Source organism: Phyllostomus hastatus, unplaced genomic scaffold (assembly GCF_019186645.2).
Source record: "Phyllostomus hastatus isolate PE091 unplaced genomic scaffold, TTU_PhHast_1.1 phas_contig_348, whole genome shotgun sequence".
Classification (NCBI taxonomy): domain Eukaryota; kingdom Metazoa; phylum Chordata; class Mammalia; order Chiroptera; family Phyllostomidae; genus Phyllostomus; species Phyllostomus hastatus.
The window spans coordinates 10,597,519-10,669,607 of record NW_025333860.1 but is presented as its reverse complement, the minus strand read 5'-3'; the positions used below and the strand labels follow the sequence as shown (position 1 = coordinate 10,669,607).

The 72,089-nt window shown below is 41.6% G+C and overlaps 1 pseudogene; it reads right to left on the bottom strand.

Moving 5' to 3' along the window:
• Nucleotides 1-43,498: 43,498 nt before the first annotated feature.
• Nucleotides 43,499-69,354, bottom strand: LOC123820430 (annotated as a pseudogene).
• Nucleotides 69,355-72,089: the final 2,735 nt, after the last annotated feature.

Below are 72,089 nucleotides of genomic sequence, written 5' to 3'. Positions count from 1 at the left end.
ATTGATGGTTTCAGGCAAATGAATTGGGGGAGCTATGCTTGATAGATTTTTTATATCATTAAGGATTTTAACTGGTGGAAAATATATATTGCTGGTGCTTAAAGATAGTTAAAGAGGATCTTCCTGTTTATATGGCCTCGTTTTAATTTTACAGTAATAATAAGGGGGAAATCTGAATTATTCACAGATGGTTGGTCAAGAGAGGTCACTTAATTAAAAAAGTGTTATTTTAATTATACCTGTTTCACATTCCTGGAATAGGAAATTAAATATTTTGAAGCATTTGATTATTTCTGTTTCACGGAGTACCTGAACTTTTGCTGACTCTTGTGAAGGCTTGTGAGTGTTGTATGTGAGTCTTTTACTTCCTGTTAGTAGAGATTTTTGCTTTAAGAATCATGATTTAAAAATTAATTTTGTCATTGATCATTTGACATAAAACAGGAAGAGGACATATGTATTTATGTATATAGTAATTATATTATAATATAATACAATACAATACTATACTATAATATACTATAATATAATAATAAAAGACATAAAATTATATATATCATATTCTTATATATGCAGGACAATTTCTAGAAGCATATTTAACAAAACATGAGGCATAGTTACGCCTGGTAGTTGAGCTGGGGAGTCAAAAGAGAGGGAGGTTTTATTTTTTTATTCTTTTTGGGAAATAGAGCATGTTTTGCAATGAGATTGCCTTAGTTTTTAAAAAAATTTCCCTTTGAAGCCCAGATTCATATTTTAACAACTCAGCTGCTCCTTTTCATACTTGTCCCCCAAAGCAGAATTTTCTTGATTCTATCAGAAGATGTGGTTAATTTTAAGGAACTTTTTAAAACTTAAGTAAATTCCTTTCCTTCCATTCTGTCCCTCCATTCATTCTTCCTCAGATATTTATTTAGTGGTTAGTGTGTCTTCCTGCTTTTTGTATCCTACATAATAGTAACTCTTTGAAAGGGACCAGAGAAGCATTCTCAAGGTAGCTGTATTTCTGACGGGATTTTAGCTGTGCGAAGACTGAGAAAAGGTGAAACTGAGCGATAGAGTAGTTTTGCAGAGGATGTTAAGACAATAATTTAGGGTGGACTTAGGCTGCCTAGATAGTTCCCCCCACAGAAGGAAAACACCAATGTCTTCTCAGTTAATGAGAGACTTGCAGAGCCCTGGAGGGACACCTGGAGAAGTGTTGGAAAGGCCTCTGCCTAAAGGAGGGGCCGACTCTTGCCCGGTATTTGACCTTTGGGAGCTCTAGGAGTGTGGGCTGCTTGAGGTTGCCCAGAGAGGTTCTTGGACAGTATTTCTCTCTCTCACACACACACACACACACACACACACATACTTACACACTTCTGTCTTACTGCTTGCTCCTCAAATGATTGAACCTCAAGGGATTGAAGGATATAAAATTAATTCATGCTTTGCCACTTATTGTTTTGTTCTGGGTATCTAGTTTCTATACCGTCCTAGGCCTCTTAACTATGAAATGAAGATACTGATTTTGTGTCAGAGTTGTTCAGACTAAGAAACTAAACTTCAACTACTATATAATAATAATATAATAATAATACTACATAATATAATATAATATAATAATTAAAAACAACTAATTCTAGAGAATGATAGTTGTTTGGATTTATTTTTGAGATAGCTAATTCTTATATTGATAAATAGTAGTAGTAACAGTAATAACAGCTATAATTTATCAAGTACTCACTGTGCTAAGTAGGTTTACACACATTACCTCAATCAATTTTTTTCTGCAACCCTGTGGAGTAGGCTCAGTTTTACAGATGAAGGAATGGAGACTCAGAGAAGTGAAACAAGTTGTTAGCAACAAATGATAGAGACAGAGATTAGAATTCAACATCTTAGTATATAATTTGGCTGCTCCAACAGGTACTCAAATAAAATAGCTTAAACAAAATACATTTATTCCTCTGTCAAGCAGTCTGGGTGTACACATCTGTTTACACAATTATTAGGGTCCCAGGTTCCTTGTATTTTGTTACTTTGCTGTCCTCATGATGCAGCTTCATTTCACTCAGGATGGCTGTTCCAGCTGCCAGAATCCCACCAACATCCTAGTTAGCAAGAAGAAGGGACAAAGAAAGCCAGTGCAAGGCAAGCTCCTTCCCTGTAGGGGCATGTACCCTGCAATTCCCCACATCACTTCTGCTCGCATCTTATTGGCTAGAACTAGGTCACATGGCCATCCAGCTAGAAGGAAATCTGGGAAACATAGTCTTTATTCTGAGTAGTTATGTGTCACTGAAGTATTTTTTTTTTTTCCTAAGGAAAAGGGGAAGAATGGATTTTGGAAGAGTAGCAATCTCTTCCTTACCTATTTTGTGAGATTGTCAAAGTTATGCTTTTAGTGAGCTGCATTTTGCCAAAATATACCAATATTAGGAAAAACTTTTAAAAAAATATATTTTGGTTATACTATTACAGTTGTTCCAATTTTTCCCTCCTTTCTCTGCTCCACCTGGTAATCCTCATTTCTTCTGGCAATCACCCACTTAGTTCATGTCCATGGGTCATGTGTATAAGTTCTTTGTCTACTCCATTTCTTTCTTTTTTTTATTTAAAGATTTATTTATTTATTTTCAGAGAGGGAGGGGAGGGAGAAAGAGAGAGAGAAACATGAATGTACAGTTGCTGGGGGCCATGGCCTGCAACCCAGGCATGTGCCCTGGCTGGGAATCAAACCAGCGATACTTTGGTTCATAGTCCGCACTCAATCCACTGAGCTACGCCAGCCAGGGCTTGTCTACTCCATTTCCTATACTATTTTTAACATCCCTCTGTCTGTTCTGTACCTACCAATTTGTACTTCTTAATTTACGCACCTTTTCTTCCATCTTCCCTTTCCCCCTCCCAACTGATAACTCTCCAAATGATCTCCATATCTATGATTCTGTTTCTCTTCTGCTTGTTTGCTTAGTTTTTTTTAGATTCAATTGTTAATAGTTGTGAACTTATTGCCATTTTAATGTTAATAGTTTTAATCTTCTTTTTCTTATCTAAGTCCCTTTAACATTTCATATAATAATGGCTTGGTGATGATGAACTCCTTTAGCTTTACCTTATCAGGGAAACACTTTATCTGCCCTTCCATTCTAAATGATAGCTTTGCTGGATAGAGTAATCTAGGTTGTAGGTCCTTGCTTTTTATCACTTTGAATACTTCTTGCCAGTCTCTTCTTGGCTGCAAAGTTTCTTTTGAGAAATTAGCTGACAGTCTTACGGGAACTCTTTTGTAGGTAATTCTCTGTTTTTTTTCTTGACGCTTTTAAGATTCTCTTTTTATCTTTAACCTTTGGCATTTTCATTATGCTGTGTTTTGGTGTGTTCTTCTTTGCATCCATCTTGTTTGGGACTCTCTGTACTTCCTGAATTTTCATGTCTATTTCCTTCACCAAATTAGGGAAATTTTCTTCCATTATTTTTTTCAAATAACTTTTCAATTTCTTTCTCTTTCTCTTCTCCTTCTGGCATCCCTATGATTTGAATGTTTGTAAGTTTGAAGTTGTTTCAGAGGCTCCTTAGCCTATCCTTGTTTTTTTTTTTGGATTGTTTTTTTCTTCTTGCTGAACTGATTAAATTTTTTTCCTTATGTTCCAAATCATTGATTTGATTCTTGGCTTCATTCACTCCACTGCTGGTTTTCTGTAAAATTTTCTTTATTTCACTTAGTATAAACTTCATTTCTACCTGGGTCTTTTTTATGCTGTTGAAATACCCAGTGAGTTCCTTGAGCATCCTTATAATCAGTGTTTTGAACTCTACATCTGATAGATTGCTTATCTCCCTTTTGTTTGGTTCTTTTTCTGGTATTTTGTTCTGTTCTTTCATTTGGGCCATATTTCTTTGTCTCCTCATTTTGGCAGCCTCCCTGTGCTTGTTTCTATGTATTAGGTAGAGCTGCTTTGACTCCCTTGTCTTAGTAGCGTGGCCTATTGTAGAAAAGCACACAGGTAAGTTGGTTGGGGTAGAGCCTTAGGTCTGAACCAGGTTAATAGAATCTTCGACATAGTGTCACTGCTCTGTGGCTCTGTGAGGGAGAGAGCTCAGAAAGGGGACAATGCCACTGTTTGGCCTTTAAAATTTTTTCCAGGAGGAAGCTGTCACCTAGCACGTGCCCTGATGCCAGACACTTAGTTTCTCCATGTATGCCACTTGTGCCCTTCCAGCTGTTACCCAAGTGCTGGAGCCCAGAGGAGTGAGTCTGCACAAGTCCTAAGTCTGTTGCAGGCCCTTTAAGAGGAGACAGTTGAGAATCCTGCAGTTTCTTCTGCTGCCCCAACCCCCACTGGTTTTTTACAGACAGAAGTTATGGGGACTTATCTTCCTGGCACTGGAACCCTGGGCTGTAGGGCTGGGATCCCTTGCTCCCAAGGTATCCCTTGCTCCCAAGGTATCCCTTGCTCCCAAGGTATCCCTCCTGATTTTTATCTACCACATGTAGGTGTGGGACTGCCTGTTCAGTATCTCCATATATCTCTGTGCATATCTGCATATCCACCCCTCCTGCCCGTCTGATGAATGTGACTTTAACCCCTTGGTTGTTGAACTTCCAACAGTTCAATTTTCTGATGATTCTGAGTGGTAGTTGTTTTGTAGTTTAGTTGTAATTTTTGCTGTGGTTGTGTGAAGGGGCGAGCTATGTATACTCATGCCTCCATCTTGACTGAAAGTATAGGAAAAACTTTTTAATAAGTGGAACCACCCAATCATAGAAAGAGTTAGCTTTCCAGTGAGGTTATTCAGGTAGAAGACACTAGTGGACAGACACTACTATGTACTGTATTATATTCTAAAAATGTATATTACTATGCTCATAGATTGGAAGGATAGATATTATTAATTGTTAAAATGACTGTATTACCCAAAGCAATCTACAGATTCAATGATATTCCTATCAAAATACCAGTGCCATTCTTTTCAGAACTAGAACAAATAACCCTAAAATTTACATGGGACCACAAAAGACCCCAAATAGCCAAAGCAAACTTGAGAAAAAAGAAAAAAGTTGGATGTATTATGCTCTCTGATCTCAAATTATACTGCAAAGTTGTCATAATCAAAACATTGTGGTACTGGCACAAAAAGAGATACATAAACCAACGGAACAGAACAGAGTCCAGAATTAAACTCTTGTTTAAATGGTCAACTAATCTATGACAGAGGAAGTAAAAATATACAATAGAGTAACCAGTCTATTAGGTACATGCAAAAAATTGACACTGAACCACTTTCTTATGCCATATACAAAAATAAACTCAGAATGGGTTAAAGACTTAAATGTAAGGCCTGAAACTATAGAATTCCTAGAAGAAAATGTAGGGAGTAAATATTTGACTTAAGTTTGAGTAATATCTTTTTATTTTTTTATTGTTTTTTAGAATTTTTATTGCACTTGTTGGGGTAACAATGGTTAATAAAATTACATAGGTTTCAGGTGTACAGTTCTATAATACGTCATTTGTATATTGCATTGTGTGTTCACCACCCAAAGTCAAGTCTCCTTTTGTCACCATTTATCTCCCCTTTACCCTGTTCTACCTGCCCCTACCCCCTTTAATTCTGGTAATCACCATACTACTGTCTGTATCTGTGAGATTTTTTTTTTTTGCTTAATCCCTTGACCTTTTTCATCCAGCCCCCAAACTCCCTCCCCTATGACAGTTGTCAGTCTGTTCTCTGTAACTATGAGTCTATTTCCATTGTTCATTTATTTTGTTCATTAGATTTCCTATATAACTGAAATCATATTTTTTAGATACAACCCCTCAAGCAAAGGAAACAAAAACAAAAATAAACTAATAGGACCTCATCAAACTAAAAAGCTTCTGCACAATGAAGGAAACCTTTAACAAAACAAAAAGAAAACCTACCATAATGGGAAAATGTATTCACAAATGATACATCCAATAAGGGCTTGATATCCCAAATAGATAAGAAACTCATATAACTCAATAACAACAACAACAACAAAATAAATAAAACAATCCAATTAAAAAATTGGCCAAAGACATGAAAAGACATTTCTTCAAAGAAGACATAAAGATGGCTAACAGACATATGAAAAGATGCTCAATATTACTAATCATCAGGGAAATGCAAATCAAAACTCCAATGAGATCCCACCTCACACCTGTCAGAAGGGCTTTTATCACAAAGTCAACAAATAACGAGTGTTGGTGAGGATGTAGAAAACAGGAAATGCTTGTGTGCTGTTGGTGGGACTGCAAACTAGTGGAGCCCCTAGGGAAAACAGTATGAAAATTCCTCAAAAAACTAAATTAGATATAGTATAAGACCCAGAAAATCAATTTTTGGGTAGTTGCCAAAAACAACAACACAAAAACAACCCAAGAACACTAATTCTAAAAGATAAATATACTCCTATGTTCATTGCAGTATTATTTGCAATAACAAAGATATGGAAGCAACCTAGATGTCCATCAATAGATGAAAGGGTAAAAAAGATGTGATATATATGTATATGTATATACACACACACAATAAAGATTTCACATCTTATTTATCTATTGTATATATTTACATATATACACACACACATATGCAATATAGCAATAAGGCAAAATCTTGCCATTTGTGACAACATGGATGGTTTCGAGGGTATTATGTTGAGTGAAATAAGTCAGACGGAGAAAGACAAATACTGCATGGTTTCACTTACACGTGGAATCTAAAAAAACAAAACAAATGAAAAAACAAAGCAAACAAAAAAAAAGACATAGAAACAGAGACCAAAGTTATGGTTACCAGAAGGGAAGGGGTGGGGAGTGGATGGAAAGAGGCAAGGGGATGTGGTCAATAAGATGATAAGTTTGCACGATGACAGATGGTATTGTGCACCTGAAACTCATGTAACCAATATAATATTGTATGCCAACTACACTTAAAAATTTTAAAAACTGCATACAAATAAACTTGTATGTTATATAAATGTTGGTTATGTTTCTTTTAACTCAGAAATTCTGTAGTTCAATAAAATTGCTTAATGACTATACCATATATGTTGACCCACAAACATACCCATGTATGAATCCATGAACAAATTCTTGGATTCCCTCCACCATGTAGAATATTGTTTATAGATTTAGATGTATATTTGAGCTATCTAAAGTTATGTATTATGAGCTGAACTTAGTATCTCCCTTTCTTCATCTTAAACCACATTAACTTCCCTTTTACTAAGTATGCTACTACTTCTCTTACAGGCTTCTCACTTGAAATTTTGACCTATTTCTCCCTTTTTATCGCCATTATCTCAACTGTTACCAACATTGTTTAGATTTTCCCCTTTCGACAGGTTCTTTGATTTTTCATTCTTCCACCCATTCCTTCTGTCATCCCTAGAGGTCAGACTCTTCATCTTGGGTCTAGACTGCCTCACTGCTTCCCAAGGACTCTGCCAGTCTCTAGCCTGTGTCCTTTCCAGTCTAACCTCAGATGACTGACACACTGACTCATATTCCACAGCTTTTAACAGCTTCTCCTATTGCTCAAAAACCCATGGGTGCTCCACCTAGTGCCATCTGGCCTACCAGTTTAAATCAGCCTCTTTGCCCTCACTTTGGTCAAGGCCCTTCCTACCTTTGCCCAGCCAGTCTTACCAAGCTTACTTCCCTTCACTGTCAACACACACCTTCTTGTGTGGTCAGATATTGGTACTCTCTGTTCAGCCTTGATTCATTTGAGTTCTCTCTCGGTCTCCTCTCCAACTCCTTTTCCTTCCCCCTTTCTTTCATCACTAAATAACTTCTGAGTTCCTACCTTGTCTTTGGAGATATAACTACAACAAACTAAGACATGGTTTCTGCCCCCTGGTGCTTAAAATCTAGGTTAAAATTCCGTGCCTGTTATGCTTATTTATGCCTCTGAGTTTTAGTTTCTTTCATCTGCCTGAAAGTTCTCCTTTTTCCTTCTACCCATCTAAATTGTGTTTGTGTCTGAGGCCTAACTCAAGTTTTACTTTTCCTTCAGGCACATTCGCAGAATGCTTCAATGCACTTCTATTCCTAAACACCTTTAGTACATAGTCACTGCTGCATACTTTAGTTTCTAATTGCTTTTCTCATGGTACACTAATGGTGTTACACCCTCGAGAGCAGGAAACATGTCTGACTTAAATCCGTATCTATAGCCGTGTATAGCTGTATGTAGACCTCTGTTTCTCTCTCTTTTGTGTAAAACACTTGGCAGCCCAGATCTTTCAAAATTCTCTGATTCATAAGAATAGAGTTGTTTTAATTTAGGTTCCTGGCCTTTTCCAGATTTGTGTCTATCCAGGACCAAGTGTAGTCTTTCTGTATTCTCACATCCCAGACAATCTTTTTAATGTCCACTAAGGTATCTCTAGCACCCAGGGCCATTTTTCAAATGGTAACAAAATTCCGATGGGCTTATGGCTAAGTGCTTGAGATTTAGAGTAAGACAGACCTTGGGTCAAATCCTTGATCAGCTGGCTCTGTGATCTACCCAATCACACTAATTTGGTGATTTCTCTTCTCTTTTCAAAAATCCTCAGTGAGAGAGAGAGAGAGAGACATCGATTGGTCAACTCCCACGTAAGCCCCAACTGGGGATCAAACCTGCAACCTTTTTGGTATATGGGGTGACATTCCAAGCAATGGAGCCACTCGGCCAGGGCTCCACAATTTCTCTTAATCACACCAGCTAGCTCTGTGGTCTGGCTCAGTCACGCTAAATGATTATATGGTCTTGAGAACTTTCTTAAGCTTTTTGAATCTCATTTTTCTCTTCTGTAAATTGGGGATAAAGTAGTTAATTATTGTGAAATGAGCTAACATATATGAAGAAATTCATACAATACCTGGCATGTGGTAAATTAAGAAAATAATAATAATATTGTGTTCTTAGGATTGCTAAGTAGGCTAACTAGGCTCACTTACTAAGTGACTGTCTCCCAAACACTGGTGTCATGGTGTTTAACATTCAAATTTGGGCCTCAGCCAAAGAAAATTACTACAGGTCATGAGTCTCTTGGGATGCTGTGAATGCTAAATCGACAAGTGCCAGAAGTTTAGTAAGCTTTTGTGATCCCTCGGCTTCTGGTGCAGCGCTGGAGCTTTAGAGAGGCTCAGCCTATGATTACTGATTCACGGTGGCGATGGTTAGGTAGTTAGAGTTAGAGTAGGCAGGACAGAGGGACTGCTCAGGGCTTCTTAAGCCACCTGCCACTAAGTCCACGTTCATTCTGGCCTGGGGCACAACTCCAGCCGCTCTGTGAGGAAGCAGCACATGTCCTCCTCTAAAGATTTTATGAATGGGAGTGAGACATGGAGGAGATCCAGAGATAGCAGCTGGGCTATTTCCTCAGACCATGCAAGATAAAAAACAAATCTTTTATGGAGTAGGTTTTGGGTCTGTCTGGCACACTGCAATAACAATAGATGTTCTTCAGTGATATCCCCCATCCCCACCTCGACCCCGCAGTCCTTTGAACGCCCTGGGAGAGAGCACCGCAGCTAGCACAGTCCAGGGAGCCTCACACGCTGGCAGAGAAACGGAAGGCCGCCTCATGGGCTGTGTACGGCTGAAATAAAGCAGCTAGGGGAAGAGAAAGGAAAGATCGTGAATTAGGGAAGCTGCCCTGAAGTGAGACCAGTTTCTTTTAAAACCACCAGCACAGAGTTAGGGAAGTTTGTTCTGCGTGATTAACTCATATCTTTGGATAATTTTGGGTCCCCTGAATGCTTTGAGAATAGATTTGTAGTATAAAGCCCAAACACTCATTTCCAGGGTCCCTACTCTTTCTGTACTAATATACTCCCACACCCTTCCCTGACCCTCTGTCACTGTCTTTCCGGCTGATGGCCGTCGCCATCCATGTGCAAAGTGGTAGATAAGCAAAGGGGAGACAACAGGGAGGAGGCTGGGCTTGGTGTGCGCAAACAACGCGGGGGCGGTGTGGGCATTGCAGTGCTGGCCGGCACCCTGTGGCATTGCACACCGACACCTTTGAAGAGGAAAAGAAATCCCACCCTTTCTTTGAACTTTCTTTTGTAATACTGTTTTCCTCTGGCTGGTTGGATTAGTTAAAATTTCATCAGCTTCGCTTAAAAAAATTTCCCTATTGTCATATCATAGAAAGAGAGGATATCTCTTGACTATGTTCCCTGCCCTCAAGAAATAAAAAAGAAAACAATCTGATCACTCTTATTCTGAAAGCTTTTCTCTTGCAAGTTTAAGCCAGTCTAATGATGTGTTTTGAAACACATGAACGTGTGTGCACACACATGTATATATGTATATGTACATATATATTTGTAGTTGTTCAGTAGCTTTATTAAAATAAAAAAAAATCCTTCCCCTCTCCACTGCTCCAATGTTCTCAGTTTCTTCAGGGCATGAGTGGGCAGGTTTACAGACCTTAGCAAAAAACATTCTGAAAACGAATTCAAAACTGTAGCAACCAAGATGAGATGTCAAAACTAGAACACTAGGGGGCAATGTGACACAATTTAACAGAGGTTGATAGTCTAATAAAACATCAGAAACAAGGGTCTTTGAGACAACAAAGGCAAAAATTGTGCTAAGAGCTGTAAATCTTGTATGCTAAATTCCTCTGCAAGAGACAGTCATGGTTGTATCATAATTAAACATGCTACTAAACATAAATCCCTTGCTGATAACTTCCTCTTAGTGGCCTCATTTCCCATGGAGTCAACTAGAGGCTGGTTGCCCATTAGCATTAATTGGAAAGATTTCTGGTGTATTCAGCACAGACTCATCTTTTGTGTATTGGAAACAACAAAACAGAAGTAATTCACCATCGTCATTGCCACGAAGTGTCCCCTAACCATCTTAACGAGTATGAGGCTGTGTTGGTACTACAGGCGGAGAGTTGATGATTGACTTCAGTATCTTCCAACCATGCTGGGTACTGGGGAGAGAAAGAAGACCATTTATAGGTATTGCATTAGTTTCTTGGGGCTACCAAAATGAAGTTTCCCAAATGGAGTGGCATTACACAACAGAAATTGACTCTCAGCTCAGGAGGCTTGAAGTACGCAGTTAATGGGTTAGCAGGCTCATGTTCCCTGGAAAGCCCATGGGGAGGAACACTTCCTTGCCTCCTCTGGCTTGTAATAGTGGCCATCGATGCTTAGTGTTCTTTAGGTTGTGGCTTCCTGACTCCAATCTCGCCTTCATCTTCACATGTCATTCTTGCTGTATCTCTGTCTACACATGGCTGTCTTCTCGTAAGGGCACCAGCTATATTCGATTAGCAGCCCACCCCACGCCAATACATCTGCCAGAACCCTACTTCCAAATAAGGTCACCTGGGGAGGTACTGCAGATCAGAGTGAAGGACTCAGGAAAACATTTATTTACTGAATTATTGGTTTACTATAAAAGGATATAAGTCAGAAACAGGCAGACAGAAGGCAAGCATAGGGCAAGGTATATGGAAAGGGGCACAGAGCTTCCATGCTGTCCCTCAGTTGTCATTCTCCCAGCAAGTCCACGTGTTCACACAGACTCAGGTGTGTTAGCAAGGGGCTCGGATCGTCCCGCCTTCAGTGAGGTTGTGCTCTCATCCACCCTTTGGTCAGAGGGTGAGCTCTGGGGCTGTGGAACGACCTGCAGTTTTGGGTTTAAGTTAAATTTTGGTGGTGGGGGGCGGATCCTAGTAGTAGTAACTACTACTCTCACAGCCAAGCCCTGTTCTCCAAAATCGGCTTAATCAGTAAGAAAGTGATATTTGATTTTTATGCCTGAATCTTGTGTCTTTATCTTTAAGTAATTCTGAAATCCAACAGGAAAGCAGACAGTACCATTGACAATCCCGTCAAACCTCAGTAATAGAGAAAAATTCTAAACAACCACAGTGTCCATTAAATAAATTATGATACTTTCATTCAGTAGAACATTTTACTGCCATTATAAAGAATGAGAAATCTGCACTGACTGGTGTGGCTCAGTTGGTTGGGAGTCGTCTTGCAAAGCAAAAGGTTGTGGGTTTGATTGCCAGTTAGGGCCTGTGTCTGGGTTGTGGGTTTGGCCCCTGGTCAGGGAGTGTGCAAGAGGCAACTCATTGATTTTCTTCTCTCTCATGGCAATATTTCTCTCCCTCTCTTTCTCCCTCCCTTCCACTCTCTCAAAAGAAAGAAAGAAAATCTTTTTAAAAAGTTTATATAATCCCTAGCAAAATGTTTGGGAAATGTATACTGATCTGTTAACAGTGGTTACTTCCAGGGACTGCTGTGGTGGGGAGCCTTTAGTTCTAAAACATACTTTGTTTTTGCTAGAAGATTTTTTTAACAATGAGGAAGAGTTAGTTTTGTAAAAATAATAAAGTCAGTTTTATGCTTTTTAAAGTGAATGCTGTGATTGTTCTGTTACTGGTGACATTTGATAATGTAATTATCAAAGATTCAACATTTTTCTCTGGCTACAAAGATAAGTGAGAACCTAGGAGGTGATAAAAAATCATGGCCCTTAAACTAGAAAATTATGCTAGGCCATACTTACCTTGGGTATTATTTTTGAGTTGGTATATAATTTCTTAGTTTAATTCTCTGAACTCACTGGAGTCTTTTCTGTTTGTCTTTTTGTCTTCTGATAATAAAAACAATGTATGCTGATTGTGTAAAATTTAGAGAACATAGAAAAAACACAAAGAAGCGAAGCGAAGAGATAAATGGCTTTCATCCCATCGTCTAGAGGCAAATATTCCAAACATTTTGATTTTTCATTTCCAGTTTTTTCTATGCATGTTTGTACATGGCTGAATCTGTATTCAAAATTCAGATTAGAATACAGGTATTCTAATAACCTGCTATTGTAACCTGCTATTCTTTTATTTAATGTCATATCATAAGCTCTCCCTCATTGTGGAGGAGGAAAAACAATTTTCCTTCTACTTTTCTAAGTTCTTCTGGATGGTCTAATAATCAAATTGACATGAGACAGATTAGCAGGAGAAAATAAACACATTTATTACATATGTACCTGTGGCAATTCCATAAGGAAATGGGGCCTGAGGACAAATTGAGAAGTTAAGGCTTATGTACTATCTTGAGCTAAGGAGAAGGTGGCAAGGATTGGGATTTGGGACTTCAAAGGGGAGAAAGGCACTTTACATGGAAATGGAGAAGCACATGGTTGGTAAATGAATGTTTGCTAGGCCATCTTTAACAGTGGGACACAGAGGGCAGTTTGATCAATTCAGCCTCACTAGTGTCTCCTCTGTTACCACACAGTAGTTCACATGATGTCCACTACTCTTACCTGTCATAACCGTCCCTTCCAGAAGAGGTCCTCTATCTAAATACTTTTAGGGAGTTAGGGGGAAGGTCAGAAGTTCTCCCTGAGTGTTTCATTTCTTAAAAATAGCCAGCTTAAAATAATCTCGTGGACAGGAAAATGGTGTGGGGATTGCCTGAGGGAGAGGGATGGGCCAGGGGGAGGGGGGCAAAGGGGGAAAAACTGGGACAACTCTAATTGCGTAAACACTAAAATATAATCTAAAGCATAAAAAAAAATCAGTATCCCCAAAGACCTAATTCATGGTGGCAAACTCTGCTCCCCTCACCATCTTGTCGAAAACCTTTATACACATCATTTTGAAAAACCATAATGTTTTACTGCACAGATGCATCTCAGTTAGAATGCTTTTGAAATGCAGTCTGAAAATAGATGGGTCCAGGGCTGATCAGGGTGATGGACTGTGACTCATTAGGACTTCTCATAATAGCATTCACATTGCTGTCATAGTTCCAAACTTTGTGCCTCCACACAGTTGAGTCTTAAGCAGAAAGTGTAGGTGGGGGGAGATGTAGAAGATGAAATTTTTAAAAATGCACTTTTTTGAGGTGGGGGAGAAAACCTTTGCCAAGTATTGAGGGTCTTAAAAATATTTATACCCTATATTTATACCCTTAAAAATATTTGATTCAGTAATGCTGCTTTGGGGATTTCTCTAAGGAGGCTCTCCCCCACAGCGCCTTGCCCAGAGCAGGAGGACCTCACGCCCATCTTGGACTACTCGATGCCACGATTTACCCCTTGGATTGATGCTGCTGCCTAAACAAGTTGTCAAGAGGATGAGAAGAGGCATTTGACTAGGAATTGAGTAGGTGACCTAGGGTTATTCCATCCTTTTGAATTGGAAATAGTCCTGCATATGAAATATTTGAGCTTAAGTTTTTTTTTTTTCATTTTAGATAGTTTTCTGTGGAGGAATTCACAGAAGTAGAATTGTTAGATCAAAGGGTATAACTATTTTTATGGCACTAGATACTTATTACTGATATTAATCTTAATATTTTTAATTGAATTCTAGATTTACATTTGAAATAAGGCAGATAAATCTCTAGATTCCCCTTTACAAACAAAACAAGAGATAAACACCCTCAAAAATCACACCCTGGGCATTTGCAAATTTTTCTTTCAGTAATCATGGAGTGGACTGAAATGAGCAAAACTGTGTCTGTCCCTGCGGAGGCAAACTCTGCGGTGAGCAGGGCAGCTTACTGAGGGCAGTGGGGCTCCCTGGGTCGGTCTGTCTCCTGGCTCTGTGCATTCTGTCTCCTTCACGTTATTTGCTTGTTTACGACTTCCACATAAATGTAGAAGCCATGGAAGGGGAAAAAATGAAACTCAGCTAATTTTGCTTTTTATTATTGATGAAGCAGAAGGTGGAAAAATGCTAAAACTTAATCAAAAGGAATTAAAAAATATCTCTATTCTTGTTATATGTTCACTCTCTGCTTCTGACTATTTAACTTAATGGCAATCAGATTTTTTCCCCAGTAAAAGCATTAGTCACACTGGATTTTTTTAGGAGAAGGACAGAAATACAGGTAAATACCCAAGAGAACTGTTGTGAGTGTTAAATAAAATTTGGATTCTAAGGAAAAGTGGAAGGGTTTGCTGGCACGACTCTCTAATGGATTACTGCCTGGTGAGTGGCTGTGCTAATCAAGTCCCCTTCGTTGTTCCACATGTGCCTCTCCAAACCTACCTTGAAAAACTGCAGCACAACGACACTGTAACAAAGACCTCTTTCTCCACTTACGGAGTTGACAGGGACCGCTGATAAATTTGAGGTTCCACCCCCTTGAGAATCAGTTGAGATTTCTCTCACATATTGCTTAAGTTTAATCTTAATCTTGTATAAAAGATAATCTTTAGCCATTCTTTCCTCAGTAGACTGCTCTATTTTCCCATAAAATACACTTGCAAATAAGTCTGAGATTTTTTTTTTTAACACAAGGCCCGCAGCAACAGCCATGATAAATCCTCTCTTGGCCTCAGCTTCCTGTAACCTTCTCCATCCCTCACAATGACACACACTTTCTCTCATTCATCTTTTATTACAATTCAATATTGTGCTTGAATATCATTAGCTTGTCTGCAGCAGCCCCCACCCCCTTTTCTTTAAAGGACAAACTGCTGCTGTTGTGCACATTTCATCTGGAAATTGACTTTGGTATTATAGGTTCTAATATATTTACACAACAGGTACAGAAAGGTATTGGAAAAAAGAAGAAATATTTTTAACATCGTAAACCTCTAGCAAAAATATGTGTGTAATAGAATCTGGTACTGTGGTCTTACACACATTACAACTGTCACTGTGACTTAGAGCCTTAGTTTAGCTGAAAGAAAATCTATAACCCCAGAAATGCAACAATGTCTGAGTCACAGTTCAGGGTAATAAATGTTTTTCACAGAATACTGTAATCCATATTTCCAAAAGCTGATGCAACAAAGGAATTTCTACTAGAAATCTTTCAATTTCATGGGTGGAGGCTCCAATGCAGAGAAAAACAGAGAAAGAGGAAAAAAAGTATTTAGAAAAAAAGTGATACACTCGAGCGACATGATAAACTGCCGATGTTCAGAAACCTTAGCCAGCTGGCCAGCGAATCCAGTTGTTGCACACCTTCCTCTGATTAAAGGCCACAGAGGGCAAACTTTGCATAATTTTAAGTGAACAGTTTTTCTCTTTAAAGGCCATGTTCCTTTTAAGAGAGTCATTTTTGCGACTACAACAAGAAACTGGGAAGAGGAATCCCAGGCATGGATCATGAAGAGCTTTCCCGAAACTGGGGCAATGCAGGAATGGAAAGGTCTCGCTCTTTTATTGTCTTTGTATGAGCCAGGGCAGGGCTTGCTAGTCGTCTGAGGGACATTCCCAAGTGCCTGTGATTGCCAGTCATGTTCTCTTGCCTTAACTGGGAGTGGGGACACATAGGGGAAGGATGTGCCATCCTAGGATGGCCGATGGCAGGTCCAATGGAATCCCTGAGAGGATGCTTTAATTTGGCAGGCCTTGTTCTTTTGCTTGTTTCTGGCCAACTAGAATAGTCTTTTTAAAAATAATTTATTAAGTTTATTGGGGTGACATTGGTTAATAACATTATACAAGTTTCAAGCATAAAATTCTATAATACCTCATCTCTATATTGCAATGTGTGTCCACCACCCAAAGTCTAGTCCCGCTCTGTTACTGTTGGGGACCACCCTGCCTGGTCTCAGGAAGCTGTAACCCCCCGTGACTTAGGCTGAGCGAGGAACCTCTGGACCAGGAGCCATTAAGGAGACAAAACTTATTTCCCTGGCATGAACGCTGCCTGTTCTGTGCCTGACCTCCTAAGCTTGATCAGTTAGCCAATGACAAGCAAGATTTCCCACAGAGGGAAATGCCTAAGACAGGCATGATCATGTGGAGGCTTCTGGGAAAAGACTTGGGGCTGTGGAAATAAGGGGTGATGGACATCAACCCCTGCCCCGTCGGCTTTGTCAAAGCCTGAGTCTTTGTTCTTAGATGTGAGAAATCCAAGTCTCCGGGCTGCCTCTGTCTTCTGCCTGCAGGGGCGGTGCAGCCCAGACCAGAAACGGTGGACCCCTAGGGTGATCAGGCCTGGGACATAGAATATGCAAGATCCTGTGAGATCTGTTTGCTGGAGGATGTTATTAGATTAGAATTTGAAGGCACAGACAGGAATCCAAAACTAGCCCTTTGAGCCATATGTTAAAACCCCAAACCTTTGCCCAGAATCACAGCAGGAGTTCTGTCCCCACCTTTGTAAGTTACCTACATCTTTTGATCTTTTCTGCCAGACTGTGAATCCACAAACTAAGTCTGCTTTCTCAATAAAAATCTGCTGGGAAATGGAGATGGGGAGCCCTCCAGGAAAGAGGGTGGCCAAAGGCGCTCCCCACGTGAGGAGTGGCCCTTCTGTCCCCATTCCCCCACAGGACCTGGTTGTCTCTGTGTATGTTTTTCTCATGTTTCGACGAACATCCACAGCCGAGATGGATACTGCAGGCCAGTATTATCCACATGTTACCATAGTTTGACCTCCTTTCATGATGAAGGGTAAACCTCTTCTTCCTCCCCCCACCCTCCTTCCCCTCTGGTAACCACCACCTGTTGTCAGTGTCTATGAGTTTGTTTTGTTTGCTTGTTGCTTAGAATAGTCATTTCCAATAATAGCAGGAACTCAACTGCTTTTTTGTTCATTTGAAGGAACATGGGTAGGGTGTCTGCTTGAGTGTTAGAATATGAGATCACAAAGCTGGCCTGGCACTTTACTGCGTCTGGTCACACTGTTCCCTTCCCCTCTGTGTCTGCTAAACTCCTATTCATTCCTTAAGGCCGATTCAAATGTCCCTTTGGAAATTATTTCTTCCCACCCCTCAGCTCCCAGAGCAGTTTATTTGTATTCCTTTTGTAACATTTGCGACATTCTCAAGTTAGTTGCTCACATGGGCAGCTGATTAGTTTGCTGAAGATCAATTCCCTGAAGTCATTTAGCCAAAATTAAATTCACCAAAAGTCAATTGAAGAAACCAATTCACTTAAAACAAGTTTTTCTACAAGTCTGTGATTTATTCATCATAAGGCCCTTGAAGGCAGAAACCTTGCCTGATTCATGCCTGGTGCTCTCGCACAGCTTGGCGTGTTGCTTGGGGTACTGAAGGGTTAGTGGATGCTTAGTGCTTATTGAATTTAACTGAGTACAATTGTAATACAAATGAAATAGCTTCATATTATTCTTGCTTTCCCTGTGTTCACTTTTTGTACCTTGGTTACAAAAACGCAGACCACACCTAGCCAGACTATATAAACCTTGAGAAGTTTTCCTGCAGGTACAGAGTTTGCCTAGATTTATGTGATAAATTCAGAGCTTTATTGGATTTGGAGCTTCTTGGTTCCCCAGCAGCTTGTATTCTGCTTGTTTTACTGTAACTTCTTAAAAGAACTTATCTGTGCATGCAATTGTTTTCATGCCCCTTCATTTAGTTCTATTGTTTCTCTTTACATAGTTGATTCTTCACCTCTGGTTAGGAGAATGGATTCACTTCTCAGACATCAATAGCACACAAAGTCCAGGGAAAGTAAGGGAAGCCACTGGGATGCCTGTGGATGAGGGTAGTGATGTGGGTGTGGCAACACCATTGGCTGCCCGCTCCAGCGAATCCACCTCTTCCCTGCCAATGTACCCTACTTTGCTAAGGTACTGGGTAGCCCTATGCCCCAGTGATGGTGGGACTCTTCCTAGCTCCAGGGAGAGAATTGTTATTAGTCCAAGTCAATCTTAGTAATTCATCCTATTTGCCAGTAAGTGGTCAGGAGTGAGCATCAACTCAACGCTGGCCAAGGAGATGTAAAGGGATACTGCTGGGGGACTTCAGAAGGTTCCTCACTTAGTGCAAGTCACAACTGGGAGATCTCCTTCCTGCTTTGGATGTTGCTGGGTGAGGATTTGGTGCTTGGTATTGTTTCTTCTGATCACAAGGCAGAAAGCCAGAAGAAGCGCCTAGAAGCGGATTCCAGACAGATTGGTGATGTCAACCACCAATGAACCAGGGCTACACCTGCCTTACCTCAGAGTTCTGTGTCCCTAAGCCTTGGTACCTGGGTTTTCTGCTACTTTGAACTGAAAACATCCTAAATGAAACAGTAGGTGTTGTGTGTTACAAAATAGTTGAGTTCCCTGATAGTGAACATTTGGTAGGCATCCCTCAAGTCCTCTAATCTCAGCCTGGCATGATGTCTTTGTGAATTTAGAGTCAGCCAATTCTGTGATCCAGTTCTGGTGCCACCCTGTACTGGCTGTATGACCTTGGGCAAGTTACTAACTTCTCTGAGCCTCATTTTCATTCTCTGTGCATTCTCTGTGTCCCACATTGCTGGAAATCTGAATCTCTTCCCAGGGCTCACCCCATCTCTGATCCTCATTACACTCAGGCTGAGGATACTAAAGAGTTTTGCTTCTCAGCAAACTCTAATAAAAAAGTCTGCCATATGTTATGACTTCAACTGACCTTCAGGAAATGGTATTAGTTCTTAGTTCACACTCACGGCATTTATGTTGGCAAGAGTGGCCTCTTTTATGTTAAACAAAAGAGATAATTCAAATTGCTGGTAGCTTTTAAAATACTTGAGGAGTGAGAAGGAGCAAAACTTTTAGAAGACTTTTATGCAGGTTATTAAAATCTGAGTGAACATCCTTCAAGAGAATCCTGGAATAATTAGGAATTAAAAATAAGAAACTTTCATTTGGATCCCACAATAGATTATACAAAGGTCCCAAATACATGTCTCTTGTCCCTTTTGGCTCTCCCTTCACCTGAAAGATGCTACAAAGAAAAACATTCTCCTCAGTTTTGGTCCTAGTGAATAATACGCTAGAGTTTTATATTTTGGATCTGTTGAGTAAAATACAGAGAGCTAGGACTGAAGATCAAGTTTCTACTATTCTATGTTCAATAATATTTACTTGAATGAAGAAATGTTCCATTTATTAATGGGAAACCCTGTATTCAAGATAATGACTCATTAAAATATAAGTTCATCATGATATTTTCATAGACATTTAATACAAATTGATATTTGTTTCATATAACATCTATTAATAGACTGAGAGAATGGATGGAGACTTTCTTAATATGGTAGAAAAAAGTCAATCTCAGACCAATAGCTAAATTCATCTTAATGCAAAATACCAAAGGGATTCCCATAAAAGCCAGGAACAAGGTAGGAATGTTCACTGTCAGTTATTATTATTCATTGTTTAATTTTGTGTATTCTAGCCAATGCATTAAGACAAGAAAAACACAAATGAGGTATAATTATTAGAGATGAAAAAAGAAAATTCTCATTATTTATAGATAGCATAGTTGTCTATTCTAAAAGCCCAAGACTATTAGCTAAAAAGCCATTAAAAGTAGTAATAGAGTTGATAAAGGTGGCCACTCACAAAATCTTTTCCTTATGTTTAGCTATAAACTTAATAAGATATGTATAGTCTCCACATGATGTTATAGTGAGGAACCTGATCACTTTTTGATATTTAATTTCTGAAAGCTTTAAGCCTTACTCTTTCCTCTTTTTTTTTTTTGTACCATACATCTGGGCAACCTGATAAGAAAGTTATTTTGTTTTTTGTGCTGGTGGAAGACAGCCCCGTCCTATGTGCTAACATGTATACAAAACCCTATCACAACCACAAACACAGTAAAAACCCAGACCCATAGCTTTTCTTTGCTCTCTCAAGCAATTTCAGGCCTGCTTGAGAGTCTTCCCCTTTCTTCCCCAGAGACCTCAATCATGTAAGTAATAAACCTTTTCATATCCTCTGGATGTGTGTTGGTGGTGTCTGCAGTTTGACATTGGAACTAAACTTTGGATGGGGATCCCTCCTGCTTTTGCAGGGTGACCATAAGGAATATGTAGAAGATAGAAAAGGACGGAGGTGAATAATAATAGCTAACATTTATCAATGCTTATTATGTTTTTACATACTGTTTTCAGTACATTGAGCCATTTAATTTCTACAACAACCCTATGAGTAGGTGACATCATTACTTCCATTTTATAGATGAGGAAAAAGAGGCCAGAAGTTAGGTATTCTGCACTCGATCACACAGCTGATCAAAGGTGAGTCAGGATGTGACCAGCCTCACCTTCTGGACCAGAAGTCTGGTTCTAGAACTCTCTCTAAGCTGCTACATGGGAATGAAAGACGAAATAGGGGTGCAGAATGTTGAAGTAAACTTGTTTAAGTCACACATCCGTGAAGAAACAAAGCCAGGATTTGCCCCTGTTGCTTTTCTAATTTAATAATTGACATTGATATAATACTTTACAACTAAAAAGACATGATACACACATTACTTCATTTGATAACCTTAACAGCTGTGGAGACATAAATTAGTAGAGGTATAAATTTCCTCTTGTCCAGATGAAAAAACTGAGAGACAGGGAAGCTATGTAATTAACCCAAGGTGACAGACATGTTAAAAGTGTGTAGCAAGACATATACATGGCCTTTGACTTCATATTTTTTATGGTACCATGCTTGTTTCTGTGTTCAAGGTGCTCCTTCAAATGCGCTTAGAAGTGGGAGGCTTCCAGATGTGAATGATCCAAACTGGAGTTTCCCGGGAAGCTGTATCTGATTCATGGGTGCTCCTTCCCTCCTGGAAGGCTCTGATCATAAGGTCTGGAAATGGTCAAAGTCTTAGAAGGTGCTTTACTGATCTGTTACTTTTAATCCATGCTAGGGATGAAAATGCCAAGGCAGTTATGGCAGAGTACATCTTCCAGAGACAGTTGCTCTTCTGCCACGTGACTTGGCCATTCTCTCACTAAGGGATGCACTCTATTTCTCCATCCCCTTGAATCCGGACAGGTTGTGTTTCTGTTTTGACAGGTAGAGTGTAGCAGAAATGAGGCTGTGCAATTTCCAGGTGTAGCCCTTAACTGGCTTAACAGTTTCTGCTTCCTGCCTCTTGGAGGCGAGACATTGTGTAATAAGAGCACCTACCCTGAGACCACAATGCTCAGACAGCCCTCAATCCTGTGGAGCGGTGCTGGACTCTGTGGAGAGAAAGAGAGGCCAAGGAGCACTGAGGCATCAGACATGCGAGTGAAGAGCCCTCTTGGAAGTGGATCCTTCAGCCCAGGCTCACACCCCACATAGCAGAGATGAACTGCCCCAGGCCAGACCTTTCTGAATTTCTGATTTATAAAACTGTGAGCACAGTTGAAGACATTAAGTTTTGGGTTAGTTTGGTACATAGCCTGAGATGACTGAAACAAGCAATTTTGGGCCGTTTCTAGTACTACACAGAGGAGAAGTCAGCAACAGGCCCACCAGCTCTGCCTTCTGTCTGCAGGAGTTACTGCTCACCCAGCAGAATGAACCATGACTGGCGTGAACACTTGTTATCAATAATCATTTGCAGCTCTCAGGTGGTTAGGCCTTTAAAGGTAACCCATTTTACCATTAGGAAAAGATAATACCCAGAGAACTTATTTATACATAGCTGAGCTAAAATTTCATGATTTGTTTTGATCAAGGGGAAAATAATAATTTGAGCACATAATTACATGTGTCTTGCTTTTTCAAGTTTCCAAAGTGCTTTTTCAAATCTATCTTCTCTTTCAATCTTCCCAATGAGTCTGAGATAAAAGTGGTATTATTCCCATTTTTTTATAAGAAAATGGAGGCTCATAAAGGTTATAAGACACGCCTAGAACCATGAGGATAGGATTAGAAGTAAGGTGTCTGGGCTCACCGTCTGTTTCCAGTCCAGCAGCGAACCAGCCTACAGTTAGGCAAGACACAGAGTGGATTGCCGGGGAGCCCGCCTCCAGCTGATGTTTTAACCATTATGGTAGGTGTATGTTCAATGAAACTCGCTTGTTTCCAAGACAACAGAATTCAAACGAAAACCTCAATTGCTTGGGAGAAGGCAGATTCACTGTCATTTCCATCCCTTTGAAGAATTGCACTTTTTGATGGGCAAAGTGCCAGAAATAATTAAACCAAATAGCTCCAAAGCAGAAGAAAAGAAACATATTTATATGTATATAAATGTGGGTGGCATTTCTGCTGTAAGAGTCTCTCAACAGAAATTATCACAACCCAGGAAAATCCAGGGATCAAACCTTATAAAAGAGAACAACAACCTGGAAAGAAAAAAAGGGAGTCCCTTGATGTGGAGAGACGGGGAGGAGGGGGGAGGAAAGGCGAGAAGCGACTGGCAAGCAGAGGAAGACACCTGGCCCCTCAGTCCTTTCCCTGGTCCCCAGTGGAAGGAGCAGCAGAGGAGGCAATCAGATCTTAACTTGAATTCCCTACGTTGAGTCAAGTGGCTTGAAGCATTCATTTTGTTTTTATTTGCTTTTCTTGTGAGGTATCCACTTTGGCTCTAATTTCCCGTTTTTGCTGTGGAGATCAAGAGATTTTGAGCAGAGCAGAGATGGAATACATTCTGGTGTATTGGGCACATGCCAGATTTTATTACAGTTTTTTGTTAACTTAGCTTATTATGGAATGGAAATTTGATCTTTCAGGCGTATGGGAAGGAGGAGGCTCTTTTGATTTCTCCCATTCTGGTCTTGAATTCATTCAACCATTATTGAGCAGCCATTCTATAGAAGGCCCTGCCCTGCTCTAAGAACTGGGGATTCAGAAATGACTAGCGCACACCACTTAGTGGCTCATATTTAGTGCACCCACATGCCTGGTCCTCACAGCTAAATAATGAAAATTCCATAGGCCTGTTGTGAGCCACAGAGTGACTGGCCAATGCATGGCGTTCACGCAACACTCGTGCGTTCACGTTGTCAGCAAGTCACTGCTCCTCTGACTAAGGGCCAGACGCTCTGCTACATGTTGGAGTTTCAAAAAGCAAACAAAAGCAACATGAAGAACAAAGCCTTAGTATCCAGACTTTACAAAGAACCCTATAAATCAATAAGAAAAGAATGAATAAACCAACAGACAAATGAGTAAATGATATAAACATGGGATTCACAAAAGGAAAACATAAAAAACATTTGATTAAGATGTTCACCTTCACATAAGCTAGTGAGGAAATGCAAATTAAAACCCCCACAAGATGCAACTTTATTTTTACCTACTTGTGTGGCAAAAATGAAAATTTTATTAATATCCAGTGTTGTTGACTTGTGGGAAAAGGGCAACTTTCCTTTCTTTCTGGTGGGAAAGATGGTAAAATGATCCCTGATTTTGGAGGGGACTTTGACAGAATCTATTAAAATCATTTGATCAAGAATAATTGGAAACAACTTAAATGTGTCTGGAGTGCATAGATGGGACATGGTGTATTCATACGGTGAAATTTTACACAGAAATTCAGAAGAAAAAATTAGAGCTATCTGCATCAGTGTGGACTGACGTTAAAATGATATTGTGTAGTGAAAAGAGCGTGTTGCAGAGTTACACGCACTCCAAAAATCAGTGCTCCATATTCCTGTAGTGTCGGTACACAGCCCGGTACAGGTAGATAGCAGATTATAATAGTAGTTATCTTCTGTTTTTTCTCTTGTTTTTTGGTGGGGAAAGGGACTTCACCTATATCTATGATACTATGTATTTTGTGCAAATAGATTATGTATAATTTATTTGTGAAAAATTAGCTGGAGGGAAACAGTAGACAGAACACAACCCCTGTCTTTGAGGAACTTACTCACTAATGGCCTTATCTATGGGCAAAGTTGGGATTAGAACTCAGTTTCTAATTTCATAGTGGGACCATCTGCCTCTTGGACATATGATGAATTAAACCACCTGTGGATAATCTCATGCTCTGACTTGCTTTCTGCAAAGTGATAGCTTTTCCAGTTGGGGTAAATGTTAAGACATTTTATTTTTTTGTGTGTGGGGGAGTGGGTAGCTTCTTAATTAAAAAAATGTTTTATTTTTTAAATTAAAAAATGAATAGATGCTAAGGAGATTTATAATGTATGTGTAAGGTATGTAGACTAGCAGCACAATGAGCACACTCGTTAACCCACCACCCAGCTGAAGGACGAGAAGACTCATGCATTTTCAAAACAGGTGAGGACATTTGGACTGTCCCATCACAGACCAGACCTGAGGGGCTTTACAGTGTTCTTCCCCTGCCTACATCAGCACCATTTCCACAACTCACTAGCGGCCAAACAAATTAAAGATATAGCACTATTTGGAAAATTGGAATCTTCTCTTTGTGTGCTAAATGGCTGTGCAGTGATTTTTCTGGGCTGCTTCTAGAGGGTGGGAAGTCACACAAAGGTCTAAGAGATGCTTCCAGAGGTAAACAGAGTGTCTAAGTGTATTTAGCAAATGATAAGGCAAAGCACAGAACATATACAGCATGGAGGCAGCAAAATGCGCCTTTGCTGTCTGGGATGTAATTGAATATTTATAGTTTGGGAATAGCTAGTTCAGAGCCGGAGGAAGGGAGATCCTTGCTTTAGTCAATGAAAGAATCAGTGTTCTCTGGACACTGTTAATTCCCCATTGGGGAATTAAAAGGAATTTACCCACCTAAGTAGTCCATTTGTGAGGTTTCTCAAGCCCTTATTTGAGAAGGGATTTAAGCAGGAGGAACTTGTTAAGACTGTACCCCGAATGCAGAGAGAATAAGCAACAAAACACTCAACACAGGCAAGGAGGGAGGGGGGCGTGGGAGGACAGGGGACGGAGAGAGCAGAGGGAAGAGGTGGAGTTGAAGGTCACAGTTCATCTTCCATGATCTTCTAAGGTGCTGGGGGCTGTAAGCTTTTCCACATGTGGTTCAAAAGCCTCACAGTGACATGTTGTCTTTAGTAAATGTGACAGATATGTAGTCCAAACAAAGGTTAGAAGATTAGTAAGAAATAAAAACTAAAAAGGATGAATAAGGAGACCTCAGAAGCTCCTGGCAGCCTTTTGGGGCCCCCAGGAGCCGTGCTTCCCGAAGTCCCAATTCCCTCTGTGCTGATAGTCCAGAAACCTCAGCTCCTTCCCTCGCCACAGCCCCCGGGGTTGCCAGGTGGAATACAGGGTGCAGTGTTTGATATACTTACACTAAAAATGATTTGTTATTTATCTGAAATTCACATTTAACTGGGTGTATTTTTATTTTCTAAATCTGTCAACTTTCTGTTTGTGAAATATGCTTGCCTTTGTTCTTCTCCCAATTTCTCTTCCAATTCTGACTCAGTCAAAGTTCTGTAGCCCCCAAAGACCCTAACTGCCTCAGAAGGGTCCCTTAGGTAATAATATTCCTTCTTCAGGACCCTAAAGAAGGGAGGAATGTACCACTCTCATTTCCACCTACCCCAAGGCTTTTCCCCTATGCTTGAAGGCTATCCTATCATTTTGGAAAATTTCTAATGCCCAGTAGCCACAAAGGCCTTTTTCCCTTCAATGTCTTCACATTGGAGAGATTGGAATGAATATTACTGTGCAAGAATATTCAGGATTGAGAACTACAATCTTATCTCTAAGCCCTACGGTATCCAGAGGGGCATAGTAGAAAGAGTCTGTCAGCAGCAAGAACACTGCTGCACTCATAGACGATCCCAAAGGTATCTGGGATTCAGACGTCAGGCAAGGCATTTCTTTACTGTTCCTGTTGGGCTAGTCTCCTACCCAGTCTTAGTTAGCCTTGGGGGAAATCTAGAAAGTCCTTTCCATTTTGCCCTCCTTGTAACTGAAGCCAGGGTGGCGTGTCACCTTTCCTGTCCTGGGTGGGGGTAAGGGTGATAGAGGAGGATCATGACTTCACCTGGAGATGAGGGTCTGAGCCAGGGTTTGGCACATTACAGCTGGTGGGGAGAAGTTCTGCTCACTGCCTGTTTCTGTACAGCTCATGAACTGAGAGTGGGTTTTATATTTTTAAGTGGTTAAAAAAAAATCAGAAGATGAATAGTATTAAGTGACATGTGAAAAATGACACAAAATTAAAATTTTGGTGTTCATTGTTTTATTGATACACAGCCATACTCATCCTTTCATATGTTGTCTATGGCTGCTTTCATGCTATAAAGGCAGAGGTGAGTATTTGTAACAAGGCCCACGGGGCCCACATAGCCTAAAATAATTACTGTCTGGCCCTTTTCATATAAACGTTGCTGCATCGATTTAAGCAATAGGCTTCTCTTACAAATTGTAGCTGCTATAGTGTGTTTACTATCTAGGTTACAATACCCCCTCCCCCCAGGAATGGCTCATTTAGAACCCTTTTGGTTGTCAGGGACAGAAAGCCAGCTCAGAGTGCGCTTCTAGTCATGTTGAAGCTGGCTGCAGTGTGACTGCTCTACTAGCACATTCATGTTGATATGACAACTTTGTTTGCATTGGAAATGCATTAACATGTCACAGAAAGTTTCACAGGATCTTGGTTTCTCTGCAGCTGACCTTCTTTCCATTGTGTGAGCTTTATGCTTTATCCCTTCCCCAGAGCGCCCCTGCTGGTCACCAGAGGCTGTAGCAGCTTCAGGCCGGATAGCCTCACTGTCTGCTGGTCCCCCAACATTTGTCACCTGGTGGCAAACATGGGAAAAGTTATTTGTACAGAACATTGAGATTAACTAGGAGCACTTGTGAGCGTCTACATAGGCTTGGTGAAAAAAAATCCATATATTTATAATCATGAAAAAAGACAATAAAATATATTAGCAAAAACATTCAATGTAAGCCTTGTATAAATCTTATAAATAAAACTTCAAAATTTTAAATGAAAAGCTTGATCTTGCTTGCATAAAAGTAGTATTTTCATTTCATTTTTAATGTTTGAAATGGTTGCATGCAATTTTAAACCAAGGCTTTAAAATCCCAATCTCTTCAATTATGATAGTCACTAGAAAATTTGCTCATGTGAGTGAAACAACATTTAAAAGTTTTTTTTCAATAGTCATTTTAGCACAGCTTAAATTATATTTACAAGTTTGTCAGTTCTTCCTTCATTTTTATTGACAAGTGCATTGTTTAAGTTTCTTATAATGGTAATGGATTTTAATCCAATGGAACTTTTGCATGTCAACTGCATACATGGTTTGAGCAACCAGATAACTTGGATACAGTTAAAATGGCATATAAGCCACAAATAGGGGGAAAAAGCTCATATTTGCAAAGACAGAGAGGGAGCCACTGCTTGGAGTTGTGTCTCTGAGGAGCCCCCAGGCCCCCCAGCTGCCCCCACTGCCCAACTGTGTCCTGGGCTGCGTGCTTGCATGCTGCATCCCTTGGAGACCTGGAACATGGAGTTCCCCGTTAGCTCTCAGAGCACCTCGTCTGCTGTGACAGAGATACACAGGCAGTGGGTTTGTGTTCTGTAGGTGGCCAGGGCAGGGCACCTCCGTGGCTGTACTCAGGGCCTCCTAGCAGGTAGATGAGGCCTAGCCAGCACCCCCCGAGACTGCTGCCTGCAGGGGACGTGTGGCATACCAGTAACCTTCGGCCACTTTCTGAGGAGCACCAGACGAGGCCATTTGAGGCCAGAGGTGACCTGCCTGTCGGTTTTGGTCACCCTTCATGCTCTTTTGTCACCTCCAAGACTGAGGGCATCAATGTCTTGTAGAACCTCCCTAACCTGTTTGTGGCACACTGATGAGCTCTGGCCAGAAAGCCCTGCCTGCACAGACACCTCTGCAATGCTTCCTGTGCAGCTGAGGAAGGCAATTCAGGAGAAAAGTACCTTTCAGGACAAAGTTTAACTTTTGTGAACCTGGGTTGTCTTGGAAACATATTTTTCATTACTTTTGTTTACTTTTTTGTTGTTGTCAGCTATACCTTATGTATGCATGCAAGTATGTATGTTGCACCGAGGGTTACGATATACCTCCTTGACTTGTCAGTCTGCCTTCAATTAATATAATGTACTCTACATAAACATAAGAATCTTATAGTAGTAAGCTTCCACTTACCTCCCTCCGATCCTTTGTGTTATATTACATTTTACTTCTACATCTATTATAAACACCAAAATACATTGTTATTTTTGTATCATACCATCAATTGCCTTTTTAAGAAAGCAGCTTTATTGGGATGCATATTTGCATATTATAAAATTTACCCATACACAAAGTATGCAAGTCAATGGTTTTTGGTATATTACATTATTAATTAAAAATTGTGATAAAATACATATAATGAAATTTGCCATTTTAACTTTTTAAGTGTGCATTTCAGTATATTCACAATGTGGTGCAACCGTCACTGCTGTCTATTTCCAAAAGTTTTTCATTCTCCCAAACAGAAACGCTGTAACTATTAAGCGGTAACTCTCTATTTCCTCCTTACCCCAGCCCCTGATAGCATCTGATGTACTCTCTGTCTCTGTGAATATGCCTTCTCTGTGTACGTCATGTAAGTGGAATAATATGCTATTTGCTCTTTTGTGCCTGGCTTATTTTACTTAGTATAATATTTTCCAGTTTCATCCATGTTATAGAATGTATGAGAACTTCATTTCCTTTTAAAGCTAAATAATATTTCATTGTATGTATATAACACAGTTATTTATATATTCATATGTTGATAGACTAGTTAATTATCTTTAAATAAAGTGAAGAAACAAGAAAAAATGCTCCTTATATGCTTATCTCTATATTGATTTTTTTATGGAAGTTCTTGATTATTCAGGTAAGACTGAATTTCTACCTGGTTTCCTCCCTTTCATCCGGGATGGGTAGGGATGCCTTTGTTGTGGAACTGTGACTGGAAGTGTTCATTTCGCCTTTCCTTGGGTTAAAAAGTGAGGTGCGCACCACGGCCTATTTTTATCTTCGTGGAACCTTTTCTCACATACCCACGCAGAGAGCAATTGTTTGTGCCTGTGGTGTCACATTCTCCTTCTCTGTTCGAGTGGGTGTGGAAGTGCGGATGTCCTCAGGTGGGACAGAAACACCTGAGGGCCCAGGGCCAGTTCCTCATCAGAGAAAGGCAGGCCAGACAGGGACGTGGTGCGGAGGCACGGTGCTCGGTAGGACCGGCCATCGGAGGCAGAGCTCTTCTCATACTTCTGCTGTTCCCCTGCCCATGAGGACTCGTGTTAGTGAGAAAACAGAACCGGACTGCCACTTCCTGCTGGGTGTTAGTTGGAACCCTCTCCCTGGCTTTTGAGACACTCCGAGGTGGGCGGGGTGGGGGGGGGGAAGGTAGCATGTTTATGTTGGCGCTACTTGCAAGCAACGCCGTTCATGATCTGTGTGGTTTTCAGACTGTCAGCCTTCTTGCTCAATAAATTAGTCACTGTGGGGCTCTAGAGACTTAGAGTTCTGTTTTTGAGTTTGGCCTTGGTAATAAGGGGTTTAAATTTAGCTTTTCCCCAGAATTTCTTTATCAGCCTGTTGTTCCATACTTAAGTAACTGCTACTCGGAAGTCATTCTTCTCAGCACTAATTTGAAAGGAAGTTGCTTAACAAGAGGCATCAAGCTGAGGGGACAACCTGGGCAGAATTGAAATGGGAGGGAAAGAGAATTCAGGTTAAACCCCCAGTCTGTCACTTGAAACCGAGGCCTCTACCTGAGAGAGCAAACAGAAAGGAGTGTGTAAGCGTGCCGGGATGCACAGTGGGTAATAGATGTTGAAGGATGATCTCGTCATGCATGCTAAGCAGATACTTTTATGAGTTTAAATTTAATTAGCCTCTGAAAATTAACAAGGCTAGAAAGAAGGGCAATGTGTTTTTAAGTGGTGGCAATGGATAGGTACTGTTTGGAGCATATAGATAAATGAATATTCAATTTGTAATGCATAATGAGCTGGGTGTCTATAAATAATCTGTTTTTCAAGTTGCTATCACAAAACAAAATGATAGAATCATCCAAGGTCAGGAAATTACTGTTATTACTGTTCTTCTTTGGTTAAATGTACAGATCAATTTGTAGATAGATCTTCATTTGTGTTGTTCAAGTTGGGTAATATAAATATTTTTTATTGTCTTACTTTCTGTTGCTTTTTTAAGAGGTGGGACGTAAAAATATTTTTTGGTCTTATATCTTCTGCACATTTGCTTTAAACATGCATGTGTTAGGTCAGAGTGCTCCTGGAGGACAGCGGAAGGGACTTCTGTGGCTTCTCTTCTATCACCTTTTAATATTTATAGCATTTACTTTGTTGATGATCTTTTAGGAGGAGGGCCCGAGAAAGTAAACTTTGACTAGAGGACAGAAGAAGGGATCTAGTTTGGTTTGAAAATGATATAAGTACTGTTCTTCCTTTGGGCATAAACTATATGGATCTCTGTAAAGCATAAATTGAGACCACCCTTTGGGGCCTGAATGGCGTTGAACTGGGCTTGAAGTCAGGGTGCGGTAGCAGGGGAGCTGTACAGGTTGGCGTTATAGTTGGAGTCCCACCAGAAGAGTTTGTTCTCCTGAGGAGGCCAGCCCTTTGTGCTGAGCACAGCACACGTGTACAGGAATAAGCATATAGGTCCCCTCCACTTCCCAGATCGCAGGAGGTGAGAGGGCAATGATGTTTCTTGCAGACCTAATCAAAAGTTAAGTAGCTCAAGAGTTATGTAGGTACCCACACCGACAGAGGCCCATGTAAAGGAGGTGCCCGTCTATGGCACAGGTCAGCAGAGTGGACCCTCCTTCAAGCATCAACTTTATAACTAACTGCCTTTTTCTCTTTCCTCAAATTTGTGAGCTGGGAAGTGTTGTCTTGGGTAGAAGTAGAGGACAGGGCTGTGACGTGTTTATTTATACTTATAACAAATTTGTGTTTCTGCTTTATCATTTTCTTTCTCTTGTTTTCTCAAGCAAGTGCATTTTAGTATGTGTATCTGGGAACGTGTGGGCAAGCCTTGCCTCCCAGGGTACTGTAGCAACTTGTACAGGTCTATAGGGCTGGGGAAGGGTTCGAGGAAGACCATCTTATGCAGTGATTTCCAAACCGTGCTCTGCAGCTGGGTCCCTCCAGGGAGCTTTGGAAAATTCAGCATCCAGGCCCCACTCCTGGAAATTCTGATTCATTCACTCTGAGAATCTAGAGATTTATGTTTCAAAAAAATACCTCAGTGGGTTCTGTTGGGTAGCTGGGTTTAGGACCTTTAGAGCTATTATATCTCCAGCCTGTGAGTGAACACACAGAAATCTCCCCAGTATGTGGGGATTATATAAAAGCCCCACATACATTGACTTCTACCATCATGAATTTTGGTGCTAGAACTACATTGTCATCTTCAGGTCCTCATTGTCTCTTTGATCTTTTTAAAGCACAGACTCTAGCCTCTCTCTGCTTCCTGTACCTGGAAGCCTTCCACATCACCCAGGTGTTGGGGGTGGGAGTTGCTGTGGGGCCCAAACTCAGGGATCAGGCTCTGTAACATGCAACCTATTCGAGAGGGAGTGTGAGTAATCCAGACCAGGCCAGGATTTCCATCGGCAAGACCTGGTGTGGCTTCCTGCCTGGGCCCAGCAGTGCCCCAGGGATCCAGAAGGCTTTCCGGCCAGTGGGAGGTAGTGAGGTCAGTGCACTGAAGCATCCACCCTGGAAAAGGAGAAGGCAGGAAGGTGACTGAAAATGTTTCAAAATGGGTTGGGCCCCCACAGAGCCCTGGAGGAAAATAAGCTTAGGAATTTTGTTTTTATCATTGTTCCTAAAGTTCCATAATGGAGAATTGGAGGTTAGTTTCCAAGGTGGGGATGCTTTTTAGCTTTTGTGTATTTTGAAAGGGGATCACTGGGGACTGGGGACACATGGAGGGAAGGGCAGGGAGGGGATGTCAGCTGCTACTCTGGAAGCACCTAGGATAAGTGCTGGGAGAGGCATGGGGGAGGGGCTTGTGTGTACTTAAACCTTGGTGGGGAAGCATCCAACTCTTCACTGACAGCCCTTTGTTTTGAGATAAATTTAAACAGGACTGTTAAGAGCATTTTGCGTTTGTGCAAGTGCTTTTATGAACAATAGTTTCCAACCATTTAGTAATGACCTTGGTACTTTTATCAGAACAGCACAGTTCTCAATCTGTCCCTGACTTTGCCGAGGAACCGTCATACTTCCTGTTCTCCTTATCGCTTCTCCCATCTGGGAGGCACCGGGCTCTCCGGAAGACACCTGTTTTCTCGCCTGTTATTTTCAAAGCTCAGATCCCTGGCTGGTCCTGAATGGTTGTGAGTGAGGAGGAGGTGGCCAGAGGGTCAAGCCTGTCTCCTAAGGGACAGAAATCACCAAGACCCCAGCATCTCAGTGCCTGCCTGTGAGTCCCCAAGTGAGCCTGGGCCTGGTTCATATACTTCTTTTCTTAGTGAAGAAAGGTGCCTTCTGTTCATTTCATGAAAAAAGGAATTCATGGCAAATGAGAACAAGAAGATTTTGAGAACAAATTAACATCAAAGTTAGAAGAAAGAGAAACACACGCGGAGTTAGAAGAGGAAAAAAATGTGTTTAGTTTAGAAAAATCCTATCTGTCCTTAGGAAACTAGCACCCGTATTTTAGAAGAATATGCTGGTTGTGTCCACAAGTGCATTTCTAGGCATTTGGTAAAGAGAATTAGTCTTAAAAGAGCAAGGGAATGACCATACTTTCAATAAAGTTTCCCATGTTCTTGGCATTTGAGGACTCTACTCTGTAAACTCTGTCAGAAACTGAGGATAAGATTGTGTAATGTACATTTTTGGCCTTTTCCAAATACCGATGAAATGGCCTCAGGCAGCCATCAACAAGGGGTTACGGGCTGTAACAGCCCCCCTTGGCAGCACGACTCACAGCCTGGTGCTGGCAATTCCCCTCTGGACGATTTCCCACAAGAGGCCCAGGGGCCTGTACTTCCCATTTCTCCACAAAGGAACACTTGTGTGGGACAGCAGTGTCCCCCGCAACACGAACAACCCACCTTGGACTGGTGCACCGCAAATATCAATGTGGAGTGGGACTGGCGGGTAGCAGAGAGATGGTTCAGGAAATATCAAAGCAATGTAAAACCCAGCCCCCCTCCCCAGGCACCAAACTCTCCACAGCGGAATTTACAAAAAAAAAAAAAGTTCATTAAAATTTTTGCACAGCAAAGGAAAACATCAGCAAAATAAAAAGACAACCCACAGAATGGGAGAACATACTCACTGATACATTTAATAAGGGGTTAATATATCCAACATTTATAAAGAACTTATAAAACTCAACACCAAAAGAATAACCTAATTAAAAATGGGCAAAGGACCTGAATGGACAGTTCTTTAAAGAGGACAGACAGATGGCCAACAGACATATGAAAAGATACTCAACATCACTAATCATTAGGGAAATGCAAATCAAAACTGCAATAAGATATCACTTCACACCTGTCAGAATGGCAATCACCAATAAATCAACAAACAACAAGTGCTGTTGAGGATGTGGAGAAAGGGGAACCCTTTTGCACTGTTGGTAGGAATGCAGATTGGTGCAGCCACTGTGGAAAACAGTATAGAGATATCTCAAAAAGTTAAAAATGGAACTGCCTTCTGATCTAGTGATTCCACTTCTGGGGATATATCTGAAGGAACCCAAAGCACTAATTAGAAAGAACATAAGCACCCCTATGTTCATTGCAGCATCCTTTACAATATCCAAGATATGGAAGTAGCCCAAGTGTCCGTCAGTAGATGAGTGGATAAAACAACTATGGGAAATTTACACAATGGATATTACTTGGCCATTAAAAAGAGAAAAATTTTACCTTTTGTGACAGCATGGATGGACCTGGAGAGCATTATGCAAGTGAAATAAGCCAGTTAGAGAAAGAAAATACCATATGATTTCACTCATATGTGGAATCTAATGAACAAACTGAACTAACAAGCAAAATAGAGATAGACTCATAGAGAGCAGGATGACAGGTAAGGGGTGGGGGAAGGTTAGCGAGTGGAGGGATTGAGCAAAAAGGAAAAAGAGCTCATGGACATGGACAGCAGTGCAGTGATTGTTGGGTGGAGGGAGGTGTAGGAGACTAAAAATGGTGATGGAAAAATGCAATTAGAAGAAAAGAAAAATGGAAACCATTCACACGTGGAACTACACAGATAACTCTCAAAACCATCATGTTAAAGGAAGCCAGATGGCCCCCCACAAAGAGTACACACATACTGTAGAGATTCCATTTAAGTAAAATTCTACAAAATGCTAACTAATATACAGTGACAGAAAGCAGATCAGTGGTTGCCTGGAGTTGGGGTGGAGGTTAAGGGAGGAATTACCAAGGGACATGGGGAGATTTTTATAGATGAGAGACATGTTGATTGTGGTGATGGTTTCACAGCTGTGTACATATGCCCTACAAATGTCAGAACTTAATAAATTGTGCACTTTAAATAGGTGCTGGTTATCAAATGTCAGCTATAACCTCAATAAAGCTGTTAAAAATAAAAAAGATTTAAGAATGTTTATTCAGGTAAGTTAGAATTGAAAAACTCTTAAACAACAGAGTCCAGGGTGAGTCATGGGGCTAATCAACAGAGGTATCCTAAAAAGGAGAGATTAAAATTCAAAGTCAGGTGAATATAACAATAATAAAACCACCCCTAATAAACAGGCAACAATGTCGTAAAATACTATGGTGCTATTTTTCTGAAACTCATTGAAAAGTTGACCTTATTTGTTATAGTCTTTGTGAGACTCAAGCACCATTATCTTCATGTTGTGGGCAAGGAAACGGAGGCTAAGAAGGAGTGAGCCTTTTTTTCTAGCATGTTTCTAGAACGCAGAATCCTTCTAGCATGCAGAATCATACTCAAAACTGAGACTCAGGATGAATCCTTGATCTGTCACAGGAGTCCAGAAGTTCACCACCTTCTTCTGGCCTTTCTTAAAACTCTGTCTGAGGACAAACTGTTGCATTAATTATGTCATCATGCTAGTGTCTTTTTTGGGGGGAGAGTAGCTACATATTATTTGGGAGGCTATGAAACAATGTATGTCAAATGATTTCACTTTTGCACACACACATGTATGAGACAATGACATATACCAATTTGTTAACACTGGTTATTTTTGATATGTGTAATTATGGGTTATCTTTACCTTTTAAAACCCTCTTGTAAATTATTTAAATGAGTGTACATTGTTTTTGTATTAAAGAAAAAAGCCCCAAAAATAGTAAAACAAAAGAAAAGGCTCTAGGGTTTTAAAAAATGTTCTAATTAATTTTTAGCTAATTAATTTTATACTTTAATTTTGCTAAATACTAGAAAATTCAATTTACAATAATCAGTTTTATTGTTATAACTTTTGTGTATATTATACATATCATTATGTAAGTTATTATACTTTCTTTAATCAATTTCCTTCTGTTGGACATTTACATTTTCCTAAGTTACCATTTTTATAAGAAACTCAGAGTAAACACAATTGGCTAAAATGTATTATAAAGAAAGTAGAGACATCCTGCCCTTTCCCCCAAAAGATTCTGAAAAGTGATAAAAAATCTGTTTTGGGGAATTTTATTCATTTCCAACCAAATTATTTTTTGACCAGACTGTGATCTTGACTAAGGAATAGAAAGGAACTAACACATGTTAAGTAACCACAGCCACCCACAAACAAATCTTTATAACACTTCTTGTTTTTGTATTTTTGAAGGTTTTAAAATCAGGAATGAATGATAGTTACAGTAGGAGAGAAGAAGTTCATTTCAGATGGATGTTCTTACTATAAGAATGATTGAACACAACAACAGAGTTTTACAGAATCTTTAAACAGAATGGATAGAGAAATGTGTGTGTGTGTGTGTGTGTGTGTGTGTGCGCGCTGGGGAGAACGCCACTTGCCTGGATGTCCCTGGAAAGGGTTGCTTCATTTCTGTGGAACTGCAGAATGGTCTCATTCTCATAACAAAGATCATGAGAACCATGTGTTAAAGGATAATTAAGTTCTTTTTTTAGGAAATATTACTGTGTTTCTGGCACTGTGCTTCAGAGATAAATCAAGAACCATTGACAATGCCACCACCTACATGACATCTTCTTGAGATCCTCTAGGTTCTCACTCGACATTTTTATTCCTCTAGACAGCACTTACCACATAATTTCAATTTTTTTTTTGTCCGGGGGTTCGTCCCATCCCATAGATGGTGAACTTCCCTAAGGAAGCCCCTGGAAAATGCTGCATGCTTAGTAATTGAATAAATGAGTGAGCTGGCCCGTGAAGAGTGATTATGACTCAGGCATACAAAGAATGGAGAGAAAGGAAGGGAATGGTCAGGGGAAGTTGTTTCATGGAGGTGAAATGATGGCGCTAGGACACTGAGACATTTGTCACCTCTGCTGGGCATTGGGGTTTGTTTGCTGAATTGGCCATTCTGCTCATCCCTATGCACTGAAGATCCCTGCTGAGTCTAGGGCTCAGCAGGAGCCTCCAGTGCAAGCCCCACAGAGAGGCTGGAGCCATCTTCAAAGATAGCATTTCCTGCAAAGCTGAAAATAGAGTGAATGGGTAGGGAGTGGGGAAAGTCGAGTTGGTGTCAGGCAAGCTGCTGAATTTTTATCTTATTTAATATTAAAATAGAAGTCTTCATTATCCTAATTTCTCTAAGCCTTGACCTCTTTTTTTTGGAAGACAAACTGGTATTTCTTGTTTCCTTCACAAAATAAATGCAAAATGTAAGGAAACAAAACAGACCCTTTAAAGCAGCCACTAGTTGCAGAGCTGGCAGTCACCCCTTGATACCTGCTGTCCCCTCTTCCACAGCAGCAGAAGCCCGGATTCCTGGCCTGGCACGTGGATATCTAGAAGAGAGACCACATTCCATTTTTCTTCTAGCTATGGAACTTGTATTAGCTGAGTTCCAACTAATGGATGTTAGTGGAAGTGGTGAGTACAACTTACAACCTACCAGAAAAGTCTTTAGAGAAAAGGGACTGAGTACTTTTCTTCTTGTTGCCAGGGGTGCAGATGTGAAAGTTGAACTCGAGCAGCCATTCTGGGCCATGAAGTAACTTGGGGAATGGAAGCCACCTATAGGGGAACCAAGACAGGAGAAACCTGGGTCCCTGAGAGTGTGGAGTCCTATTCTAGCTCTGGACTAACCAACCTCTGTGCTTTTTGAAAGTAAGAGAGATAAACTGATTTGTTTACACTATAATTGTTTTGGATTATTCTGCTACAGCTGAATCTAATTCTAATTTACTTATACAGCAACTGTGACTTGAGGGGAATTTTTTGCTGATTTGCTTCAACTAGGCAGAGCACAGTCTGTCTCTGAGGAGGGTGCCTGAACTTAGCACGTGTGTTCTCTGAACCCAGGACTTCCCCTGGGAGCTTGGCTGATAGCACAGTGTGAACGTGAGGCCAGAGCCCCGACCAGAAGTGTGTGGCTCAGATTACAGTGAGGGCTCTTATCAGGGAGAATCCTAGCATGGGGGAGAGGACACAGGCTTGGGGTCAGAAAGATGGGTTAAAAACTGAATCTGTCATTTACAATTTGTGTGATTTCAACTTCAGTTTCTGTGGTGTGAGGATTAGTCAGATATTGTAGGAAAATATATCAGTAACTGACACATAATAGGCATTAAAATGTAGCTATTATTATTAAGATACATTAAGTGTTAATAGACCATATATATCCAAGTTTTATAAAACTTTTCCCTTTGTGATTAATAGCTGGGCATTGATTAATGCTATCTAAATGAATCTTCATAGATAGGAATATAAGAGCTATAAACAAAACTTCCTGGTATAAAAATTTCTTTCAAGGCATGATATTTTTGTTCAACAATAAGTGGAAAGTGATGGCTTTTCCCTTATCTAAAAAAATCAAATCTCTGTCGTTTAATGAGTTTAAATAACTGTGTTGTATCAGGATTCTTCATCTCAGAAAACAGAACCATAGATGCTCATTTGAATAGAAAGGAATTTGTCCCAGTGTATTAACCAGTGGCTCCTGGAGTTTCCAGGAAGACCAGAGAACCGAGGTTGAGAGCTACCCAGCCAGGAGCAGCATGACTGGGGCAGCTCCATCCACATCAGGTGATGGGTCTTATGCGGTGCCACCAGAGCCTCTGTTTGCTGCTCGGCACCTCTGAGCTGGGGACTGGAGACTGGAACTTCAGCCACAGCTGCCATAGAGGAACAGAGACACGGACACGTCACTCTGTGTCCCCATCACCCACACGGCCCAATTGGGCCCTTAAATTCCTGGTGCTTAGTAGAACGTAGGTGCCATGCAGTACACTAGGCACAAAGGAGGGGAAATGTGACTTTGAAGCTTTTCAGACTGTAGGAAAGTGGCTTGGCCTGGTTCCCCCCGCATGCAGAGCCTGAGACAGGACAGGAGCTTGTGTGTGAGTAGCTTATTTTGGGAGGTGGTCCTGAGGAATAGAGTGTGGGATTGGGGAGGGATTTAAACCAGAGATGATGGCATTAGTTTAAATTGACAAGTTTAATTCTTTCTCCATCAATGGAAATAAAGGGGCAAGTGTGAATACAATTCTCTATGGAAATTAATTCACCTGAGTTAGCAGGATTTACCATAAAAAATCATTCTTGCCACAGACTGAAAATAGAACCATTAAAATTAGGGGCAATTGCAATAGTCCTATGAGAGTAGATAGGGCCTGAGACAGGACAGGGACGGTGAGAAGGAGAAGGATGGGCTACATAGGATCTGACTGAAGGGCCTCAATGACCAGTGGCTTGTGGGGGAGGGCAGGACAGTTTGAGAAGGCGCTGTGTCTAGCCTTGATGCATGGGAGACTGGCAATGCCTTCCACTGAGATCAAGGATACTGGGGAAGGGGCAGATGTGCGGTGGGGTGGGAGGGGTGAGAGTTCATTTTGCATATGCTAAGCTAAGGATGCCTGTGGGTGCACAGTGGGTCATTGGGAATGCTGGTCTGGGGTCTGGAGAGAGGGCACAGCTGGGGATAGTGATTAAAGAATCTTAAGCATTTAAGAAGAAGGTAAAGGATAAGGAACTTGCAAAGGAGACAAGTTTGTTACTCTCTCCTCTATTCCTTGCAACCCGTCTTCAGCACAAAACCTGCTTCCTCTCCTCCTGGGTGCTGGCCTCACCAGTTCTGATCCTCTTGATGCTCTGTCCCCCAGAGGGAGGTGGTGTCCCCAGCATCTTCCAATTCCTCTAGATCCTTGAAGACAAGCAACCAGATCCTTTTATTTACTTGTGTGCTTATTTTTTGAAATATTTTGTATTGCTAATCACTGCCTAAAGTTATGGGAACAACAAAATTCACAAAGCCATAAAATTTAGAGAGTCTTAAAAATTCATATGGTTTTAACTTCCGGTCTGTGTTTTTAACTCCGTTGCTGAGCTAGTAACTGGAATTTCCCCTGATCCCTGCCATCTGCTTTCATTCTTGGGGACAGGAATATTAACTCTTTCTCTCTGCATTCCTCTTCCCAGGGGGAGCACGTGACTCCATAATGACCGGCTTCCTGATGCAGGCCTGAAGATGCTGTCTGGGCGAGAAGAGATGTGTCTCTTATTCCAACATGGACAGTCTGCAGGTTCAAGAACCTCCAAATCCAGTGACATTTAAATTCTCTGGGCTTCTGCCCCGTGTAGGAATAGAACTCTCTGAGTGCTGCCACCCAAGCCAAGAGTCAAAGAACCTTTTAGAAAGGGGTAGTTGCCAGCTGTGTCAAGTGCTGTGTGGAAGTTGATAAAGGTGAGGACTGAGGCGAGGCTGTTAAAATTGGCAGCTGTGTAATGACTGGCGATCCCTGGACAGTGATGGGATTTGATCTGCTCAGCCAGCTTACACTCAGGCAAGTTCGTACTTGTAAGAATAACCTAAACCATTGAAAAGATGTCTGTGCCCAAGATCCTGTTGGTAGTAACCCTCCAGCAAGAAAACATCTCCATTGCTGTGAGCAATACTAGCATCGTGTGTGTGTGTGTGTGTGTGTGTGTAAGAGTAAGCACAGGTCCAAACAAGATCACCATTCTATAGTCACAAGGGGCAAAAGGGAATCCATAAAAACTCAAAGGAAATATTTAGATAATATCTAAAGCCAAAAAATGTGTGCATTTAAAAGGTAATATTGCGTAGGCTGGCATATCTGGAAGCAAAGTGCCTTTCTTTTTAGGCAGGTGACTGTCATAGGTCATGGTGCTTCTCTTTACCACTGTCAGTTTATTTTTGAAAGGAGATCACCATTGTACACGTTGCTTGTTGGAAGAATCACAAAATGTACCATCTTCACCTAATCTACTTCCCAAACCTCTGACAAGTGTTGGTGTTTTATGGACCCCAGTGGGTGAACACTGTATGCTTTTTTTTAAAAGAAAAATTCTGATTTGTTTGAATGTTTAAAGTATTCAAAAGTAAAAAGTGTCAAGCCCCTTTAATAGCTTGCAAACAGTGGGAAATTTACTGGGCTTGTTAAGGAGATATTTCAAGCAATTCAATGTAGAATAATCTTACTATCAAAGGCAGGAAGGTGTGGTGGCAGGGGGCGGAGCTGGTTTGCAGAGATGGAGGATGAGAGTTCCCGGGCGCTCTCCTTGTGAGGCCTGCCCCGTGTCTCTGCAAACGTTCTGCTGACCTCTTTCCATTGAGAGTTTTTCTCCATTGTTACAAATAGAATATTTCTCAACACTGACCTCTCTTCTGTCCAGCTTCGTGTCCTCCTTTTAGACTCTTCCCTGTGGAGAAATAAGAAGCCAAGGGGAAGCTCAGGAGAAAGGCCAATAAAACCTGCAGGAATACGGTGCCTTAAAGGGGGAGTTAGAGTAGGAGATATTTAGGGTGAAGGGAGAAGCACTAGGAGACACTTATCACCTTCTCCCCATAAACTGTCACTGACCACAGGAGTTTGCACTGCTCTGCAGCCCTCGCTCTTACAGCAAGCTGACTCTGACACGTAAAGCAGAGAGTGTGTGTGTGGGCACGAGTATTGGGCACGCTGAATGTAAGTTCATAAATAGCCCTCAAAAACAAGTTTTAAGATTAATAGTTGACTTCTATTTCCCTTTTGCCAGATATTTATTGCACACTTACTAGATGCCAGGCCTTCTCCTAGGCACTGAGAATATAATGATGTTGTGTCCGAGGCCCACATTACACCTCAACATGACAGTACCAGCACAGGGATAAGTAGAGATTGCTATAGTGACTCAAGTGGGACATCTAATTAAGAAATGAATTGGTTCAGGGCACCACTCGAGTGGGATCCAGGTTGTCTGTATTCATAGGGTGCTGGAGAGTAGGTGATACTTAGGAGGTAGAAGGGGATGAAGGGGAGAAGGGATAAGAAGGAGGCTAGGATGGTTCCCAGGATCCTGGTTTATACATCTAGGTAGGTGGTGAATACAACAGAAGAAATGGTTTAGGGAGAAAAAAAATTTAATTTAATATTAGGCATATTGAGTTTAAGGTGTAACAAGATATTTTAGTGCCTGTTAGGCTGGCTATTTTGTATTCTAGTTTGAATATAGTTTAGCACAGGTGAATGTCTGGTCTACATGTATGTCTCTGAACATTTGATACTTATTATTAATTATGATAGAATAAGAATAATTCATAATATTTTGGCAGAATAAGCCTCTCTGTCTCTCCACCTTCTTTGTCCCATTCAGTCCTTACCATAGAATCAAACTATGCTGTGAGTGGCAGTCATTATTAGCTAGAAACACGTTTGGGAGACTTCTTTGGAAGACTGAAAACCTAGGCTTGCTCCTGTGGAGGGGTGTGGAAGGTTCCCCCTAGGGGAGAGCAGCAATGGTTCAGGCTGCGAGGGGTTATACTGGAAGGTGGAGCTAGGATCCTGACAGAGAACAGAAGGGTAGGAAAGGGAAGAGCACTGGAGAGCAGACAAAGAACATATTGTGTGTTCAGAAAAGAAGATTTCAAGCTGGACTGTGTGTGGGCTGGAAAGTACCAAAGTGGAAAAGGATGCCTGGCATCATCTTCTGGGCTCAGTCATCAACTAGTAGTGAGATTGCCTTATTTCTGGTAATGAGCTATACCTCCATAGCCTTCCAGATGTTTTGGAGCTTAAGGCAAGACATAAAATAATAGATAACACTTCCCGAGTGAATTATCAGTGTATTTCCAAGTACTGTGCTCATTGTTTTACAGGCATTACCACATTTGCATCATCAAAATAATCTTATGACAAAGGAATTATTACTCTCATTTTACAGGGCTGAAACTGAGGCTCAGAGAGTCACTTGCTGGAGGGAAAAGAGCTAGTGTGTGATGGAACGAAGGATTCGAACTCAGAGTCCATATCTGTAGCCATTATGCTCTACTGAAGGTCCTCAGGGTACAGAGCATATGGATGGAGGAGAGCAGAAGTTTGAACCAAGGGACTTGGGAAAACAGTGGTCTTTAAAAGGTGAGTGGGAAAAGAAGAATCCTCAGAGGAGAATGAGGAATTGCCACAGAAGGAGAAGTCAGAAAGGAGAACTGTCATGGCAGCCAAGGGAATGGGACCTAGACAAGGAAGGTGTGGTTGGCAGCCAATACTGCAGAAGTCAAGTATGATAAACCAAGTCAAGTCCAATGATAAATGTGCATTGGACTGGATAATATGATGGCCGTGGGCATTGGTGATCTTAGCCAGTGCCAGACTGGGATGGGTAAAGGAAAGAATGGGAAGACCACAGGCAGAAGCAGAAAGAGCTGATGGCTTCATGAGTAGTTTGGCTGTGGGGGGGATGGGGAAGAAGCAAGGGAGATTGCAAGGGAATGTCCAGTTGAGAGTCTTTATTTATTTGAGTGAAATTGTTCTGCATTTACATGGCATTTTTCATATGAGTTCTCTGATGAATACCGGCACGTATATTCAACCTGAAACTTTCACCCCACGCGGTACATTTAAAAGGTTCCTCTCCTGTGTGGCTCTTCTGGTGGCATATGAGCTCTGAATCCAAAATAAAGCTTTTTGCGCAAGTTTGGCATGTGTGGGACTTTTTTCTTTATGAATGCTCTGATGAGAAATAAGCTCAGAAATATGAAGAAAGCGCATTGCACATTCAGGATATTTTAAGAGCTTGAATTGTGAGAACAAAAGCAAAATTTCTCCACAATCTGCAGTGTTCAGAGTTGTCTTCATGGCCCTTCTTGGGGGGGCAAGACGTCACGGCTGTCTGAAGCATTTTGTGTACTGTGTATGCCGGAACTGGCTGGCTGATATGTGCGTATTCTCAGGCAAAGCAAGATTTGTTTTCTGACCAAAATATTTACCAGAGTTGGTACATTCACAGGCTTTTTTGGTCAGTGTGGGTTTCTTTGATGCTGTGCTAACCCTGGCAATCATGTAAAACCTCTTCCACGTATGCTCCACGGGGAGGGTTGCTCCTTTATGTGGACTCACATGTGCTGAGACAGATGTGAGCGCTGGCGGAGGCTGCTGCTGCTGCACTCAGCACACTCACCAGGCTTCTTGCCAACATGGATTCTCCTGTGTGTCCTCGGGTTTGCTCCATGACTGAAAGTCTTCTCACAGGCATCATCGTTATACTTTTTCTCTCTTGAGTGAGTTTTCTGATGCAAAAGAAGGGATGAATTATCACAGAAGCTTTGGTCACATTCAGGACACTTGTGTGAATTGGAATTCCTGGCTTCTTCCCTGGGAAATTCAAGAATTTCAGAGAGCGCTCTGGCTCTTAAACACTGAGATACAGGTAGTTCTATTAATGGGGTGTGGCTTTCAACATTAACTAAAAGGCTTATGAACCTTTTCTTGCAAGAGGAAAGTCCACCTGACATTTTTCTTTCAAAGACCCCAATTTCACCCTCAGAGGATTTTTCTGGGTAACAGACAAGGGGCACATCAGTGGAGTATTTTTCCAAGGAAATTCTTCAAGTCCTTTAGAGTCTAGACTTAACTGCTGACCATTCTCAGCTTTGCTTTCCCCTCCTGGGCCCTGGTTGTTATGAGCGTAGATGCCATCTCAGTGTGGGAGTGCCTTCAAGACACCACAGGGACTTTTCAGGTCAGAGCATTCTGGAACTAATGATTTTGGAAAAACTCTTATTACATAGGTAGAAGCAGCAGAAAGCGACCCCCAGTGGAAACTAGGGATTGAGACTCATGGCCACTGTGAGTCTTTCATGCTCCCAACCTCCCCAACCAAGCTGCATCTTTATTGTCTTTTAGGATGAAGAGATTTGTGACTGTTTACATGCTGATTGAGTGAAGGAAAGGTTGAAGGCACAGGGCAGAGAGAGGGTGATTGATGAGGGCGAGGGAGAGGTGAGAGAGAGAGACTCTAGAGCACAGAGCACAACTTCCAGAACGCACAGCTTTAGATAAGGGCAGACAGATGTCTCTGTTACTGAGACAAAGATACAGATAAGGTTGCAGGTGGCCACGGAGGAATGGGAGGCTTCGTGTCTGGTATTTTCTAATTGCTCTGCGTGGAAGGAGGCAAAGCCATCTGTTGAGAGTGAGGGCTGGGTGGGTTGAGGAGAAGGTGAAAGTTTTCTGGATAAGGATGGAGATAATGGGTATGTTAAATAAAAACAATGTAACTTCTACAACTGAAGTCTTTTCTAAAGTAAGGTTTACTGAGCCAAAATGCTAACCACAAGAAGACCTGACTTGGGGCCAGGAGTCTAAATGCCCTAGCAGAGTGGCTAGGCAGAAAAGACAGCATGCCCATCACCTTGGAATTTGCAAGCATTTTTATGCATCAAGTAGGGGGAAGTGGGAAGAAAGATATAAGCCATATAAATGAATTTGCAGTAGTTATAAGAAAATGGGTAGGGGAAGGTGAAGCGGGGTTGGCTCTGGGGTAGGAACAGGGCCAGTGTAAAGACATGTCCGCTCCTGCACGTAAGCTGTGGGTAGCAGTCCGGAAAGCCCATGTGTAACAGGCGAGGCTCCTAGCTAAAATCATCTGTGGAAATAGCCACTTGGAAATTAATCCAAAATTCCAACAGGCAATGGAAGGAATGTGAGCAGTATTTTGTTGGCTGGTCACCCATTAAAAGACTAACAATTCTACCTCTCTCCTTCTCCGGCCACTATAATATAATTTAGAGCATCTCAGAATTTTCTCCTGGTCAGATGTTAGTAGTAGCTCCTACCATTAGAGAGTTAGGTTATTACAAACTTTCACGATTGTAAACAGAACAGAGAAGGTATGATTGACTAAAAATGAACTTGAATTATTTATTTTAAATATTTTATGTTCTATTACACTTGTCCCAATTTTTTCCCCTTTGCTCTCCTGTGCTCACCCCCCCTCCCCCCGGCTCCCACAGTCAGTCCCCACCCTGTTGCTCATGTTCATGGGTCACTCATGTATGTTCCTTAACTAGTCCCTTCCCTTTCTTTCCACCCTTACCCTCCTCCTGCCTCCCCTCTTGTTGCTGTCCTTCTGTTCCTTGTTTCCATGCCTCTGGTTCTATTTTGCTAATTTGTTTGTTTTGTTCATTAGGTTCTGCTTATAGGTGAGTTCATGCAGTATTTGTTTTTCACCACCTGGCTTATTTTACTTAGCATAATGCTCTCCAGTTCCATCCATGCTGATGGGAAAAGTAGGAACTCCTTCTATCTTTCTGCTGCATAGAAATTTACACTCCATTGTGTAAATGAACCAGTTTTTTGATCCACTCATTTACTGATGGACACTTAGGCTGTTTCTAGCACTTGGCTATTGTAAATTGTGCTGCTGTGAACATTGGGGTGCATAGGTTCTTTTGAATTGATGTTTCAGGACTCTTAGGGTATAGCCCCAGCAGTGGAATTGCTGGCTCAAAAGGCAGTTCTACTTTTAATTTTTTGAGGAAATTCCATAATGTTTTCCACAGTGGCTGCACCAGTTTGCATTCCCACCAACAGTGCACTAGGGTTCCCCTTTCCCCACAATCTCGCCAGCACTTTTTGTTTGTTGATTTGTTTATGATGGCCATTCTGATGGTGTGAAATGGTATCTCATTGTGGTTTTAATTTGCATCTCCCTGATAACTAGTGATGTTAAGCATCCTTTCATATGTCTCTGGGCCCTCTGTATGTCCTCCTTGGAGGAGTGTCTGTTTAGGTCCTTTGCCCATATTTTCAAAAAGATTTTATTTATTTATGTTTAGAGGGAGGGAATGGGGAGAGAAAGAGAAGGAGAGAAACATCAATGTGTGGTTGCCTCTTGTATGGCCCCTACTGGGGACCTGGCCCACAATGCAGGCATGTGCTCCACAACCTAGGCACGTGCTCTGGAATCAAACCAGTGATCCTTTGGTTTGCAGTCTAGTACTCAGTCCACTGAGCCACATCAGCTAAGACCTTTGCCCATTTTTTAATTGGATTGTTTGTCTTTCTAATGTGGAGTCGTGTGAGTTCTTTATATATTTTGGAAATTAAACCCTTGTTGAAGTATCATTGGCAAACATATTTTTCCATGTAGTTGATTCCCTTTTCATTTTGCTGATGTTTTCTTTAGTTGTGCAGAAGATTTTTAATTTGATGTTGTCACATTTGATTATTCTTTCCTTTATATCCCTTGCTCTAGGGGACATATCAGTGACAATATTGCTGTGTGGGATATCTGAAATTTTCCTGCCTATATTCTCATCTAGGACTTTTATGGTGTTGTGACTTATATTTAAGTCTTTTATCCACCTTGAGTTTATTTTTGTGCATGGTGTAAGTTGGTGGTCTAGTTTCAAATATGTCATGGGTATTTTAATAAGGATTGCATTGACTCTATAGATTTCTTTGGGTAGTATGACATTTTTACATGTAGCTGTCCAGATCTCCCAACACCATTTGTTGAAAAGGCTATTTTTACTCCATTTTATGCTCCTGCCCTCTTTGTGAAATATTAATTGAACATAGAGACATGGGTTTATTTCTGGGCTCTCTATTCTGTTCAATCAACCTTTGTGTCTGTTCTTATGCCAGTATGAGGTAGTTGTGATTACAACAGCCTTGCAATATAGTTTGATATCAGGTATTGTGATCCCTCCTACTTTCTTTCTCTTCTGCGAGGTTGCTGAGGCTATTTGGGGTCATTTATGGTTCCATATAAATTTTTGAAATATTTGTTCTGTATCTGTGAAATATGCCATTGGTCTTTTAATAGGGATTGCATTGAATCTATAAATTTCTTTGGGTAGTATGACATTTTAATGATGTTAATTCTTTCAATCCATGACCATGGTATATGCTTCCATTTATTTGAATCTTCCTTAATTTCTTTTCTCAGTGTTCTGTAGTTTTCTGAGTATAGGCCTTTTATATCCTTGGTTAAATTTATTCTCAGGTACTTTATTTTTAATGTTGCTATAGTAAATGGGATTTTTTCCCCTGGTTTCTGTTTCTGGTATTTCATTGTTGGTGTGCAGAAATATCCTTGATTTATGAATATTGACCTTATTTCCTGCTATGTTGCTAAAATCACTAATTAGGTAAAATAGTTTTTTGGTGGAGACTGTAGGGTTTCTGTGTATACTATCATGTCATCTGCAAATAATGACAATTTTACTTTATCCTTTTTAATTTGGATGCCTTTTATTTCTTTTTCTTGTCTGATCACTGTGGCTAGAACTTCCAATACTATGTTGAAGAAAACTGGTGAAAGTGGGCACCCTTGTTTTGTTCCTGATATTAGTGGGAAAACTTTCAGTTTTTGCCTGTTGAGTATGATGTTAGCTGTAGGTCTCTCATATATGGTCTTTATTATGTTGAGGTATATTCCCTCTACTCCCACTTTGCTGAGTGTTATTATCATAAATGGGTGCTGTACCTTATCAAATGCTTTTTCCACATCTATTTATATGCTCATATGATTTTTGTCTTTCCTTTTGTTTATATGATGTATTACATTTATTGATTTGTGAATATTGTACCATCCTTGCATCCCTGGGATGAATCCCACTGGATCATGGTGTATGATCTTTTTAATGTATTGCATCAACAAGATTGCCAATATTTTGTTGAGGATTTTAGCATCTATGTTCATCATAGATGTTGACTTGAGTTTTCTTTCTTGTGTTTTTACTTGGTTTTGGAATTAGGATAATACTGGCCTCATAAAAAGAGTTTGGGAGTCTTTCCTCTTCTTGAATTTTTTGGAATCATTTGAGGAGAGGAGTTCTTTAAATGTTAGGTAAGATTCACCTGTGAAGCCATTTGGTTCAGGGCCTTTGTGTGCTTGGAGTTTTTTGATTACTGGTTCAATTTCACTGGTTGTTATTGGTCTGTGCAGGCTTTTTACTGGTTCTTGATTCAGTTTGGAAGACTGTATGTTTCTAGAAATTTGTCCATTTCTCCTAGGTTGTCAAATTTCTTGGCATAGGGTTGTTCATAGTAATTTCTTACAATCCTTTGTATTTTGTGGTATCAGTTGTAACTTTGCTTTCATTTCTGATTTTATTTATTTGGGTCCTCTCTCTTTTCTTCTTGATGAGTCTGGTTAAAAGTTTGTCAATTTTGTTTATTTTTTCAAAGAACCAGCTCCTGGATTTATTGATCTTTTCAATTGTTTTTTAGTCTCTATGTCATTTAATTCTGCTCTGATATTGATTACTTCCTTCCACTTGCTCTGGGCTTTGTTTGTTGTTGTTACTCTAGTTATTGTAGATATAGGGTTAGTTTGTTTATCTGATGTTTTTCTGTCTTCTTTAGGTAGGTCTATATTGCTATGAACTTCCCTCTCAGGACTGCCTTCACTGTGTCTCATAGGTTTTGGACTGTTGTGAGTTCATTTTTATTTGTTTCCAGAAACTTTTGGATTTTTTATTGGTCTCATTATTAACCCATTCATTATTTAATAGTGTGCTATTCAGTTTCCATGTATTTGAATGTTTTTGAGTTTTTTTTTAATTGAGGTTGGTTTTTAGTTTCAAGCCGTTGTGATCTGAGAAGATGCTTGATGTGATTTCAAGTTTTTTGAATTTGCTGAGGCTTGTTTTGTGTCCTACCAGGTGGCCTATCTTTGAAAATGATCCATGTGCTTTTGAAAGGAATGTAGATTTTCCTTCTTTGGTGTAAAAAGTTCTGTATGTATCAATTAAGTCTGTCTGATCTCAAGTGGCACCCAATGCCACAATATCCTTATTGACTGAATTTTTTAAAGAAAAGAGAAACCCTTTCAATAATTTTCAGGAAGAGATTTAAGGAGAGTAGCTTCAAAGTTAGTAATATTTGAAAAAAAATCAGAACTGGTGTCAATATTTTCCAATCAAATTTTTATATCAACTACTAAATTATTTTACATTGATTAATTTGCTTTTAGACAAATTGTTTTTGGCCAAGTTTCTCTCTATGAAGTTAACTTTTGGTTGAGTCACTTGGAGTTGGGTTTTACAGGACAGATGTAAAGTTTGGACAAATAAACATGAGAGCTGGTTGGCCAGTCATATATCTCTTCCTCAAATTTCATTTTTTGAGCCACAGCACTTACCTTTTGGTGTGAAATAGGAGAAGTTTGATAGCTATGTCACCAAACTAAGGGGGCTCATTCTCCTATACACATCAAAGCCCAGTCAAACATGAATAGGAGTTTGCAGGAAAGAAAGTAGAGGCTTGTTTAAGGAAATGGCACCAATACTGGAGTAACAGGTGAGTAAGTGCTCTAAGACCTGGCTCCCCAAGGTGTTCTAGGGGATGGGTTGTTACATTGTATAAAAATTATTAATCATGTTGGCTAAGGGAGTTAGACTCATAGTCTCCACTGATTGGTTGGAGCCAGGGTGGGGGGTAGTTGACCATTTCATCTAGTTCCGAAGTCAGCCATGTAGTTGTTCTGTTTGGTTTCTCAAGGATGTGGTTGGTGGGGTCGTTCTGTTTTCCTGGGTCTGGTGTTGAAACACCAGTGAAGCCTAGATATTATCTTTAGTTTGACCAAAATTCTGTTTTTGTGGTCAGCAGACCCTAAGATTGTATAATGCTGACCAGAACTTAACTGTCCTGAGGGCTTAATGATTAAGGGAGTGGGTGTGCAAGGAAGGAGAGAGGCTGGTGTGTCACGGTGCTGGATTGAATTAAGAGAAAGAAGAAAAGGTCATATTAAAAAAAGGAAATTTCTTTGTGCTTATGGTTAGAAAATATGAAAACTTTAGGCAGCTATTTCTTATTTAGAAACAGAAGTGCCAGCCTACCCACCCAGATGTCTCAGAGACACCAGTGTCACACAATTGTTGATTGTTCAGTGGGTCTGATTTCTAGAAACTTCTCAAAACTTCAAATCTCAGTGTGGGAAATACTATTATAAATAAGTTTTCTATATTATACAGTTGGAACAGTAAATAACTACCAGTTAATAGAGAGGACAAAATCATTCACAAATGATGCTAAAATAACCAAATTTTAGTAAACACTGAAGACTTGTAAAAAAGTAATTATTTAAACAGGAATCTACATTTTTTAAAACTCTACAGGTATGAAATATGAGCTTAAAGGCTATAATTGTCACATATTCCTTGATTTTAAAGATAAAACAATTTCTGGACATTTAGAACAGGTCCTTTGAGTCAAAGAATACATATGCATGAAGAGGAGATTTCCATCGTAAAATCTTTACACAAGTCGGAAGCAGTGGTGGAAAGTGCACATCCTGCTTCCATTTCAAGTGCCAGCAGAGGTTCTCTGAAGGACACCAGTGTGTGAGGCAGAAAGACTCAGCCTTTCCTGGGCTCCTAGGAGCCTCTGTGAACCCCCGTCACTCCAGAGTCCTTATGCCCACAGCCTCGCTTCCCACTGAGCCTCTCTTCTCCCAGTGCGCTGCATATTTGAGTCACCCTGTGAAGCCACGCTCTGCACACGCAAAATTGTGAATGGTAAACAGTTCGGTGATAGCCAGGGCTGAAAGTGGGAGAGGAGACTCTGAATATAGAAAAAAATATTGATCACCAGGCAACTCAAGAATCTGGATAGGAGGCAGAGGACAAGTAAACAAAGACTTTAACTATTTGGATTTAGTTGAAATCAAGGGCTGGATGACACAAGTAAGGGACCTTCTCTGAACTAGGGTGGAAGCTGGCAGCCAGGGCCAAGTCTCACTTCTTCGTGGGAAACCACTAGAGAGCAGCTCCGCCACTATCTGGGAAGTCCAGGACTTTATTGTGGACTGTACACACCACCCTAAGCTGCAATATGAACTAGGGACTTAATTATTTTCTTGTTTACACATGGGTTATGTATTTAATTTCTTGTTTTTATGGGTTTTCCGCAAGCTTGGGGGAGAGACAATAAATTCTAAGCTAATATAACAAAAAATATATAACAAATTCTTAAGAACAAAAAACTTTAAATGCTTATTACCACACTAACTTATAAACTGTAGGCTCAGCGGGAAGCGAGACTGTGGGCATAAGGACTCTGGAGTGACGGGGGTTCACAGAGGCTCCTAGGAGCCCAGGAAAGGCTGAGTCTTTCTGCCTCACACACTGGTGACCTTCAGACAGCCTCTGCTGGCACTTGAAATGGAAGCAGGATGTGCACTTTCCACCACTGCTTCCGACTTGTGTAAAGATTTTACGATGGAAATCTCCTCTTCATGCATATGTATTCTTTTATTTAAAAGACATGTTTTAAATGTCCAGAAATTGTTTTATCTTTAAAATCAAGGAATATGTGACAATTATAGCCTTTAAGCTCATATTTCATACCTGTAGAGTTCAGATAAATGTCCTTAACAGCAGTTTTTATTTGAATTTCTTGCTACCTTGACCTGATTAGCTCCCACTTTGCTTCTTGGCAATTTCTGCCCCTAAGTTCTGTCCAGAAACTTCTATTTGAAGACCACACTTTTCTTTATAAAATTTCCAGAATGTTTTCTTTTTTACAATTTGTCACCACAGACTTTCTTTCTAATATTTGCTATTCTTTGAGCATCTCTGCCAGCAAAGTAGCAGCTGTGCGGTTGCTCAGAGTGAGTGAGATTAAATGTAGTGAGCCCCGCTGATCCGAGTGCTCTTTAGTGATACAACTAACTGTTCTTCAGCAAGTGGGCCTCGGCTCAACATTGTACCTTATGTTTTCCCAGGGCGAGGATGAAAAGTCAGAACGAGATTGATCTTAGCTTCTCTACCTCTGTTTTTGTTTCATTGAGTGTGAATCAGCCATCAGTCTCAAGTGAGGATCTTTCTTGTAAAAAGTTCTGCAAGGTAATTTTACCTCTTGAGAGTCTTCAAAGTTGTCCTCTCATTATCTAATTAATATTTGACAGATAATTGTAGGACAAACCGAATATTCAGCAGCTACTACAAAATGTTATGTACCAGGAATTAAACCAGTCTTTGAGACAGAGACAAACAAGGTACTGTTCTTGCTCACCAGGAGCTCACAGTTTGTTGGGGAAAACAAATACATTTAATGCCAGAGTAGTGCTAACCTGGTCTGAGGAGTTACCCAGGGCTTCACAGCAGGTGTTTTAGTAGGTTAGGCATGGAAAGATGATTTGGACTTTGTCGAGCAATATAGAAAGTTGTGTTTGAGTATTGGTAAGATCTGTTGACTTAATAACAAGAAGCCTTGTATCTCAAGTTAATCACTTAAAATACAAGCATTAGGTAGGTAGAGCCAGATTCCAGGTTGTATAGACACTTACTATCCTTCCAGTCTAGGGTAACACATGCACGTTCTCTGGTTATGGATCTGCCTATTTGCTCAGCCCCACAGGTCCCAGTGGCACCGCATGTTGCCCTGGGGCCCTGAACACTGTGCTTGGGCCAGAGCAGGCATACGATCGAGCTGGGGCTGCCAGAAACTTTCCCCGCCTCTGACCACAGAGATTGGTTTAGGTATGGATGCCTGCCCCAAGCTCCCAGAAAGAGGCCTGCCTCAGAGAATTAGGTTTGGGGAGAAGGAGCAAGAGTGTGAATAAAAGCAAGTGAGAGATGTTCCATAGGTAAAAATTAAAGTGGATCATTGACATAAAGCTATAAAACTCCTAGAAGAAAACATAGGACATAATCTTTATGACCTTGGATTAGGCAAAGATTTCTTTGATAGGACAAAATGAGTAGGAACCATAAGAGAAAAAATTTCATAAATTGGACTTTATACAGAAAGAAAGCTACTCTTTGAAATGTACTGTTAAGAAACTCAAAAGACAAGCCATAGACTTGGAGAAAACATTTGTAAAACACATATTTGATGAAGCGCTCACAAGTGGAATATAAAAACACCCTTATAACTCCATAAGAAGACAAAAATTCTCCGGAAATTGACAGAAGAGTTAAACCCTTCACTAAAGAAAAGTTATGGATGGTAAATAAGCACATGAAAAAATGCCAAACATCATTATTTATTCGGAAAATACAAGTAAGAACCACAATCCGATACCATGGCACACCTATTAGAACGGCTCGAAGTAAAGAAAGAGTGACCACACCGTGTGTTTGGAAGGGTGTGAAGCAGCTGGAACGCTCACACAGCACTAGTGGAAACAGAATGGTACAGCCACTTTGAAAAACAGTTTGAGAACTTTTTATAAAACTAAACGTACCCTTAAGATGGGACCCAGTAGTACCATTCCTAAATAGTTCCCCAAGAGAAATGAGAACATAAATGTGAATCTGCACAAAGGCCTGTATATGAATGCTCAGAGCAGCTTTACTCATTGTAGCTTCAAACTGGAAACAACTCAAATGTCCATCAGCAATGGATAAACAAACTGTGGTATAATTATGCAATGTAATATTTCTGAGTAACAAAAAGGAGCTAACCACAACTGCTCATAACAAGAATGTGAGTATATCTTAAAAGCATTATACTGTATGACTTAATTTACATGAAACTCTAGAAAAGTCAAAATGTTAGAATAGACTAGACTAGAATAAAAAACAGATCAGTGATTGCCAGGGCTGACAGTGGGGGAGGGGCCTAACTGAAAATAGCCCAATGGAACTATTTGGAGTGATCGGTATGTTCTATATTTGAGTTGTGGTGGTGGTTGCATGCCTGTATACATTTGCCAAAACTCATGAATTACATACTTAACAAAGAATAAATTTTATTCTAAATAACTGATACTTCATTAATACTGACCACCCCAAAAATGAGTGTGTGGGGGCTAGCGGCTGAGGAGCACAGGCCCTGGGAGCAGACAGGCCCTGTGTTCTGTCACAGGCACAGCAAAGTAGCAAAGTCTGGTCTGCGGGGAAAGAGGATGGAATAGCTGCACAGAAAAGGCAAAGCAGGGTGTGGGGTGATTTCTAAAGCTGTTTGAATCCCCAGTTCCAACTTGTACCTGGGGCCCAGTTGCATTCCTGCCCTCAGCTTCATTCCTGCACGGAGCTCCCTGAGCTCCGTATAATGAAGTTCCTCTTTTTGGCCTAAGCATTCTCAGTGGATTTCTGTCACTTGCCATCAAAGGGGCCCTAATGAACACGGAAATGGGCGCCTCTGCATAACACTGAAAGCAAACATTCCCCATGAATATAATCTTCAGGAGCAGAGAATTTCTTGGCATTTTCCACAAGCAAGATGTGTTTGAGACACTGCCCTTGTTAGGATTTCCTAAGGAGATTGCAGAAGGAACACTGTACTGGGTGGGGGTGGGACCTCAGGGTCTAGGCCTGTCTCCATGACACACTAGCTGTGCAGTGTCTATGAGTCTCCTTCTCTCTCTGAACTTTCACTTTCTTACACGTAAAAAGAGGAATTAAACTGGATTCATGGTTTGCAAGCTTCTTATCCAAGTTAGCCTGATGCACAAAACAGGAATGAGTCAAACTGCTCTTGTTGATGATGGGGGAGGCCTCAATCTACACACTTGGAGTCCAGGAGTGAAGCCGTTTGTGGGGATGGATCGCAGTGTTTGAAGATGAAAGAGTGGGAAGTTGTCTGTATTAGCTGGAATATAAATATAGGGACTAAGAATGTAAGCATACCTCTGAGATAATGACAGAAGGAGCTTGCCTAGAAGTAAATGTTTGGAGCTAAAGTCTAAGTCATGCTCAGAGCATGACTGTCTGTTATCCTTCATCCTAGGGCTGCACTTCTTTCTACTGAGCTCTTTCTGTGCAACTCCTAATAAAGTGCAGCCACGAGCTTCATGAGGGAAGGAGCCAAATCTGTCTTGTTTACCGATTCTTTCATGCTTCAGCACCCCCAGTGCACACCACAGTTCCATGAGGGCATCTCTGTCATCAGCAGCTCACTGAAGGAGCCGAGCACTCTCTGGATGTTCAGCCCCTGCCTCCCAGGAGCACCAAGCAGCTGCTACTAACTTCTCCTCCTGTTCTTCCCACCAGCCTTTTATATTTCAGGGAAGGCACGAGGAGGGAGAAACAGTAAAGCTGACTTATAGTGTCACCAGGGCCTTTTTCCTCTAGTTCTGTCCCTAGTGGACCTCATGTGAAAATGGAGCTGCTGGTGGAGAGAAAACCTATTCATATCTAACTGTGGCAGAGAGGTCAATGGTCCTCCAACAGTTTGTGCTCCTCCTCCTGCTATGTGACTGGTAAGTGGTTGTCTAGCCAACGATTACATTTCCCAGCACCCCTTGCTTCTTGGCAAGGTCCTATAACTAGTCCTTGCCAATGAAATGAGAGGGAAAGTGACTTGTGTCCCTTATGGATTGTTTGTCACTGGCTTGTTTGCCCTCAGATCTACTTCCTTGCCTGTTCCTTGCTCTGCTTGTTCTGTAGGGGACTGTCCCTGACAACAGCAATGCTTTAGGCTTTCTGTCCCTGTCTGGGCTAGGTTGGGGGGTGGGGCACTGGCAGGAGTTTGGAGGGAGGGAAAAAGGGAGGAAGAAGACAGGATATTTCAGTTTTGGTCTTTTTGCTTCCGGTGACATCTCTGTGGTCTCAGTTCACAACTAAAAGCCTTTAATAGCCCCTCTTCCATGTCTCAGTTGCCCAGAAATCTTCTCTGTGGCTCGAAATTGGTGAGTGGGCTGGCTTTTGCAGTCCTGGGATGGGAGCTAGTCCTTGCTGCTGCTAATCTCTAGACTGCCTAAGGCCCCCTGCTTGGCTTTTCAGCTCTTGAAATTGCCCATATGAAGTGGTCTTTTTTTTTTTTCCTGATTACCTGGCTTGCACATTTCTGCTAAGATCCTGACTAATAAAAAGGCCAAGGTGGGGAAGAAGCAGGCACAGTCTTTCTCCTCTCCCTTCCCCCATCTCCTGGCTGGGGCCCAAGGGGAAGTGGAACCACAGGATGGGAGGAGCCTGGGTTCCTGTGGAGGAGAGCCACCTGCAGGCCAGAAACTCCCACATCAAATGGTTGTGAGTCAAAAATGAGATGCTATGTTGTCAAGCCACTGAAAAGTTGAGGTTTTAAATTTTTATTTATTTACTTTTTTATTGCAGTAGCTAGCCTTACTCTGATATCCTAACCAAAATGGGAGTGGAAATCTCAGACGCCTTTCTCCTTGGCCTCAGGGATGCTGCTGTTGGACATCAGTCTGAGGGGTGGTGTCTGAGTCCCCTCCAAGCTCTGTGACTCTGTCTGTGCGTTCCCTGTGAGAACATCCTGAGTAAGGCGACAGATTATAAAAATACGGATGACCAAACTCTAACATTCTGTATTTCTAAGTTATTTTACGTGTGAAATAATTAATTAGTTCTTCTATCAGCGAATTAACTCATGAATTTCTCAAAGTGTTTCCCAGTGGCCTGGAGTTTATGCAAACCTTTGCTAGGCGCTGAGTTACCACTTCTAGATTTCAGTAAGGCAGGCTCAGAGGAAGGGCTTGGCTGTCACTGGGCTCTGGATGAGAGAGAATTCGAATAAAAAAATGTAAGTAGAAACCACAGACCTCCCAGGTACTGATTCTCTGTGGCTTTTGATGGTACCTTGGTCAAATTCATCATTCTGAGGCTTAGTGAAGTGCTAGAAAACCTGGTAGGCATTTTTTCTTGGTAGTGTTTTGTGTTGTTCAGAGCAGCTAGCGCCATGTAGCAGTCTCAGTTTTTTGGTTGTAAGTCACAGGATTCTACTGTGCCATATGTTTTTTTTTGTGAGTGAGAAATATGGTTGGTGTGATGGACAAACTTAGCCGTGGTTTTTTTCTGGCCCCTTTCCTGGCCCCTTTCCTGACCCAAATATGTAAGCGAATCATTACCCGTCATGGACTGGAGAGAGGCTCATCCAGGGCCCGATTCAGACTCTCCAGGGGTCCCATGTGTGGGGTACACGTTTGCCCTGGGCCATTTGTTGCCCTGGGTCAGCTGGCCCTGGGTCAAGCAGGGCTGAGGAGCACCATAGGGGACATCAGATCTGGCAGGGCCTTGAGAAGGGTCTGGGGTGATGTCCAGGATCAGAGAAAGGCAGCTAGTGATGTGCTGACCGCCTGCTCATGGCTCTGCGGAACTCCCCGAAGGGGATGTGGGCCTCGTAGTGTCTGTAATGTCTGTGAATGTTGGGGACTGCCCTGCCTGGTCTCAGGAAGCTGTAACCCCCCGTGACTTAGGCTGAGTGAAAGACCTCGGGACCAGGAGCCACTAAGGAGACAAAACTTATTTCCCTGGCATGAATGCTGCCTGTTCTAATGCCTGGCTCTCATTGCATGATCGGAGTCAATGACGGGTAACAATTCTCTAAGAAAGAGAATGAATCTAAGACAGACATGATCACATGGGATTGCCCTGAGAGAAGGGGCTGTGGAAATGAAGGGGTGATCAGACATCAACCCCTGCCCCCTTTGGCTTTGTCAAAGCCTGAGTCTTTGTTCTTAGATGTGAGAAACCCAAGTCTCCTGGCTGCCTCTGTCTCCTGCCCTTCTCTGGCCTGCAGAAATAGGAGGGGTGGTGCAGCCCGGACCAGAAACGGTGGACCCCCGGAGTAATCAGGCCTGGGACATAGAATATGCAAGATCCTGTGAGATCTGTTTGCTGGAGGATGTTATTAGATTAGAATTTGAAGGCACAGACAAGAAACCAAAACTGCCCTTTGAGCCCTGTTAGATAAAACCCCAATCTCTGCCCAGAATCCCAGCGGGGGTTCTGTCTGCACCTTTGTAAGTCACCTACTTCTTTTGATCTTTTCTGCCAGACTGTGAATCCACAAACTAAGTCTGCTTTCTCAATAAAAATCTGCTTGGGAAGGAAGATGGCGTGCTCTCCACTAGAGAGACTGGTCATGGCACTCTCCACTAGAGAAAGTGGCCCTTCTGTCCCTATTTCCCCACAGGACCTGGTTGTCTCTGTGTATGTCTTTCTCGTGTTTTGACGAGCATCCGCAGCAGAGATGGATACTGCTGGCCGGTATCATCCACATGCGAAAAGCACAGCCAGCTGTCCAGAAGCTTCAGGGCTGCATTGTTTGGAATACTTGCTTCTTCATGGATGGCTAAGAGTTTATTTATCTTTTAAACCCCAAACATTTTATTGAACCATATGGAGTGAGAAAAAAAATGAATGGTGTGCCCAGAGCCCCCTCACAGCCCCTCTGTTCCTCTGGGCTCCGGGCCCACAGGACACATGGAGATCCAGTGGCAGAGACTGTCCCTCAGGCTCAAGTAGTCTAAGTTCCTATGATTATAACACGAACATAGAAAGATCCCTGGAAGGGTAACCCTGCAAACACTTACTGGTTCTTTCCACTATGAAAACAGAGGAAAAGGGGGAGGGGTTGTTTCCTAGGACCCTCTGGGTGAAGTCCTGGGGCAGGAGCCTCTGAGGCAGCAGTGAGGATTGAAAGGAGTGTGACGGAATCACTCCCGGTGCTTCCAGACTCAGCCCAGTCTCCCAACCCTTTCCTTGCCAGAAGGGGTTAATAAGGCCACTGGACATACCTCCCCAACCCCCAACAATCCCTCTTCTCCTCTCTGCTTGGGAAATGATTTCTCTCCCTCTCTTTTTCATAGTTTGCTTTACATGGACATATTTCATACATCTCCCCCAGTTAAAGTATATGACTCAGTAGTGCTTAGTATATTTGCAGAGCTGAGCAATCATCACTACAGTCAACTGTAGAATATTTTTATTAACCCCAGAAGAAATTCTGCACTTCTTAGCTGTCACACCCCACCTTGCTTACACAATCCGTCCTCCTCTACCAAACTGCCCCAGACAACCAATCACTCCTTTGCTTTCGATCTCAATGGATTTGCTTACTCTGAACGATTCATATGAATGGAATCATATAATATGTGATGTTTTGTAACTAGCTTCTTTCACTTAGCCTAATGTTTTCAGGTTTATCCATGTTACAGCATGCATCAGTACTCCATTGTTTTTTACTGCAAAATAATACACCAGTGTATGGATATACCATATTTTATTTATTCATTCACTAGCTGATGGATGTTTGGGTTGTTTCTACCTCATGGCAATTGGGAATAATGCTGCTATAAGCATCTGTGTATAAACGTTCATGCAGACACATGTTTTCATTTCTCTTGGGTGTATTCTATACCTGGGACTGGGATTGCTGGTCATGAGGTAACTCTGTTTAACTATTCCCTAGGACTACTTATAAAGTTGGACTTGTTGGAAAATTCCTCATGTTTCCTTAATCCTTGTTTCTATTTTACTCTTAGAAATTTGAATTGAAAATATCTGTGTGTGTCCTGATTTTTATTGCTGAACCTTAATTCATCTCCATGAGTGTCCAGGTGTTGGGTTTAGCCGGAGTGGGTAGGAGCCCACCCCGTGTTTGTATGTTGTGTCAAGCACTCTTCCTCATTCTTCCATTTTGTTCACTGCAGGTTAGTTTCTCTCTTTGAGACTGTGGTTTGTTTTTATGTTATGAGTTATAGAAATGACAAAAGTGCAAATTCAATTCCTATTACATTAAAAACTGATTAAAATAAAATAAAATAAAAAAAACCCCCAAAAAACTGGGAGCTAAAAGCGACGGGTGATGGGGGTGTGTGGGAGGGAGTCTAGTTCCTGGGCCGGAGGCATGAGGCAGGGTGGTTGCCACCAGCCCCTCGGACCCCAGGCCACGCTCGTCCAGCGGGGCCACCTTCCAGCGCTCCTGGGCTCTCAGCGCCCTACGTGCGGCCTGGCATTCACGAGAAACACCTGCCCACAACAATTGCCAAGGGCTGAGGAGCTGTTTGAGACTCTATATCCTGTTTGGGAATTGTTTCAGATGAAATCAGTGACTCTTCCCTGCATCAAAACAATTTTTTTAAGGGAAAAAAAAAAGGAGAGCAGCAAGGAGCCTGGCTTCAGAGAAGCAGTCCCTACACAGCCGTCCCCCTGCCCAGCCGCCTACACCCTCGCCGCCGCCCCTCACCCCTGCCTGCTTCTGCCATGGGCTGCAGGACAGTAGGGAATCCCCGTGAGGAGGCCAGCTGGAGTCAGGGTGGCTGGATGCCACCTGGGCGACTTCTCCCTCCCTGCTCCTGTGTCAGCTTGTTGAGAGCTGTTAGGTGCCTGCGTGTGCTGCTGGGTGCTGGGACTATTCCTGCTGCATGGAGTTTGTAGTCCTTCACGCCTGCCTTCCTTTCTCTCCTCCTTTTCTATCTCCTCTTCATGTATCTCTTCCCCCTCTTCTTACACTTCTCTATTTTTACATGTTAAAGGAACACCATTTTTTTAAAAAGGTATTTTCATGTCCATGTTTCTTTTTCTGGACCCACACGGAAAGAATTTAGAGTTGGGAGGCTTTGGCACAGCCTGAGGGCCCACCCCGTGTCCCCAGGGACCTTGCGTTTTCCTTGGACAGGGTAAGCTGAGACCCAGGTGGGGTGTCTCCAAGGCAGTGTGGGAGCCCAGCACCGCCATGTCTATGCCTGGCACTGGCTGTGAGGGAAAGTGGTGCTGCCCAGAGGAGGAAGTGTGAATGAGTGTGTGTGTGTGTGTGTGTGTGTGTGTGTGTGTGTGTGTGTTAGGGCCCCTGGGGAGATGGGGCAGAAAAGTACTGTATGAAGTCCTTAGAAATCCCTCAAGCCCAGTTGGGCCACCCACCTCACATCTGGATGTAGCCCCAAGGTTTCCCCTCCGCAGTGCTTCCGGCCCTCTTAGAATCTCTTGTCTGAATTCCCTCAGGGTGCTGTGCATCTTAGGCATTTTCTATCCTGGGGTGTCTGGGGCCCTGCCTCTGACCAGTCTGAGCGAGGGACAGGTCCTTCTCATAGACAGATATGAATGAATGGTGTCCCTCCTGTGTGCCATCATTTTTCCTTGGAGAGAAGACACATCGTTGTCTTCTCTAGGTGAGACGCTGCCTGCTGAGTGGCCACTGGGCCTGGACGAGAGCATGGCAGGGGTTTGGCAGTGCTCTTCGCCCTGTTGGCAGTGGAGGACCCCTGTGTTTTGTTCCTGTTTTGTATTTCCAATCTTTGTGAATTGGTATTTTTCTGGTAAAATACAACAAACACTAAAAATGAAGGAACAAAACCCCAGGCATACAAAATACAAGCTCTGATTTTATTATTAGATTTGATAGATCTTAAATTGCTCTGGAACAATTATAAAACTCTTACTCCCAGTTTTTATACTTTCCCTGTTGAGGCCAGCAACAGACTGCGGGCTGGCAGCAGTCTGCAGACCACACGCTGGCCCTCGCTGCCTCCCCTGTCCCCATTGCCTGCCCATGGGAGTAGCCAACTCTTGCCTTGGCTGACTGACCCACAGGGGCACTGGCCGGCCGAGTGCAGGCTGTGGAGGTTTCTTTACAATAGAGCGCAGTTGGGAGCAGAAGTCCTAACCTGCGCCTGTTACATGTTCTAAGATTCAGGATTTCTTAGAAAGCAATTTTAGTAGTAGGGAGCTGAACCCACTCAAGCCAGTCTTAGGTGCAAAACTCATGGAATCCACAGAAAAGCCACAGTGGTAGGAAGGCAGAAGAAAGGGCAGTTCTGAGGACCTCAGCAGCCCAAGTTCATGGACCTCTGCTTAGGGCCCCATCATTAACATGGCTCAGTTGCCAGCTCCCTTGGTCTCTGTGCCTCTTGGCATAAATTTTGAGGAGAGAGATTCTGTGGATTGAATGTGGAAGAAGGTCCGCCTCAGGCCAGTTAGTGGTGGGCCAAGACATGGGGTCTCACTGCCTGTGCTCCACTCTGTAGGGCCTGTGGAAACCAACTCCCTCAGAAAGAAGTCAATGGCAGAACTGGGACCAGGAGCAGCCCTTCATGCAAGCTGCTGCCCGTGAAGGTCTGGAGTGATGGGCCAGTTATCTCAAGCAGGAGAAAGGTTTTAATCACTAAATTGCAGAGAGACATTCTAGCCTTGCCCTGTGCAATCAGCTCATCCCCATGGGTCTCTCAGTGAGCTGAAATGTTGCTTCTTTGCTCCTGGCCTAACTATTCACTTAGCAAACAGGAGTCTCTGTGGAAGGCACTGACCTGTGATTTATGTGTCATAAAAGGGCCGGGGTGTTTGGTGCCTGTACTTATCTGCTTGAGAGAAAACATTAAATGAGAGCTAATGGACCCTGGCTTCTAATGTGCCTGCTGCTTGCTTAATGCGCAGTGTACAGGGCTCCATTTCCACCTAGCTCCCAGTCCAGGCCAAGCTGATGTTCATCCTACAGATCTCAGCAAAGCTCAACCGCAGCCACAGCCAAAAGAAGTGGAACTGAAAGCCTCGGAAGCTGCTATTTGCTCCTTTCCATGCCATTGCCACTGCAGGTCTCTTGCCATGAAGATGTTCACATACAAAACTTCAGAGTTAAAATCCTAATGTGAAGTAAAAATTTAAGTTGATGACATCATTTCAAATGATGATTTAGCAATCCATAGTTCCATATGGAAGCTCCAGATGAGAGACCTCCTTAACCTTATACTGAACACTTTCTTGTTGAGTCAGGGTTCACTTGAATCCAGAACGTCTGTATTTTCTTTTAACCAGCCAAGGGGTGGTGAGTGCACAGAATTGGTTAGCTCTCCGTCTCTACCATCAGAAGACGCTAGGTGGCACTGTGGTGCAACATTAGTGCACTGCAATGCGTGTTAGCCTGCAGAAAACCAGGGAAGATTTAGTGCTCAGAAAAGTTAAATACTTTAAGAAAACAAGTACAAAAGTCACCACTTAGAGGTTGCTGTAGAGGCCTTGGGACTACAGACCATTTTATTTGGGCACTAAATGACAAAATGGCATGGATGGTGTAGAAGGGAGTATGTGCCTTGTGGTGGTTTGCAGCTTTGACACTTTAGTTAAGAATCACAACTATCTCATGTGCCTAGGAGATTAGAAAGCAGAGAGAGAAAAAAGAAAAGCCTGAGAAATCAGATAAGGTGAGATCATGTATTTTTAAATAATAATAATAATAATAATAATAATTTTATTTTGAGGGAGAATTTGGCCCGGAGTACTTAAAGTTTCTCTGGATTTATACTCTCCAATGGCCATTGAATTGAATTAATGTTAATGTAGTTAATAGTTATAAGAGTTAGAGAATTCTGCCAAGTAACATAGCTATAAGGTACTTACTCATGAGTGACAAAATGAATCAAGAAAGAAAAACTAAGTGAAATGTCATGAGACATGTCTTCTCATGGGTCACATACTCTAATATTTATTTAGGCTTATGTTAGGCCATGATACAGAGTAAATTAGCCCACCAGATTTTGATGGTTTGGGAGATACACATAAGCTTATTATCTGAACCTTATTTACTCTTAGTTTGCAAGGGTTTCTTCTATTTATTTCCATTTCTAATGGCGTTCTAAATCAATGGCTCTTAAGTGTGGTTCCTGGACCAGCTGTGTCAGCATCACTGGGGAGCTCGTTAAAGATGCAAGTGCCCAAGCCCCACCTGGATCTCCTAAAACAGAAACTCAGGATGGGGCCTGAGAAGCTGTATTTTAGCCAGTCCTCCAAGTGATGCTGATGCTGGTGCATGCTCAGATTTTAGCCAACTGCTCTAAAGGATCCCGCAAGTATCTCTGTGAAAAAAAGTGAGACTAGGTGGGTTATTCAGTAAATATTTGAGCCCCTATTGGTTTTAGCAGTGTGATAAGTGCTGGGGTTATAAGGGAGAAAATGTGGTTCCCCTCTTAAGCTGTTTATAATTGAGTGGGGAAGGAGGTATACCTACAAATATAAATGTAACAACTGCTACAGAAATATCATTCTGCCTAGGAACGAGGGAGAGGAAAGCCTGAAAGGGTGGTAGAAGACATGTGAGCAGAGTCTCCAAGGGTGAGAAGATTTAATGAGGCAGATGGGTTTGTAGCTTTCAACATTGCCTTTCATTATGACCAGGGAAGAGCCTTGTCTGCTTGAAAAGCTGAAGGAGCCAAGCATGCTGAGAGAGACCTTTTGAGTCTTCCTCCCCCTACCATTTGGTTAACGAGATGGGCTTTGCTGGCCCTCTAATTAAGAGGAACATTTGGCTGGCTTTGGCCTTTCTGAATCCCAGAATCCAATAAGATAATTAATATCTACAGAGTTCTGAGGGAAATGTTACTCAAGAATATTATACCCAGCCAAAGTATTGGTCAAGTGTAGAGACAACAGGTAAACATTATCACCCACCAACAAACTCAAGAAATACAGAATGTATTAAAACTTCTTGGGGGAAAAAAGGACTCAGTGACAAGATTCAGCCATGTAAGAGGTGAATCCAAACAAAGGACTCAGGAATGGAGTGGTCAGGAGAAGACTAGGGGTAAATCTGCACCAGGGGTTATGGGTGGAGGTGAAAGAGTATAACTTTTCCCATCTTTCTTAGCAGGAGGTTGTTTTTTAAAAATAACTCTAGTCACTTTATGCTTTTTTAAAAAAGATTTTATTTATTTTTAGAGAGGGAAGAGAGGGAGAAAGAGAGAGAGAGAGAGAAACATCAATGTGCGGTAGCAGGGGGCTGTGGCCTGCAATCCAGGCATGTGCCCTAACTAGGAATTGAACCTGCGATGCTTTGGTTTGCAGCCCGCGCTCAATCTGCTGAGCTACGCCAGCCAGGGCTGCTTTATGTTTTTTAAATAATCTTTTTATCTTAACCTGGAGAGATCTATTGAGAAATAATGCCATTTATAGCAAAGAAACTTCTATCTGGAGTTTATTTTCCTTCACTTTCTTCAGCTTCTTTTTCATCTAAGTTAAAAAAAATAAGTTTTAAAACTTTACTGTTTATCTCACTTTAATAAAATTATTTTCCTGGCTATCCACCCATCCAGCCAGCCATCCATCTAACTATCCAGCCAGACACTTAACCTTTCTACCCATCTTTGGCTAATCTCTTTCACTCTCATAGCTTTAAGTATCACCCACACCCTCATGATGTTCCATTATTTACCTCCAACCCTGATGACTCTATTGATTTTCAGATGCATCAGTCCAAAACCCACTGGACAGGTCTACCTGGACGTCTAAGGGGCACTGAAAATCCCACATGTTCAAAACCAAACTTATTTTTTTCATTTTCCAAATATAAATGTGCTGTTCTTCCTCTAGTCCTATATTTCCTATCTCAGTTCATGATATCACCATTAACTTGGTCATTCAAGTCAGAAAGTTGGAGTCATCCTGGACTCCTCACCTCCTATTCGTCCTTCCCATCCAGCCCATCAGTGAAGCTAGACTTGGAGTCATCCTAGATTTCTTACCTCTCCTCTTCATCCTGCCTACCACTGACTGAGGAAGTGTCCTCACCGGCGTCTTTGACAACAGCTTCCTAACTGATCTCTGGGCCTCCTTGGCTTTTTTCCATTTACATCCATTGTTTATATTCCTGCCAGCGTGATTTTTCTGAGTGCAAGTTGAACTTGTCACGCTCCAGCTAACATCCTTTAGTGATAAATCTCGGGCTACTGGACAGACAGCATCCCAGCCTGCTGTGATGTGAGCAACGGGTCCTGCCTGGAATTCCTTTGTGCCCTTTATGGCTTAGACGATGCCTGCTTGTTCATTGGAACATAGCTCAGGGGCTGCTTCAGAAAGGTTTTCTGGACCTTGGACTTAGTTTTTCTCTGCATGCTCCACGGTACCCTTCACATACCTCTAGTGTAGCCCTTAGCATTCAGTGTTTATGTGTTGGTCTCTGTCACTATCATTTCTGTTTCCTCTGTGTCAGGAACTGTGTCTGTGTGTGTGTTTAATCACAGTGCCTGTTATACCCCCTGGCACATAGTAGGCACACAGAGCCTATCGAAGTGAATAAACGATCCTGGTTCATCTCCCTCTCTCCCTTGGGCACAACTGGATAAACACTGCCACATTCAATAGTGCTCCGTTTTTCTGAACTCTGGGAACCCCACCTTCCTTCTGTGGATACATTCTTTCTTCAGATACGTTTATACTATTGATTAAGTTATAGCTTTCTTTTTAGAGCAAGCACATTCCAGTCACGTCTCTCTGGGCTGCATCTTACACTTCTTAATTGGGTTTCTTCATGCTTTCATTCATTAGTTCATTCATTTTAATCTGGAAGGCTGTATGTTTAAAAGGTACTGGGTTTTCAGCAAAATGGTGCATTTGGTATTACCAGCCGTCACTGTGGAGCAACAGGTGGGAGCCCCGTGGATGCCCCATGGGGTGGGATGTGTGCGTAAGACAGGAGGACAGGACCAGTGGCAGGGGAGGGCGGGAGCCCCATGTGTATGAGGAACCCAGCCACAGGAGAGTCCCCTGGGTTCTTGGGAACAGTCCAGTATTAGGTTATGAGCCTGGGTTTTGGAGGGAGGCAGGCTTGGTTTCAAATCTTCAGTTAACAGCTTAGTGGACAAGTTCCTTACTGTGAATCTCTTTAACTGTTACATGGGGGTAATAGGACCAGACCTATAGAGATGTTCTGCTGTGTGAAAGAGATAATGTTGAAAAGAGCAATGACAGGTGATAAGCATGCAAAAAATGGTAGTTTATCTCACTGTTATCATCATCACTACCATTACCACCACCACCACCACCACCACCACCACCACCACCACCATCATCATCATCATCATCATCATCATCATCATCATCATCATCATCATCTAGTGAGTGCTCAGTATCTGGACTCAGCCTGACTGGTCTTGGGTCCCCACGTCTCCTCCCCTAGGGGTGTGATTTGTTGGACAGTAATGGGAGTATGAGAAAGACCTTGTAGACATGCCATCTGCCAATTGTCATTTTTCTGCTTTCTGTGTTAGGAAAGAAACACTTTGGGTTTTTAGGTTTATACAGGGATTATTTAGCATTTTTATTCTCCAAAGGTGCTGGCATAGCTACAGTCTGTGATTCTAAGGAAAAAGCATTTAGCTGTGCCTTTCTTTGTTTGCCGGGAACATTTCTGTAGATAAGCACCCTGCACAGTAAATAAACTGCATTGTTATTACATTGCCTAGCAATTTACCTGCAACAGACGGCTGTGCCTGCTATAATGACATGATAGCTAATCCATACCCCTGCATGATTTTATCTTCTACTGAAGGAGGCTGGCAAGTTTAAAGGAGACACCCTCAAAGATCAGCTAGGGGAAACCAGTTCTGGTTTTTGTGAGTGAGTTTTTTTATAGGGGGTACACCAAAAGTCCTTTGTTTGGATTTTGAATGAATGCTTAATTTCAGAGTCAATTACCTTAAGCTTTCCACAAGTAGGTTCTACCTAAAGCTTTTGTTTGACTTAAGGAAGTCTCCGAGTCCTCAAGTCTGTGGTTAATACAGAGGAGGATTTTTTTCTTACTGCATTAAAAGTTTTGGATATGTAAAATAGCCTATCAAACATCTCATTTTAAAAGTACATAACAACTGCCTAGACTGAAAGCTTCTGGAAGGAAGAGGCTGGGTTTGGACTCCTCAGGAGGCTGTGCCCCTCCCCCTCCTGGAAAAGGCACCATCATGGAGTTCAACTTGGGTTCAGCTCCTGGCTTTAGCCAATATCAGCCCTATGACCTTGGGCAAGTTGTTTATATTTCTGTAATATATATTTTTGCTGTTGTCCTAAAGCTGATTTAAGGCAATACTAGGGCAGTTTTTAGTAATTATTTTCCTAAATGGTATCAGATACCTTTCATGGCCTAAATATTACTGGCAGTACTTATAATAAGGACAAGAATTGTTTCAGATTTGGGAAGCTTGTTGTAGTGATACCAATTGCTTTCCCTTCACTCATTACCCCCTGACCTTTCTCCTAGGAGAGAAAAGGGGCCTCACTCCTCCTGGAGGTGGAGAGGTGGGGTGACTGCTTTCAGGCGGACTATTTATATCTCCCTAATCTATTTCTCTGCATCTCCAGAAGCACCAGCAGCTAACATTTGTTGAAGGCTTATAGCAGGCCAGGCACTCCACAGCCATGATCTCATTTAATCCCCACTAAAACCATTATTACTGCCATTTTACAGGTGGGGAATTTGATGCTTAAAGGGGTGAAGCAAATTATCTAAGGTCACACAGCTAATTAGCGTTAGAGTCAGGCCTAATCTTTCCCCCAGACTCCTATGGAGGACTGGCAGGGGGACGAACGACATGTCTTCCCAGTATCTCGCTTCCCTCAGGTTAATCTCTTCTTCACCTGAAACAACTTGAGCTTTTGCAAAAGGAAACCCAACACCTCCTTCCATGACCCTCCCTTTCCCCACTTGTCCATAATCTGTACAATCTTGCTTCTGCCTACCCTGCCCCCTCTCCTGTCTCAGGTGGCACCACCCTGCCCTTGATTTTTGTGAGCTTCTTTCAGTTCCGGGATATGTCACCTCTCCTTTGTCCTCCGAGTCTTCATAGATGTGGTCCCTCTGGCTGGAACAGCCCCCTCCTCTCTGTGCCTCTGGGACCCATTCACTCTTCCTTATCCTTTCCTTCTCAGCCTTCTTCTGCAAGAGAAAGAGGGCGTCATTCCTCCTGCTGATGTAGGATGCTGCTTCCTGGTGGACCATTTGTATCTTTCCAAACCCCACTGGTCTGCAGCTCGGAGCTCTGTTCCTGATCTCAAGTTAGATTAGGTTCCTCTGGTACATGCTCTCAGAATTTATAGTGCCTTTTCTCAGAAGCACTTACCAGGATTTATAATTTCAAAAATTTTATCTGTGTAGTTATTTGGTTAATCGCTATCTATTCTGCCTTGACTGGAAGTTTTAGAAGGACAAGCATTGTGTTCTCTTTAGTTAATCTTATATCTTCAGGGTCTAACATAACACTTGACACATGGTATTGTCATTTACCAGATTGGATGAACACTGAACTTTAGACACTGGAAAATGCTTCTGGTCAGTCCTGGGTTTCTCAGCCCTCTGCTGTTCCTGGAGGAGCAAGCTGCATGTACAAACTGCATGGCCTCTGGGTGTCTTCATGTGTGTGTGTGTGATCTGTGTGTGTGTCTCTGTGTGTGGCATGTACACCTGTGCATTCACACAAACGCTCACCCTCCCTCTGCCCATTACAGGCAGCTGAACCAGGAAGGTGAAGAATATTTTTCATGGTATTATTTTTATGATAATCTATTTCGATGGTTAATTTGGTTCAAGACACTGATTTATCACCAGTTTATAGATCTCTCTCTCTCTTTTTATTGTCCTATTTGAATTATAAGGATGGCATGTGTGAAATGGAACTTCTTGGCCTATTGTTCTGCTTCTCACGCAACCAGTGTAGTTCAGACAATAAAAAGATCTATAAAATTAATATATACACAGAGAGAGGAAAGAGAGGGACAGAGACAGAGAAAATGGGTAATGCTTTGGAATTGGATACCACATTTATCTCTCTCTGGTGAAGTTCAGAATCAAAATTTACATGCAGGGGAGGCATACATGAAGTATGAAGGTGTTGTCCTCTTGTGTGAAAAGAGGTCTAGTTATTCCAGCTTACCTTTGTTACACAGAAAACATATTTTCCTCCTGTTTTTTTAAAAAAAATTTTAAGGGTTTATAACTGCTAGGCTATATTTAGAAATATGTACTCCATAAATATGACATTAAAGAAAATAAATACTAGGTCATTTGGATTATGTAATTACTTAGTTTGCCAGGTACATCCCAATTATATCACCAACAGGTATCTAAAGTGGATATTTGCTTGTGAATTTTCTCCAGCACCTGGTATACACCTGGCACATAACAAGCATTTGATAAATAGTTGGAGGATAAAAGTGTAACTGAATGAGCTATCATTTAGAATCGAAAGGCAGATAAAGAGCTTCCCAGACAAGAAAAACACTAAAGGAGTTCATCATCACCAAACCAGCATTATATGAAATGTTAAGGTGTCTTCTTAAAGAAGAAGGAGGAGGAGGAGGAGGAGAAGAAGAAATAATAACAATAAAATGGCCACAAATACATATCTATCAACTGAATCTAAAAAACAAAATAAACAAACAGGCAGAACAGAAACAGAATCATAGATACAGGAAACATTTTGATGGTTGCCAGATGGGGGAGGGGTGGGGAGCTTGGGTGAGAAAGATGAAGGGATTAAGGAGTACAAATAGGTAGTCACAGAATAGCCATGAGGATATAAAGTACAGTATAGGACATGGAGTGGCCAAAGAAGTTACATGCATGACCCATGGACATGAACAATGGGGTGGGGATTGCCTGAGGGAAAGGGGGCTGGGTGGTGCAGGGCAAAGGGGGAAAATTGGGACAACTATAATAGCCTAATCAACAAAATATAATTAAAAAAATTAAACAATGACATTAATAAGAAAAAAGTGTAACTGAATGAGTGCTGGGGAGGTATGGCTGGCTAACTGGTATGCTGAGGTACAGTTCTGACCCCACTGATCTCTCACCAGAGGAAGAATTGTGCCCCTTTCCCATCATCCTCTCTGGTGGTTCTATCACATGACATCCTTTTTCTGGCTCATTCTTCCACTTGTTTTGGCTCTAAGCTTTTCTCTTGGAGTAGTTACTTTTCTCACACTGACTGTTGAACTGCTGCTTTCAAAAAGTGAGATGGGAGCAGTTCCAGCAGAGCAGTTGATCCTGATGAAGTGCCTTCTGAGCCTGCCTTCCAAGGAAACAATTTGAATGACCAGGTGGCAGTTCCCAGATGCAATTTCGCTTGAGTTTCTTAGATTGACTATTTATTGCTATGCTTGAGATGATGGTTATTATTGTTACAAATATCATTATGCTGAGGAAGCCAGTTTGCAAGCACAGACAGCTGCATTGTTTACAAACATAATTAATGAGGTGATTTTTAATATCAACAGCTCAGCACCAGCCTTCTTAAAGACTGTTTATGGCCTGGGCCACAGAGCCATTTGTAACCTCTGCAGCACTTCCCTGACAAGGCCGCCTCCAAGAGTCATTTCCTTTGGCTGGGTCCTGGTTTATTTTATGAACGACAAAATAAACTTCGACTTGTTGCTGGTGAAGAATGGTTTTATGTCTAGCAAGCTCAGCTCCACCAAAAGATAAACACAGGAATACTTTTCTAAGAAGTGAAGGTGCATTTCTTAGCAGCTAACTTCTGTATTTATATAATAGTCATCCACTTACGGTGGCTGTCCTGTGGGAACCAGGAAGGAATGGCACATTTCCTTTCCAAACATGGAAACATTTTGCGTGATATGATTCTCCATAAACACCTGCAATATATCAATACTCAGAAAAATGGCTTGTACTGCCAAAAGGCTTTTGATAGCTGAACCATTGAGGCCTTTTATATG